Source organism: Oryctolagus cuniculus, chromosome X (assembly GCF_964237555.1).
Source record: "Oryctolagus cuniculus chromosome X, mOryCun1.1, whole genome shotgun sequence".
Taxonomy (NCBI): Eukaryota; Metazoa; Chordata; class Mammalia; order Lagomorpha; family Leporidae; genus Oryctolagus; species Oryctolagus cuniculus.
Genome location: NC_091453.1, coordinates 111745181 through 111814104, shown reverse-complemented (window position 1 = coordinate 111814104; position 68924 = coordinate 111745181). Strand labels below are relative to the sequence as shown.

General features: G+C 43.1%; 6 non-coding genes and 1 pseudogene across 6 annotated transcripts; all 7 read left to right on the top strand.

Annotated features, from left to right (window-relative positions):
- Positions 1-21771: 21771 nt before the first annotated feature.
- MIR106A (microRNA mir-106a) lies at positions 21772-21830 on the top strand. Its single transcript, NR_162508.1, has one exon. It is a non-coding gene; the product is annotated as a microRNA mir-106a (primary transcript).
- A 101-nt stretch (positions 21831-21931) lies between these two features.
- MIR18B (microRNA mir-18b) lies at positions 21932-21996 on the top strand. The gene has a single exon (NR_162463.1). It is a non-coding gene; the product is annotated as a microRNA mir-18b (primary transcript).
- A 12-nt stretch (positions 21997-22008) lies between these two features.
- LOC138847563 (elongation factor 1-beta pseudogene) lies at positions 22009-28895 on the top strand (annotated as a pseudogene).
- On the top strand, positions 22173-22232 carry MIR20B (microRNA mir-20b). Its single transcript, NR_162468.1, has one exon. It is a non-coding gene; the product is annotated as a microRNA mir-20b (primary transcript).
- MIR19B-2 (microRNA mir-19b-2) lies at positions 22297-22362 on the top strand. Its single transcript, NR_162466.1, has one exon. It is a non-coding gene; the product is annotated as a microRNA mir-19b-2 (primary transcript).
- MIR92A-2 (microRNA mir-92a-2) lies at positions 22437-22498 on the top strand. Its single transcript, NR_162496.1, has one exon. It is a non-coding gene; the product is annotated as a microRNA mir-92a-2 (primary transcript).
- On the top strand, positions 22591-22655 carry MIR363 (microRNA mir-363). The gene has a single exon (NR_162615.1). It is a non-coding gene; the product is annotated as a microRNA mir-363 (primary transcript).
- Positions 28896-68924: the final 40029 nt, after the last annotated feature.

The window sequence follows — 68924 nt, the reverse complement described above, 5'->3', positions numbered from 1 at the left end:
CTGTACCCCATGGGAGACCCGGAGGAAGCTCCTGGCTCCTGGCTTCAGACCATCTAACTTCAGCCATTGTGGCCATTTGGGGAGTGAACTAGCAGATGGAAGATTCTCTCTCTCTCTCTCTCTCTCTCTCTCAGTCTGCCTCTACCTTCAATTAAATAAATAAATCTTTTAAACTATAAAAGTAAGTAGGTACCCTAATCTTTGTGCTTTGTAAACAGAAAGGATGCTGATGGTTTCTTCTCTTCTTCCACATCGATATTGTTGTTTAAAACTTGGCTTTGGAAGCGACGTCCATAGAACGCTCTCGCCAAGATGTTGCAGGGCAGCTCCTGTGAAAGCGATGGCAGAATGTGGACATGGTGGTGGGCGCTGCAATGAGCTCTCCAGCCCCCACCTCCTGCTCATCAGCATCTCTGCCACAGAGCCCAATTCTGGCCCCTGGCTCCCAGCACCTTGCGTTGGGGTCTACTCGGGATTCCAAATTCACTTTACGATGTCTCATATCATCAGCAAAACATAATTAAGAACACAAATGGACTGCTTCTAAAAATAATATTGTGCATTTAAAAAGCAAATATTATGGGGTTTGGATTATCTGCTGTTTTGGATTACCTCTGCCACTGCTCCAGAGGGTCGAATTTCCTCAGCAGCTTAGTAGCCCTTGAAAACATGTGTTTAGTTATAAACGTTAGTCTCTCTGGAGACTCTCCGAACGGGAATGTTTCTCTCGTTTGTGCGTGAGAAACGTTTGTATTTCCTTTGACACAAAGGAGGGCATTACTGCTTGCCAATATGCAGATAATTTCAAAATGTGATCTGACCTTCAAACTTTGAGCAGTCGGCAAAAATGTTTCTTTTTGGCATCTAATGTGACAATGAGCAGGAGTGGACTGGAGAAGTTCAGCTCTTGCTTACTAGTCGGCTGTGATTTCAAGTATGAATCAAATGAAAAACAGGAGAAAAGTGGTTGATGTTTCTCTCTGCCTTTCTCCTCTCTCTCTCTCTCACCTGTCATACCCAGCCCCTTCCTCAGAGGCAATCCCTCTTAGCAATTTCTTAAGAATACTTTTAGAAAAAAATGCACAAATACATACACATGTGTATATTTAGCTTTTTTTACATAAATGGGAACACATTATTCACATTGTCCTACATTAGTTTTCACTTGCTATTTACTATATCTTCGGGGTTATTACATATCAGAAGGCCTATCTCTCCTCTCTTCTCTCTCTCTCCTCTCTCTCTCTCTTTCACAATATCATAGTATTCCATTCTCTGGCTATACATTAATTTATCTAGCCAATCTTTACCACACATACATAGATTGCTTTTAAGTTTCCTTTCTATTGCAGAGAATACTGCCAACATTCTCCCTTCCTCTCTTTAAAAGGGAAAATGTAAATTATATTCAACATTAGAGAAAATAGCTCAGTGATCTCACAACTTGAATAATAAGCATTGAACTCAGAGCAAAGCTGTTTCCTTTATTCCCCTCCACTCTCCTTGCCAGATTATTTTGGGGTAAATTTCTTCCATAAATATTTCATTTGTATCTATAAAAGATAAGGACTTTTTTTTTACAAGCAAACCCCACATGTCAATATCATATGTAAACAATTAGCCATATATCCCTTAATATCAGTGACAACTTGTCAGAGTTCAAACTTAGCCTATGGGCCACTGTTCAGAGCTGATTCGTTAAAATTCAGATCCAAACAAGATCCATACATTCTATTAGGTAGCTATGCTTCTGAAGTCTCTTTTAATTTTTAAAGTTTCCATTTCTTTGTTTGCTTGCTATTTGTTGTCAGCCAAACTGTGTCATTTGCCCTACCACTTCCCACATTCTGGGTTTTGCCTGGTGTTGCGTTAACATATTCTCCTCTCATCCGGATGTTTCCTGCCAACTGCGTTTTGACAGGCCATCAGATTCAGGTTTAATGCTTTGGTAGGAATACTTCCTAGACGGTGTTGTGAGGTGTCCTCAGGAGACCCCAGGCATTCTTGTACACAAGTGTGTTTGAAGGATACATTCCTGTAAGTGAAATAATGCTTGTTCCATTTTTTGATTTACTAGGTACGGGGGTACTTCAAAAGATTCATGGAAAAATGGAACTAAAAGATAAGTTCATTCTGGTGCGATTTTCTTTGAAATCCACACTTTTTTCATAATATACATTTTCCACGGTATTTTTCCAAGCCCCACCTATTACCAACGCTGTTTTACTAAGCTCTTTTCAGTCTTTGGCAATGTGATTTGTGAAAAAATATTACCTTGTCAAGTGCTAATACAATTTAGATTTGACTCAGACTTCATATTGCTATAAGCCCCCAATTTTTTTCTACATTAGTTCACATATGTGCCATATATAGGTCAATATTATCTGTAACTGTGGCAACACTGCAAATTACTTACATAAGATGAAATCAAATGACATGGGGAAAATTTTTGTTAAAATGTAACGTAAAGGCATGTGGGCAGTGCTACCTCCTTTGGTTTGTCTGTAAAAATATGACTCAAAGAAATTTTGCGTGGATATTTAGAAAAATTAGTTGGATTTCCTTATTTTGACACTCATGTCCAGAGCATTATCACTGTTAAGCACGCGGAAGGATCTAGCGATACAGAATGACCCAGGTCTTTGCGTCAGTGAGCCTGTAGTCCAGTAAGGGAGGCGAGATTCTTAATGATAATGCAGTTAAAATTTAAAGGAGGGAGAGGTCACTTTAGCTGGAGGGATCAGGAAGATGTGCCATTTCCAAAGGGCCTTGAGAAGGGATAAGTCTCGGAAAGGCTTATCAGATGGGGATAACATTCCAGATGGCAGGAAGGGCATGAGCCAAGGCTGGAGATGAAGAAAGAACAGGTCAAGGAATCTTGAGGAAAAGCCACTTAGGCTGTGGAGTAAATAAAGCACCTGTGAGGACGTGGAGGGACCACAGGCCCAGGAAGCAAAGAAAGCCAAGCGAATTAGCAGAGTCATGTACAAAACACAGCATTTTGAACAATGAAGGGGAGAATACCGTTACCCTAAGAAGCTAAAGGTCAAATAGGTGATTAAAAAAATTGTAGCACATGCAACTTTTGAATAGCACTCACTACCACATGTTAGCATTATATCTTTTCGTAACAATTGTCCATGATAAATTTATCTGCCTGTGCTAAGCACCAACCCAGTGCGATTTTTATAGTTCTACAGAACCTGGTTAGGAAAAAAAAAATCGAGGCAAACACATTTTCTTCTTTCTTAAATCTAAATGGCATTGAGGCATAGAGGGTATTTTTAAAATTACAATTCAGAGTAACCAACAACTATTGAGGGAAATTTTCAGAAGTCTTAATCACACCAGATTGGCAACCTTGGTGAATTTCTCCATATTCTAATCAGAGAAAAGAGGTCAGTCATCAATCACGTTTGAAAGCTACAAAAATAATCAGTGTTTCCTGTTGATGGATAATACGATTCGTTTCAACAAATAGGTGTGCTTTAAAGCAGTGCTGTGCTACGGAACTTCCCGCAATGATGGGGAGGTTTTCCCTCCTCAACGCCTAGCGGAGAAGTCACCGTGTGGATGGTGAGCACTCCGAATGTGGCGAGCGAGGCCGAGGAACTCAATATTGAAGCCGTAATTAACGGAAATTAAATGACAGGAAAAAGTGGCTAGTGGCAGGTGGTGCGGCATGGCACTAAAAATGATTATCCGCTTTTCCCTGAAAGATTAAGTTATTGATGAAAACAAACCACACCAATACGGCATGAACTCACAGAGCTTTTTAATGTTTATGCTACAACTAGGGCAAAATGCAGTCTGGAGCCAGAAAACTTTTCACATCCCGACAACTGCGCTTGTAGTCAGAGGCAATGGTAATTTACTTCTTTATACCAAGTTTACTGGGCTCTACCCTTTTCACAAAGGCAAACGTGCCCATGCTGCCCAACACACTTTGAAGCACAGATAAAGATTGAAACGCCCAAGTGGCAGTACGCAAAATGGGAGCGCTGCTGCTAAATTCTGAGTGCAACTGAGAACTGGAGTTTCCTTTTCTCCAAGGATCTTGAAGGGAGCCCCTGTGGGTGCTGCATGCAGTGGAAACGTGCCTTAAGTTATTAATCAACAGTCCCTTGGGCAGACTTTTCAAAATGGCATTTCGGATTCGTTCGAACAAAAGGATGCACTTTTCTCGACCTTGGGAGCTCGCGAGCATTCGGAGATGAAAAGAGTAGTGACACTAAGGAAAACTATTGTCCAGAAAAATAAGCCTCTCCAAGGCGCACCGGGAATCCACAATAAAATCCCTGTTTCCAAGAAAATCCAGGCATTTCCATCAAAAAAGCCTGGAAAGATAAATAGAATGTCCTTATAAGCCACAGGTTTTTAATAATACAAAATGTCTAAGTCCAGGGTAAACAAAGAGCTAAGAAAAACTAACATCTACTAACTCAAGTTTCTCAAGACCCAGGTCGTGACCTAGAGCCTGAGCACAAGGTATTTTCAAAAGAGCTGCTTTTCCTGCGCCTGCGATGAGTTCATTTTGTGCAACTTCTCTGGCTACAGAGCTCCACCACCGCACAGAATTTTAAAGCCAGGTGAACTACAGTGACTCAGTTCACAGCAATGAAAATTGGGATTGGGGGGTTCACTTAAAAGGGTGCTGGCGATGTCCTCCTTGTCAGAGCCAAAAAAGCACAGGGGCCGACTTGCTGAATCTGAAGCTCCCACTTCTTTTCATTTTAGGATTACCCCCAATTCATCAGTTCCTTGGCCACCTGATTTCCCAAAAGTGATCAGGGGAGCTTTTCATAATGGGATAAACTCCGCATCTTTGATGCTTTCTGTAGGAGCTGTTTAAGTATTGTTCTTTCCAACTGCAACCCTCTAGGAGGCAGAAGTCAACAGACCTTCCTTCCCTTTGTTGCACAAGCTATTTAAACCTGCTGCTACACCACATCCTTCCTCTGACCGGCTGACTTCCAGGAACTAACCTGTGGTTTTGAAAACAGAGTATTTTCCATAGCGGGTTATATTAGTTATTACTGACATTATTGGTGTATTCTGAAGGGGTGCCCCAGAGCTTTTTACAATGGACCACCAAGAAAAAAAAAATCAAAGAGCAGTGAACAAAAAATGAGAGTCTGGTTCGGCCACCAAAATGTTCATTTATTTGTTTTCTAACTTAGAATTTCGTAGGCTGAGGTAGGCTCTGAAAATGTTGAATGTAAGAACAAAACTCATTCCCCCATGGTCCCGAAAGTGTTTTCCTTCTGATTTTTAAAAATAGTTGAGGGCTATTTAATTTTCTTTATGAAGTTCTAGTAACAACCCATGAGAATAAAGCTGTCACCATTAAGTCACCTCTGCGCTGGCACTAGCTTTGTAGCCTTTTCAGTCTTCATCCAACAATGGGTGAGACTGTCCTCTTTCATACTCGGGGATTTGTTTAATGTAAACTATTTTGATTTCTCTTTAATGCTTTAGAATAAATTATGTAGGCTGGCCAAAAATCATTAAAGAGTGAACTCTCGTCATGCTTATTAAAAGAACAGTTTTCGGAGCACTTTTAGAACGTCAGGTTGAGGTTGTATGTCAAGGGCTCAAATTTCACAGCCATCTCCACTTTGAAACATAATATATAAAAGGCATGGGTTTTTATAGAAATCAAGTGTGTTTGGTGCTTAAGTGGGAAACATTTCAACATTTAAACTATGGCTGAGCTTTCCACTTTGAAATAGAAGCATCCGAGGAAAGAGTGATGGCTACTTTGCTGCTGAAAGGATCTCTGTGAGAAGTTCCTGCTGTCCCTTTGGCCGAAATGGTGACCAGCACTAACCCTAAAGGTCAAGTTGGTAAGGATATTTGGTCCAGTAGCATGTTTGATCATCATTCAAAAAAAAAAAAAAAAAGAGCCTAAATCTATGAAACACAAGGGCTAAAACTCATGTCGTCAGAGCGATCATTGTGTAATTTCCATGTTGTTAATTACACGTCTACTAAGGGCCCAGAATTAGGGCAATAGGGAATTTTTCATTGTGAGAGAGTGCCTTACCCTCAGAGAACTTGAGATATCCTTGGCGCAGTAAAGCACTTAAGAAACATCAGTGCTTAGCTATAGGCACAGAGCATGGAAGGCAGGAGGAATTTACTTTACCTCTGAGCTCTCCAATTTTACATTTCTAAAGAGCACAAAGCGCTTTTTGCACATAATGCTGACATGATAAGATGGCGTTCTGGCAGAGAAGATAAACATTTGATAAAGTGTATGTTAGTGAGAACAGACTTGCTACACTGTTACATTTCTTTCAGGGAAGCATTATGCAGAAGAAAGGTTTAGTAGATATGTGATTTCTTGAAGTCCAATGAATGTGGGTTCTAGTTCAGCTATGTAACCTTGAGCAAGTCTCCTGAACATGTTGTACTGCAATCATTTGATTAGATGGTCTTTAAGAACGCTTCTGGCTCTCGAATTCTATGGTGTTTATGAACACTCTGTAGTCTGATCTTGTCCATGCTACATGTGTACGTGTGTGGGTACAGCCCCACAGCGATATACACACACTCTCTATACCTGTTATGTACTAGTTGCTATGGGCAACCACCACAGAAAAAAGAAAGCAGTTATGGTTAAATTTCTCACAGGTTTCAAGGGCCTGGGAGGAGCTGAGGGCAGGTTGTACCCTGTCACTGACTCAAAGGAAATGCTATCTAGCCAGCTCTCTGCAGCCCTGGTTCTGGAGCGTGGTAGAGGTGTTAGTGGGGTGGAGGGGTGGTTAACTTTTATGGGTCACAATCATGGTTCCTCCACTTGATCACCATGTGGCTTTGGTGCTATGATTTGAATATGGTTTGTCCCCAAAATTAGTGGATGGGAGACCTAGTTGCAGATCTTATGGTGTTGAAAGGTGGTAGGACCTTTGGGAGGTAATTAGATGGTATGGGATCTCTCCCTCATGAATGGATTAATGCCTTTCTTTTGAGAGGGTTAGTTCTCACAGGAATGGCTTAGATGCCACCAGAGGGGTTGTCATAAAGCCAGGCTGGTACTGCCCTTAGATCTCTCTTGCACGTGTGTTCTTTCTTTCCTCCATCCATGTTCTACCACGAGTTGAAGCTGTATGAGGCCGTCACCATAAGGTGAGAAGATACTGCTAACACCACGCTCTTGACCTTCCTTCAGGTTCATGAACCAAAATAAATCTCCTTTCATTAAAAATTACCCAGACCCTAGTATTTTGATGTAACAGCAGAAAATGGACTAAGGCAATTCCAGCCGTTAAATAATCTTAGTTTCCTCAATTGGAAAATGGAGAGATAGTAAAAAAGTTTACCTCCTTGAGGGTTGTGAGAATTTTACAACTTAACAAATACGTGAATATGGAGTGAACCCCTTATTGACAAGAATGGACTGATGACCTGCTAACACTGGCAAGGCAGTATTAACACCTGACAACCACACTTTGGATAATGAATAAGAAAGTGGGAAGACAGAGTAGTTGGTGCTATTTAATAAGCACGGTTAGTCCCAAAAGCCATTATGGCTGCCGCTATCCACGTGTGCTTCTGCATACCTGAAAGGTGTTTAGGCTGAAACGAGATGTGCTGTGAGCATAAAATACACACTGGATTACAAAGTCTTAGTACCAAGAGAAGGTAAACGCTCCAATTAAGAATTTTTATACTGATGACAAGTTTGAGCGGGTATATTGAGTTAAATAGAATACTGAAATTCACTTCACCTGTTGCTTCTGAGTATTATGAAGCAGCTGCGAGAACATTTTAAATTGCACATGTGATGGGTATTACCATTCCGTTGGCTAGTGCTGCACTACAGCATTAAAGCAGTCAACTGTCTCTCTCCGTAAACTCTCCCCAAGAATCTGTCGTTGGAAGTTGAATCACTATGGCATTCTGTCCCATAAAGTTCTGCTTCCCTCCCCCTGTCACATGTGTGTGCCATCAGCTTCCCGCAGAAGCTCTGAGCAAAGTCCCATTCTCTCACTGACAACAGCACCGGGCTTCCCTGACTTCCTAATCCAAATGGCTTTGCTGTGTCTCCTTGGTGGCGCCGTCTCTCGGAGCACACGCTTCGTGACATACTGGCAGTGCGATGTTGGTCCAATGACCTCGCCTCTCATAGCCTCTGTTCATTATCTAGAACAGAAGAGTAACAACAATGATGACCTATCAAACAAGATCATGATGGGAGATATTTGTATAATGTATTTAGAGCAGTGCCTGGCACACAGGGGGCGCTCCATCGATGTTACAAATTATTAATCCCATTTTTGTCTAGGGTGTTTTGTAGGGCAAAGGGGTTATGAATCGTTAAATTTGTTTCAAGTTTAGGCAAAATCTACCCAGGCTGTTCTAATGAATAATACAGGATGGGATCCCTAAAGGTTTAAGAATTGTCGGTTATGGTATCCCGTGTTGAAGGAACCGGTGTGGTAGAAACAGCAGCTAAGGGGCCGGCAATGTGGTATAGTGGGTTCAGCCGCTGCCTGCAGTGCCCGCATCCCATATGGGTGCCGGTTCCCAGCTGCTCCATTTCTGATGCAGCTCCCTGCTAATGCACCTGGGAAAGCAGCAGAGGATGGAAGACCCAGAAAAAACGCCAGGCTCCTAGCTCCTAGCTCCTAGCTTCTGCCTAGCCCAGTCCTGGCTGTTGAGGCCATTTGGGATGTGAGCCAGCAAATGGAGGACCTCTCTCTCTCTCTCTCTTTCTCTAAGTCTGTTTTTCAAATAAATAAAGATCTTAAAAATACAAGAGACACAGCAGCTCCAGTCATTTGGTAGGGGCCTAGTGGGAGTGAGGAGCAGACTGCTTAGGGATGAAGTGATCCAAGTGCAGGTTGCTGAGAAGGGGCAGGTTTGAGCAAGGTGGGTGGAGGCCAGAGTCGCTCCCTCAACCTCTGCAGGCCCTGTTTTCTTAAAGAGTAAAATAGTGATAACCTCAACCACTGAGCTCGCAGGTTTCAAGTGACTGTCAAACAAAATAACATACGCACGTTGATGTGCTTGGAAAACTGCCAAGCTCTGAAACACAGGCCATGGTTCATGAGTCGTTTGTTAAATGTCCCAGTACACAATTTTAAAATTTTTTCAATTTATTTATTTTTAAGGTTTACATTTATTTATTCCTCTGAAAGTCACAGTTCCAGAGAGGCAGAGGTGGAGAGAGAGAGGTCTTCCATCTGCTGGTTCACTCCCCAAATGGCTGCAATGGCCAGAGCTGTGCTGATCAGAAGCCAGGACCCAGGAGCTTCCTCTGGGCCTCCCACATGGGTGCAGGGGTCCAAGCACGTGGGTCATCCTCCACTCCTTTCCCAGGTACATTTGCGGAGAGCTGGATTGGAAGTGGAGCAGCTGGGACTCGAACCCATATAGGATGCTGGCACTGCAGGCTGAGGCTTTACCCACCGCACCAGGGTGTTGACCCCTCAATTTATTTATTTGAGAAGGAGGTGGAGAGGTAGGGGGAGGGACAGGGAGACAGAGAGAGAAATCACCCTCCACTGGAACACTCCCCAAATGCCCACAATAGACTGGCCTGGGCCAGGCTGAAGCCAGGAGTCCAGAATTCCATCCATCAAAATGGTCCTTAAAGGGGCCGCCTGCAGTGCCGGCATCCCATATGGGCCCTGGTTCAAGTCCTGGCTGCTCCACTTCCGATCCAGCTCTCTGCTATGGCATGAGAAAGCAGTCAACCAAACTCAAAAAAAAAAAAAAAAAAAAGAATGGAAGGAGAGAGAAGTAGAAATCATCGACTTGCCCAAATCTCTGTCATGTGTTCAAGTCATGAGGTAAATCAATATCGTTGGGACACAATCATACAATCATACTCAAGGTTTCCAGAACTTTTCTACTGATTTACATGAAAGCAAACTCTTATTTATAGCATAAAAGATGAGGTGAAGCACAAGGCCAGGTTCCCATGCTCACGCCTGTGGATCGTTTTGCTGTACGGTTGGTCCATGTGGAGTAATTCCACATCGGTTCCTGATTGCCTGCACTCTTTGGAACCAAATGTTGTGTGTTAGCGGTTATATCCACAGAAGAGGAACATTTTGGAAGATTGTTAAATATTTAAATAAGCATCTTAAGTTTATGAGACGTTATGATTTCAATAATCAAGAAAGACAATGATTGGGAGTAAAGGAACAAGTCGGTGACACAGATAAAAGCCAGTCTCCACTAACTCTCCGCACACTATCGCCCTGTCTCTCCAGAGGTAACTAATTCATTACTACTATTATTGCCAGTTAAAAAGGAAGACAGCAAAGCCCGGGTGGGGGTGGGGGCAAAGGAGGAGCACAAAGGAGGGGGCCTGAGATAAAGCGCAGAGATTTATGGAGTGGGAAGAGACCTCGGAGGTACTGAGTAAGTGATTTGCTTAAATGTCATTCAGCTAGTTAGTGACACAGCCCAGAGTCCAGCCGAGATCTCCGGATTCGCCTGGCAGGCTTGCGAGGCTGGTTTTGGGAGAGGGCGCGTTAGAGCAGAGAGTGGAACGGGAAAGGCCCCAGTTCCCAGCCTCAGTCTTCTTAGATTTCCACCCCTCCCCCTCTTTGAGATGCAAAAGCCTCTCTCTCACTCACACTTTGAACTGGCTTCTCTTAAGCTCTCCCTACCCCCTTTCGACTCTAAATCACCAAAAGGAACTTCTCTGTGAGCTCTCTAGGTCTTTAGGAGCAACTCCCAAGAGTTATCTTTATTTACTAGGGGCCCCTTGCTTGATCTCTCGGTTACATATTTTTAGACAGAGTTAAAGAATTGCTAATGTTATCTGGCACTTAGGGCTGCTGGTGGCTAGTAAACACTTAGCATTGAAATAGCATCTGCAAAGTGCAAAGGAGCTGACATTGCTGATATCCCTCAATACAAATATTCAACCTAGTCACTAGCCGAACAATGCAAGTGTCAACACACTCTCAAAAGGGATCTCATAAAAATACTGAGTTGAAGTTCTCCAGCATCCCAGAATTTACGAGCTAGTTGGGCGGATGAACAAAGCTCAATTATCCATAATGGCCTCAGCAAAGATGTGATAATACCTCACCTCATTAGCATGTTAGCATATGCTATAAAATATGATAATTTTAAACTCAGATGAACGCTTTTTATTCTTTTTCCCTAGAAAAGGCTGGGGTGGGGATCCAATTCATGACATTCCTTAACAACAATGGAGACACTGTTTCCACATTGCTCATTCCAAAAGGCATTTCTGAAAGCTAGAGATAGATGCCTTTTAGAAAGTGGACCACATTTTCTGGCACAAATACTTAATTTATTCTCCTTTGATGACATGCCTGGTGGAATGAAGGAAACGGAGGGGGGCATTCCGTCCGACCTGATGAGGCGGAATTAGAACACAGATGGCAAAACAGTTTATCCAATCTCAACAGCTCCCTCAATGTGAAGCTACTACGCATAAAGGCGTCAGAGAAGAGCTCGGTGTGTCCTCTGCAGCCACACGGTCGAAGAAAAATCTAGGACGCAATTAACTTCGGAGGAACCGTTTCAATACGCAGGTTGTGAACTGGAACATAGAGTTGCACTCTGGTGATCATGCTGTTCCTTATTGGATTCTGGCGATCTGGGATCCCAAACTGGAGTGAGGGTGAGGGGCGAGAAATAAAGCATGTCCCCGCTTTCCCTGTGTGGCAACCAGCTTTCTCAGAACACTTGAGTAGGAGCTTGGTGGCTTGTGTGTCTTTTCAGTTAGTCAGATCGGCTTGAGGCTCGACTGTGATGACTAGGTAGCTACATTTTCTCCCAAAACCCTCCCCGTGTCTTCCTTGTACTGCTGGTGCCCCAACCCTTGGCAGGCAGAAGTCGGAATGTTGGCAAGGAGCCTGAGAAACAGGCATAGGGCATCAGCAGGAAAGAGGAAAAAAGGCAAGAACATTCATGGAGCACTCGAAAGTGCCAAGCATTGTGATCCCTCTAGCTTTCGCAGGTTATCTCATTTAATCTTCAGAACGGCCCTACAGGAAAAACCGGCTTGGGTGTAAGTCAAAGACTACCTAACAGTTCTTTAAAACTGACTCAAACTGTACTTTAAAAGGCATCCTGGCTAAGTCATTTCCAGACTTAATGCTGTTATGGGCAGTATTTTTTTTATCACAAATTTAATGTTGAGAGAACCTAAGACCTTGACCAGAGTCACCTAGAATGAAAGACCAATTGGAATTTGGGGTTCTTCTCACAAATTGTGTTCATCTGTCAGATGTTAAATTGCCAAATCTGCAGTTGCAAATATGGGGTAGTGTTAAAAGCCAGCACAACTAATTTTGGAATTAACTCGCTAAGAGTTTTAGTTCTTAAATATGGCTACTTGTATGTAAACTTGGTGACACTGCTCAAGAAACACGCAGTGTGCCAGCAGGGATTAATGAAATATAGAGATTAGTTTAAGAATGGTGTGTTTGAATTGTAAATGAAATAGTTGAAATTTCAGAAAGCCAAAGGACCTGAGAGGAAAACAAGGATAAATAGGACACTTTGTTTAAGAACCAATTTGTAAAATGAATTCTCTCAACTTTTACATTTAAATTTCTGACACAAAAGTAAAAATGAAGTAACTTCCCTCCTCCTAGCACACGGTAAAGATGTTATAAACTACTGTTTAAAGAAGAGCTTTTGAAGCTTAATGAAGACGGGTAATAAGTTGAGTGGAACAACAGACTCCAGCTAATACAGCAAATAAAAATTGGTTCTTGCTTTTGTTAGGTAATTAACCAAACTGATGGGGTCTATTCAATTTCTAGTTTGCTGATTATCCTTAGACACCTTTAATTTCAGGAAATAATTTGGGTTGAGAAATAAATATAAGGCTATAACTATAAATAGTAACTAACAGATGATATAGCATCCAGAAAACACTAATAATTAAGACACTGTCAGAAGAATGAGCACATTTCTGAGAACTGAAAATAGTGATTAAAATAAGCAACTTGATGTCAGATCAAGTTAAACAAAGCCTAGCATCTAGCATCTTGTGCTCGGGTCTGAAGGCTGTTAACATTTGCAAGGTGTGTGTCTTACTCCAAAGCAGCTACAGACTGCTCCTCATCAAGATGGAGGGGTTGCCATGCCTTTGTTCTAAGGAGCTTTGAAGCGACATAGCAAATGAAAGAACTACAAAAGGATTTACAGATTGGTCAAGTATTATATTCTAAAAATGTAATTTAACCCTAGATATTCACTAGGATTATTTGTCTTGCTGTTTCTCCAAAATCAACAAGCAGACTGACTCTATATTTAAAATGACTTTGTTTATTAGCCTTGATATCCTCCAAGGAAACACTGAACTTTGGTCTAGTTAATTAATTATAAAGAAACATAAAAAGGTTTAACATGCTGTAGTCCAGTATTTTTTTGTAATACATACCAACATATCACGTTTGCTTCTTTAACCCTGAGTTCTTGAATACTTAAAACACATCCTAGAATAATGTTATTGAGTTCATCAAGTTTATCAATGTGATATCTAAACACTCTCACAAATATGCAACCCATACTTGAATCACAGCTTCCACATTGGCTTCTAGCTTTTATCTTTTAGCACATGAACCGTTTTAATTCTTAAAGATTCTCTGTAATAAGTGGCAGCTATAGAAATGGGATCAGTAAAAGTGTAAAGAAGCCATTTGTCTTAGTGATGTTAATTTTTTTTTAATTTAAGGAGTCAAGTTTCAAGTAATGAAATTCATTAGGACTTTAAAAAGCGGGGGATGATATGGAGAGATCACTCTTTTCTGTAAGAATAAAAGTACATGGAGAGCTCCAAGTAGGGTCATAAATGATAAGATTTTCAATAATAAACATGTGTCTTTCCATCTTTGGTTCTGAAATCATCAGTCTTCCTCTTGACTTAGACATCCTTCCAAAAATGTCAGATTACGTTTGTTGTGAGAAAATAAAATCTCCCTTTCATTGTTAAAGTAGATGTCCTCTGTAGGCTGGGTCTGTTGAAAGATTCCCTTTTACAGTGAGTGTTGGCCCTGTTATTTAGGTTGTTCCAAGCTTTCATTGCCGTCCTTTCAGGCATCTGGATAATTCAACACATTTCGCTGCGCCTTCCTCCTCAGCATGAAAAAGGCCAGACAATAGTTCTACTTCCTTCAGCAATCACAAGTCAGGAGACAGTTAAAGAGAATCTCTAAGCTCAGCCGCGAACTACCAAGCTGAGAATAAATGTTATCTTTGAAGAGGAAAAAGAGAGAGAGGGTGCAAGTGCTAAAAAGTGCCATTGTGTTCTCTTTCCACATAGGAAGTACAAGATTATCATGCTTTATTTTAGTTACAGCAGAGAGACTATCGAATGACTATAAACCTACCTAACTTTAAATGCGTATTTGTCACCTAGAGGTTTTACTTCTTAATCACATTTTCAACAAACATACTTTGTGTAAGATTTTGAAATAATTGGATGATATTGAAAGCCACGATTTGCTTGTTTTGGAAAAAAAATGTTTCTGTGGTGATAAGTATTTGAAGACTGCATGTTGAATATAAAACTTTCTCTTTTACCATGTTCCATGCCATGACATACTTTTCACTTCGAACATTTATAATGGTGCAAAGATGGATAAATTTAATCAGAAAAGTGATTGAAAAAAATGATGTGTGTAAAACATTTCTGGTTTATGGCTTTTTCTTTGATTACAGTATTACAGTCTGCTAGCAATTTTATGGTTTGCAATACCAGAAGTTCCACTTCTAAGGTCACATAAACAGGAAAATCAAAGTGTTTCAAACAGAGTGTAAAAATACCTTTAACACTATTTAATCTTAATAGTGAATAACTTTAATGTCTACAGTGGCTATTCTCAAGGTAAGAGAATTAATTTGAAGCAATGCTTCTACTGGTGGAAAGCAAATTAGCCTTACATCTTTTCAATATTTGCAGAAGTATTATAATTGAAATATTCAACTTGTAAAAATATAGTTGTTAGTGTGAGGAACTCTTTTAACATGCTACTGAGAGAAGCAAAGATCCACAGCATCACATAATAAGAATATTAGTTCCACGTGGTAAGTGCTAGTATCAAGGTACCTCATCTGAACTATGCAAAATCTAACTTAGCTCTGTTGTAATTTAATCACGCTTGCCATTCCCAACAAGGTAAATCCATCAATAAACGTAAGAAAAGTCTGTAAATAATGAAACACTTCTTATTCTTAAAAACCAAAGTTAGCAAAGACTACTTTTAAAAAAAAGTGGTATACTTACAAATGAAATACAATACAATGCATGTTTTACATATATTCTTATTTCAGAAAGATCATCACCTCTCGGTGTCATTGGGTCTTGATAAAATTCTTTGAGATTAGGATAAATATATCTTTACTTTCTATATTTAAACCATGCTTTAACTGTACGTGTTCAATTGCTGAAACTTGCTGCTTCTCACCAAGGGGTAAGGCTTTGAGATTTCATTCACATTAACAGTAGTTGAAGGTGTATTGTTTATTTACATGATTTATGTTGGTGCATGCTCTAGAAAAGAAATGGCATTCAGACTTTCATTATTAACTCTATCTTTCTGATTCACTGACATGAGTCTTTTTATTTTTGACATTCATATAATGCGAACAAATTTCATGTATTTCATGTATACAGTTTTAAGAGCATGATGATACTGCTCACCCTACCCTCCTTCCCTCCCTAGCTCTCACCCTCCCACCTCCTTCTTTTCTGATTTTTCTTTTAATTTTCCAATGATCTACTTTCAGCTTCCTTTGTAATCACAAGCTTAACCCTCTACTAAATACAGAATTCAACAAGTGGTAAGTAAAAAATCCATTGTTTCTCAGGAGTATAGACCAGGGCTATAAACAATAGTCAAATCTCAAAATGTTACTTTCACTCATACTTTACTTTGTTTCGTATCTGTATATCAGTTACCACAAATCAGGGAAAACATGGCTGACATAAGGTTTAACAAACACATTAAGGTTGGTAACCAAAAAGTTCCCATTTCTTTCGTTTTTTAGGTTGATTTGTGTTGATCTTCTTGCCACTCAAGGCAAGATGGATTCATTTAAAAACTAGTAAATGTTTGTAAATAAAGGAATATTTAGTTTGTTTTTTTTTTCCAAGAAGAATAAAGGTAGTGAAGATGAGTTTTCTAGGACTGGAGTTAAATCACAGCTCCCGCTCTAGGAGCAGATAGACAAGTAGCATTTGAAACGTTTTCTCCTTGGGAGGGACAACCGCCCCTCCCATTTTGTTCAGCGACTGTTCTGATCTGCTGGCTTTGTATCAGGCCTCACAGGCATGCACATGAACACGGGAACACAGAACCACACCATTGTAACAAAATGCATGTTTCAGTAGGACACTGAATTTCTGAACCGGGCAAAACGAGAGTGGAAGAGACCTGCAAGTGTAGTCCAAAAATTTAAAGTAGTAAATACACAAAGAACAAAAGGTCTATTCTAGCTGCGTGAGGAACATAATACTCTTAAATTACTTTCTGGTTTCCATGGGGACCTTTTTGTTCTAAGATACAAATCATTAGGTTTAACGGAGCCAGTTAATATTATTTCTAAATCAAGTGAGATGATTTCTCAACTAGGTAAAATGTCAATTACCGGTATTTTTAAAGGTGTTAAAACCCAAACTACTTGAGATTGCTGCTCTATATGGCGCAATTAAACCTAGAGGTCAATACTGAAGAATCCCTCCTCCCCTTTTTATGCAGAGAAAGGCTCTGAGTGTCTGTTTGGGAAGATGTTTTGCTGGCTAACTATTTTGCGTGTTTTTTAATCTACCATAACGCAAAATAGTGGCACGAACTTAAAATGGTGATGAGCATTCTCAGGCTCAGGAAACAGAAGTTCTCCGTCCCTTTAGGCCAGTTTTCATACCTTTCTGACACATTCTTCCAGAACATCTGGGCTTCTGTGTAGGCATATGCTCTATGATACACACATTGTACGTAGATTGCACAGTGGCCAATCTGTTTGGGCGCAAATGGTGTGACTGGGGGCTAGGGGTTGTGGCTCCTTTATTTTATAGAATGCCCGAGTATTGTTTGTCTCCCAATTCTGGGAGGGAGCAGGAGCCTGGTGGGAGCTGGGAGCCTTAAGCCCTGGGCTGTAGTCTGGGGGAGGGGACGGGGTTGCAGGGTCACAAGCTCTTAGCTTTTAGCCTCAGCATGACCACAAGTTTTAAAGCATGAAGGGATCACGTGCTTTTCTTTGAGCTGTTAGTTATTCTGACTTTTGGGGGGGGGGAGTGTGTGTGAAATGCTTTGTTCTTAAGCTTTTTTGATTCTCTAGGTAGTTTGGCCAATGATTCAATTTTTTTCCAAAATAAAGACAAAAATAAATCACATCAAAATGTCCTGGTTTCCTATAACCTCGATCTTGCACTTAGTTAATTTCACCTTGTGCTACACAGGTACTGAGATGAAATAAATGATCTTTGCCAGCTGGGAACTTGATTCGGACATTCTATATGTTGCGAGCCCTTAAAAAAAATTAAGAACAAGAAAATATCCTGGTAAAGCAATCTCAAAATACCTTATTCCGGGTATTGTTCTGGCTTTAAAGGGAAGGAGCGGTGGGAGGAGGGGTGGGAGTGGGCGTTGGGGGGGGGGTAGGAAGACTCTGGGAGGATGTCTTGTTTAATGAACTGTTAAAACTTTTGGAAAATTTTAAGCTTAGTGAAGTCCCTCAACGTGGTATTTCCATTTGAAAGTCTCTACTGAAATATTTCACTTTTGAGGCACTTCTTGTTCCCTTTAGTAGGGTGAATTCAGCTCGCTTCTGTCTCTCCAACCAAGACACATAGAGTTAGAATGCCAAATTCAGCCTTTCGATGATAATAAAGATTTATTTGGGAACATTTCCCAAAATCAGGGGAATGGGTCTTTTTGTTCGGATGGTGAAGAGGATGAGGATATGTTTACCCAGGGACCGAGAGCTCTGGCTGCAGCTGCAGGACACAATTAATTATGCTAATAGTTTGTGAGGAGCGGATGTAACTCCCCCACCCACCCCCCTTTTTTCAAGGGGAGGGGAGTTTGGCAAAAGGGGAAGGAGACGCCCTGGGGTCGGATCACATGATATTATCTTCGCGCCACTTTCGCAAAAAAAGCCTTTTTTTTTTTTTTTAAACTCCAGGTTTTGGTCGAGCTCAAAGGTACTGTTCTTATCTTGCTTTAATACAAAGTCTCTCAAAGCCGGGTCTAAGATCTCTTCCCTCCCCCTCCTCTTTTTTCCACTGCTAGTCGCTACCACGAAAGGTCGAAAGTTGCATTGTAGTCGGTGCAAATCTCCCGGGAGGGATCTGGTTGGGTAGTAAATTCGGGCTGCGTACTTTCCAGAAAGTATCAGGCAGACGCGCCAGGGTGGGCTGCAAGCAGGGCTTGCTCTCTTTCCGAAAAGGGGAGGGGAAAAAAAAAAAGCCACCTGTGGGAGTGACTCCCGCTGGAGAAATGAGTGTGCCTTTGGTTGCATCCACCGCTGAGTCGTGAGTGGCGCTGGCCGTTCAGGTTGGACTTTGCGGCCGGCCAGGGGCAGGAGAGGCCACTTTTTTGTAATCTGCTTGCCTGAGCTTACTGCTGTACACCAGGTGAAGAATCACAGGCGCCCTTGTCCTCTTCTGGACTTTGGGTCGCGGTCACAATAGTGGGGAGGGAGGGTAGGACTGGACCTTGTGTGCTCACTGCTCTCTGATTTGCAGTATCGTCTTCTGCTCCAGCCACCTCCCCTGCTCCCCGTGCCGCGACTCCCCAAACCCCTTTTGGGCTCCTATCCACCGGGGCCATGGAGGAGGTATAATCTGGTTATGGCATTTTGCCCTGCGTCCAAAGTCTGGGATGCCTAATTCCACTTTGATTGTGCATCCTAAGCCTAGACATCGTTTTAGGTTTTACACCGAGAATACTCGGGCTTTGGCCTTTAAGAAGCCTGCCCTCAGTTGGTTCTCATTAGCCGTGGAATGAGAGGCTAAAGCAAGATAACTGCTTCGTATCTTCCTTGCGTTTGTGCGTGTGCCCAGTGGCTGCTACTGCTAACGATACCTGCCAAGAAACCTTGATTTAGTGGGTGAGAGAGGCGCCTGGCAAGGGCGAAACCCTCCTACCAGTAGCACAAGGTGGCAGAGGTTAAAACCTTCACATGTGCGAAGAGCGAATACGCTGAGTCTGTATTTCTTCCCTTCTCGGGCCTTAGGAACACTTTCAATGTAGCGGCGAGGTGGCGCGCATGCGCGCGCGGGGTGGGGGAACACCCGGGTCCCACGTCTCCGTGGGCCTCGGCGTCGATCTCCGGGAGGGGGAGGAGGGAGGGAAGCGAGCGTCGCCGGCGAGGGAACGGACGGACGAAGTAGTAGCTGAGTGCGCCATCCCGGCCCGGGCGCCGGTGGCACCGGCTGCAGCACCGGACGCCACCCGGGCCGCTGGGATTCCAGGTTGGGCAAGAGTGGAAGCGGGGGCGGGGGGGGGGATGCCGACTGCGCTCCGCCCGTGGGTAACTGGGACTCGCTAGGGTTTTCGCTTTGGCGGGGTGGGGGTTCCGTTTCCTAATTCCTGTGCGGGCCGGGTGGGCGGGGGCAGGCTTTTTTCCCTGGGCTATTAAAGGCAGAGGGGCGGGCTTTTCCCAGGGATATAACTATGGACCGAGGGCCGAAGGGACGGAGCGCTCCTCAAGTGGTGGCCAGCGAGGCTCGTGGCCCCGCATCGTCCGGGACGGGGGCGTTTTGGGGGTGAGGTGTGCGCTCGCGGCCCCAGTGAATCGTCGGGACGTTTTTTCTCGCTTCTCTTCCTGCTACGGCTCCGCGGGAGGGTGCACTCGTACGGGGCTCCCGGAGCGCTCGGGCAGCGCTCGCAGCCCGGGCTGTGCGTGTGTGTGTGTGCGTGCGCCTGTGTGTGTGTGTGGGGGGGGAAGGGGACTGGGAGACAGCCTGGCTGCTGCAGGATGGCCGCACGCGCCACCTGCGAGGGGCGGGCCGGAGCCAGGTCCCGCGCGTGGCGGCGGCCGCGCTGGAAGGCGGGTAGCTTCATTGGGGCAGCTGTGACCGGGAAGAGTTGACTGGGTGGGTGGGAGGGGACGGAGCGGGCGTAGACCAGAGAAAAGCAAAGTAGCAGAGTGCGGCTGAGGGGTACCGGGGAAAGGACACTTCTTTTCTCCTCCATCGCTGACCTTTTAGGGTCCCGGGGAACTCTGGAGTGGGGGTACGGAATGAGCCGGTGCACGTGGAGGGGGAAAGAAGGACTCTCCTCCTCCTTGGCTGCTCTCCCACCAACCCGAGAATGGAGGGGGAGGGAGGCGTGGGCTTGGCGCGTTTTTGGTGCTTTGAATGGAGAACTCCGTTTCCCATGATGCTTTGTTCCTTTCTCTTTAATCTCCGCGGCGGCCGCGGCAGCACGAGGACTGGAGCGCGTGGTGCGAGCAGCTGGAGCACACCCTGGGCGCGCAGCGGCTCCCGGACCTCAACTGGAGCGCTAGGTAAGGCTGTGAGCGCCGCGGGCAGAGGCACGACGCGCCCGTAAGGGCGTCTGTGGCCGGGCTTTCCTCTTTGCTTGAGTTTTAACAATTTAAAGGGTGACTGGCCAGTGCGCGCGATGTATACCTAAGGAATGGTTCATTAAGGAACTCAGACGGGTACGGAGGTCACTCTTGCTGGGTTAAGTCCATTCTGCATTTTGAGTCAGGTTTGGAGTACATTTTTAAATGGAGGGGGGGAAAAAGTCTAAACAGAAGGCAGTCTTTACGTGCGCAGAAACCCAATATAAAAGGAGAAATGTTAGTCTTCTAATTTCTATGCCAACTCTACTCTTCCCCCATGGAAAACTATTTTCAGATGTACGTGAGCAGCATGGGATATCATGACCAAAGTCCAGCATGTGAACTTCCCTCGATCTTCTACCTTATTGAAATTCTGTGTCCAGGAAAAGTTGGATTTTTTTTCTTTTTAACAAAAGTTAGCCCATCATGGAAAAAGTAGGGGACCCTTATGAGCCTTCTTTTCGAATGGGGACTTACTTCCTTGCTGCAAGTTCTTAGGTCCAGTAAGCACTTGGAAACGGAAGGTGTTCTTATGGAAGATAATGACACGAAGGACACAAGAACTAATCTGCCTTCTTTAGGTTTAATGGAGAAAATGGGCCCATAAATGTTTAAACACAAGTAGAGCTCTTTGAAATAGATCAAAATGTGACATCTCCCGGCCCTCTGTGCATTATGTGAGCAGTATAAGGCCGTGTTTCTTAAAGCCAGCTCGGGAAGTTCTCTCATTTTCTGTTACTGGGGTGGGGGCCGGGTTTATACATTTCATGGAACACAGTCACTTTCAGTGTGGAGCCCCAAAGCCCTGTAGCAGCTCAAGACTCCAATCCTCACCCTGATTGTTAGGTTCTGGAGCATCAGGGTGGACACACCGGGCCTGCCGCGCACTGGGATACAGAGAGCAAGGTTTCCTAGATGAAAAGGCAGTATCTACAATCTGCTGGTGCTTCAGAATGGCACTTTCGAAATTGAATGCTAGTTATGTTCAACTCTGTGTACATTCTTCACATTATTAATATTTCTCAGGATTTGGTGGGACTGTAAGCCAAAGAAAAACTTGTCTCTAGAAAACTAACAAGTAGGGTTTTTGTTTTGTTTCATATCTAATGTGCTTTTTATGTTTTTTATTTTTTCCTTTTAACCAGGTGAGTCTACTTAGACCCGTGAGGATGAAAAAAAAAAAAAAAAAAAAAAAAAGAACGCATGGAAGACCTAAAATTGTGCTGCAGGAATGGGCCTTGGCCATGTAAAAGTGCTTACAGTGCAGGTAGCTTTTTGAGATCTACTGCAATGCGAGCACTTCTTACATTACCATGGTGATATAATCAGTGACGACTGCGGACCCTCCTTTGTACGTGATTAGGTGCTTGATGCTCTGGGGCTGCTCCTTACACCGGGTCTCCTGTGTTAAGGTGCATCTAGTGCAGTTAGTGAAGCAACTTCGAATCTACTGCCCTAAATGCCCCTTCTGGCACAGGCTACCCGATGAGACAGCATTTAAAAAGTACGCCTCAAGTAGTCATCCGAACAGGACAGACAAGTTTAAAGGTTGGCTTTTTGCTCTTTCCTTGCTTGTTGCGAACAGATGGCGGGGGACTGTGTGCCACGTGCAGTTTGGTGCGAAGGAAAAGCTTGTGTCCTCATAGTACCAAAGTGCTCATAGTGCAGGTAGTTCTAGCATCATTCTACTGTAGTGTGAGCACTTCTAGTACTCTGGGATAATGAGTCTCCTGTTGATGGCCAGGATGTTCAGAATCAATGCTACTCACAATTAGTTTTGCAGGTTTGCATTTCAGCGTATACCTGTATACATGGCTGTGCAAATCCATGCAAAACTGATTGTGATCACGTGTGCTTTCTACATTTTGTGGACACCTCCGTGTACATACCAGCATTCAAGCCCATTCATCCGCTGGTGGGGATTTGTCGCATTACTTGTGTTCTATGGTAAAGTATTGCACTTGTCCCGGCCTGTGGAGGAAAGGAGGATTTGATCGTCGTCTTATTTTTTTAAAAACTGTAAGTGCTGATATGTGGGAGATGTACAATGACCTGTTTTGCTGTTGTCGGGTGGATCACGATGCAATTTTGATTAGTACAATAGGAGAAAAATTGCACGGTATCCATCTGTAAACCGCAGGACCTTTGTTGGCAGCATTCTTGATAAGATGGTAATCCTTTCTTTAATTCCTTCTGTTAAAAATGTTGTAAAATATATTGGGATTCTTTTGAAACCGGTATTTTTAAATAAAAGTGTATTTGAAAGTATGAGGTGTGTTCTGGCAGTTTGGTGCATCCAACTGTTACTCAATGTAAATGGACCTCAGATTTGCAAAATAAATAAAATGTATAGATCTCCAAAAAGTGACTCCTTGTTTAAAGGTGAACATTGCTAGGGATTTCAGAAAACCCTAAGCTGCTTTTAGAGTTTGTATCTAAGAAAAAGCACTAAGACACCTAGTTGTGGAAATTTTATTAGAGTAACAACATTTGGACAAACCGTGTTCCTTTGGAAGGGAATGCAAGGTTGCAAAGCAATGGGACACCTGCCTTGGAAGGAACTGGGCACTGGGGGAACCTCGGAAGAGTGAACTTGTCAAACTCCCTTTAAAAGGGTGCTCTGCGGAGAGTGGCAGGGCCACTGGGCCACAGGCTGCCTTGCCTTGGAGGCTGCTAACTGGAAATCTGGGTCTTTAGGCTTAGTGTTAGGATTTAGCACTTGGGCTCTTTAGGGTGACTGACCTGAAGCAGAAATTACTCTGAGACAGAATACAAGAAGGGAGAAAAAGTGCATGTTGACTAATGACATGAAAGTATCCATTTACTCAGCCCATTGCCATCCAGCTAAGGCAATTTAGATTCTCTGGTGGTTTTTAAAGTTGAGCACTTGTTCAAGGAGCGAAGCACACCTCCAGAGATGGAGTCAGTAGGTGAGCCCTGGACTTGGCCTCTCTGTATCAAGCATCTAAGTCTTGCTGCTGTGGGGCCTGGAAACCATGCTTTTGAGAACCCAAAGACAAAGCAAGCAAAAGAAGTTGTTTTACATGTCAGATGCACAAAATGGAAGGGGCCCTGGCCAGCCAGGGGGGTGCCTTCTATAATGGAACCCCTAGGCATGTGGTGCTTTTACTATCTGCCAACAAGAGCATTCAGTTCTCTTCGAGAAGAGACGCTGGCACACTGAAGGTGGGATCAGTGTGTGTGTCCTCCTTTCCTAGTGCCATGGAATGTTCCCGGTTTGAAACACTTTGAATTTTTCCTCTTAACACTGGTCCAGTTTCAATCAGCACAAGGATCTCTTACCGAGCTGCCCATTAGCCTCAAGCTGGTTGCCTAAGGCTTCCATTTCCTCATTAGGGGAAACAGTGATAACATTGGTCTACCTCAAGGATGTGTGGGTTAAGTAAGTTCTCTTTGGTGGTAGTGGTTGGGGGATGGATTTTAATTGTTAGTGATGAAGTGAAATCTTAATGAAAAGAGACTTATGGTAGTAAATTCTGTCCTCCAGTATTAAGTATGTGTGTGCGATTTTTTTTAAAGTGACTAATGCTTGAGGCAATTATGCAAACATAAAGAACTCTACGGATATTTCCTGTGCTGTCTAATGCTTACTACTTTGTTGGTGCCTAATCATAGTTAAGTTTGATGTGGCAGCAAAGCGAAGTCTGCCTCCCCTCTAATAAAGTGGCTCAGTAAAAGAGGGGATTAGAGCTGATTTGTTATAATCCTTAACACCACCAAACCTCCGCTTTAATAATACAAGTTTATTGTCTCTAGCGGTTCTCTGGTGCTTTACCTAGGTGGCTAGTATGCAGACAGTTATTGCAGTCTCCACTTTTAATAGGCCTGTGTGGAGGAGCTGTGTTCCTTAGCGTCCCAGTTCCTTCATCTGAAACTAGAGCTGACCCTGGCAGTCCTAAGAACACTTGTGGCCTCAAAAATTCTGATTCCGCGGTCGTTAGCATTAGATGTATCAAATGATTTGCAGACAGAAAGTTCATTAGAATTGCTGCTACTACGTATCATTTCTGCCCTTGATTCAGAGGGTAATTTAATATCCTATGGTTTTCTAAGTCCTCAGCGTAGGCATTAAATCTCCCAAGACAGAAGAGTCAATGTGGCGTAGGTGTTGATTATCCCAAGCATATGTTGTCTTGGAAGCTGCTGTTTGGGCCATTGTCTGTTGCAATCGTTTAGAAACTAGGGGGAGAGAGCAACATGAAGGAAGCTGCCGTGTAAAGTTTTAGCTGCAAGACTCCTTAGTTACAGGTCATAGTCTGACTTTACTCTGTGGGAACTGAGATGAGCCGAAGACTTTGATGAATAAGCAGTTAGAGACCAATTGCCCGGTGCCATGCTACCCATTGGGAGGCAGGAGGAAGGCGTGCAAGCCAGAAGGGATGAAGTGTGGCAGGGTCTGAGAATACTTTCCAGAGGCAGTGTCAGGACGGGGGTCAGCGGAGCGAAGGAAGGCAGGGGAGACCAGGGAAGGCCAGGCAGAGTTGCTTCTGCAGAAAGCAAGGGAAGGGAGAGAGTTGCGATGGACGTGCTTCCAAAGAGCTGCATTTAGCTTGGAACACCCGGTGTGTAGAAGGGAGCGGTAGGCTCGAGCCAGATCATGGAACCGCTTGACAATTCCAAGCAGAGAACTTCAAATTTACCCTTTTCATAAAACTCCTTTGACGGCAGTGCAGAGTGAGTTGGAGAGCACAGGAGATGGAAGCCAGCTACAGGGTTCTTTTTGAGATGGGAGGTGAGGGTTTGAATCAGAGAGGAAGAAGCCAGTTTCTCTTACATATGCAGCAGCACATTCAATACAAATGCAATGAGCATCTAAAGGACTGGCTTCCAAACATCACTGTCATTCTAAAATTCATCTGTAAGACTATGGGGGGGGGGGGCAGGGGCGCTGTGGCACAGTAGGTTAATCCTTCGTCTGCGGTGCTGGCATCCCATATGGCCATCGGTTCTAGTCCCGGCTGCTCCTCTTCCAATCCAGCTCTCTGCTGTGGCTTGAGAAAGCAGTAGAAGATGGCCCAAGTGCTTGGGTCCCTGCACCCATGTGGGAGACCTGGAGGAAGCTCCTGGCTCCTAGCTTTGGATTGGTAGAGCCCCAGCCATTGCAGCCATCTGGGGAGTGAACTAGTAGATGGAAGACCTCTCTCTCTCTCTCCTTCTCTCTCTGTGTAACTCTGACTTTCAAATAAATAAATAAATAAATCTTAAAATAAAAAAGAATATACAGGGGGCCCACACTGTGGCGTAGCAGATAAAGCCACAGCCTGCATTGCCAGCATCCTATATGGGTGCTGGTTCAAGTCCCAGCTTCTCCACTTCCAATCCAGCTCTCTGCTATGGCCTGGGAAAGCAGTGGAAGATGGCGCAGGTCCTTGGGTTCCTTCACCCACGTGGGAGGCCTGGAAGAAACTCCTGGCTCCTGGCTTTGGATCAACCCAGCTCTGGCCGTTGCAGCCATCTGTGGAGTGAACCGGCAGATGGAAGACCTCTCTTTCTGTCTCTCCCTCTCTGTAATTCTGCCTTTCAAATAAATAAGTAAATCTTTAAAAAATGTACAAAGTTTCAGTTAAACTGGAAGTGAACATTTAAAAAATATACAGGGGAGAATAGTCAAGAAATATTGAGGAAAAGGGATCGTAAAGTGGAACTTATATTAACACTTACTAAAACCTATTATAAAGTAGCATTTTTAAAGTGATGCAGACACAAAAATAGATGTCGGTTGCTGAGATATCTCTTCTGTTCTGGCAGCAGTTTTTTTTTTTTAGATTTATTTATTTGAAAGAGTTACACAGAGAGAGAGGAGAGGCAGAGAGAGAGAGAGGTCTCCCACCTGATGGTTCACTCCCCAACTGGCCACAACAGCTGGAGCTGTGCCGATCCAAAGCCAGGAGCTTCCAGGTCTCCCATGTGGGTGCAGGGGCCCAAGGACTTGGGCCATCGTCTACTGCTTTCCCAGGCCATAGCAGAGACCTGGGTTGGAAGTGGAGCAGCTGGAACTAGAACTGGCACCCATATGGGATGCCAGCACTTCAGGCCAGGGCGTTAACCTGCTGCCTGGCAGCATTTTATATAAGTATTTGCATTATCATTAAGATGTCATTCCTATTTGCTAAAGAAAACTAATGGATTACTCAATAAAAGTCACTGGGATAATGAAGTGGCTATTTTGAAAACCAAAACAACTAGAGCTCCTCCTCATAACACACATCAAAATAAATTCCAGAAGGATGAAAGATTAAATAAGAAAAATGAAACTGTATGTTAATTATTTTCTCTACGCTTAAAATTTTCATAACAATTATTAAAGAATGGAGCTATTAAAAGTCAAGGAGAAAATAAGGCGAATATGTGACCATGAGATTAGGAAAAGCTGTTTGAAATATAACATTGATGGGAGAGACCGCCCCCCACATGGCTTTGAGCACAAAAACTTCACACCAGAAATTGTGTTTATATAAAAAAAAGGGTGGGTACTTGGTCAAGTTGCCACTTAGGATGCCTGCATCCCATATCTGAGTGCCTGGTTACATTCCTGGCTCCTCGGCTTCTGAGCCAACTTAGTGCTAATGCACACCCTGGGAGGCAACCGATGATGCAGCTGATGGCTCAGGTACTTAGGTCCTTGCCACCCACGTGGGAGGCTCAGCTGGAGTTTCAGCCTGGCCAACCCTGGATGTTGTGGCCACTTGGGGAGTGAACCAGTGGATGGAAGATGTTCCCTCTCCCTCTCTCCCTCTCTCCCTCTCTCCCTCTCTCCTTCTCTCCTTCTCTCCCCCTCCTCCCTCTCTCCTCCTCCTCCCTCTCTCTCCCTCTCTCTCTCTCCTTCCCCCTGCCCTCCCCCCTCCCCCTCCCCCTCCCTCTCCCATGAAAAGAAAATGAATGAAATTTTTAAAAAGCAAAAGAAAAATTGAAAAAATAATGGTATTTAATGTTCTATATAGAAATGGTAAATGCCTTTGATTCTTTATTTCATTCACTCATTCATTTAGGGAATGTTTATTGAGCATCTATTATGTGCCTAGAGCCCTCTTTGTACTAGAAAATCAGAATGAACAAAGTACCTGCTTTGACAGATCTTATATTCTAGTGAGGAGACATGAAACAGGTGATAAGCAAACATTTAGTGTCAGATGGTAAGTGCTATGCAGAGACAAAAAATTAAGTAGATTCATTCTCTACAGCTGCTGTAACAAAGGATCATAAACCGGGTAGTTTAAAACAATAGAAATGTCTTCTTTCATACTTGGACGACTGCCCTTCCGAAACCAAGGTGTCAACAGAGTCATGCTTCCTCTGAAGGTTCTAGAGTCTGATTCTTCCTTGTCTTCCTGATCGCCACTGGCAATCCTTGGCATTCCCTGACTTGTAGCTGCATCACCCCCATCTCTGCTTCTGTTGTCACATAGCACTCTCGACACGTGTCTCTGTATCTCTTCTCCTCTAAGGACGCTGGTCATTGGATTTAGGGCCTAGCCTATTGCAGTCTGACCTCATTTTAGTTGGATCACTTCTGCAAAGATCCTGGGTTAGGAATCTGACATATCTTTTGAAGAGCTGCAATTCAACCCAGTATAGCAAGATAAGAGAGAGAATGCAGGCACTGGCTGCCATTCTAAACTATGGTGCTCATCTTGCCTTCTCTTTTAGTACAGGGTGCCTACGTGTGTGCTGTTTCCTCCTGTTGCCCCCCAGGTCCCATATCCAGCTGACACCATGCGTTCTGGGGGCCTGGAAGCTCTGGCAGCCTGCAGGGGCTCAGCGATTCACTGGTGGATGAAAGCTACGTCAAGGACCACGTTCCATCGCCAGCAGCAGCAGTGGTATTTGAGCAACTGTGGCCCTCTGCCTGCCGACTGTGTCATGCTGTTCATTGGTATAATTGCATCAGCTCTTAGGAGAGGAAAAGGCCAGCCCGCCTTTGAGAACTTTGGGCAAGTGTGGAAGACACCACACGACAGGCAGTTACCGGTGGGAAGATGATGACAACATTGATCTTGGATCTCAGGAGGAGCAGGATAGGGAGAAAGTGAAGAGGCTAAGGGAAGAATGCCTAGTACAGTAGGAGTCAAGGAAAGCCAACCCCCCCCCCCCGTACTTGTAGCCAAATCTTCCCTCTTACCAGTGTGAAACCTCAGGACGATGAGCCAGAGGGGTGCATCAGGGATATTCAAGGCAATAACTTGGTCTGGGGCTCTTCTAAGTGAGTTTTGGTGGGATATGGAATTAAAACCCTTCCAGTACTGTGAGTGGTTGTGGATGATCAAGATGGAACAGATAAGCTGGAGGAACAGATCACCGCTCCTGAGGACCACGTGCAGTCCCAGGACATGGCTGCTTTCAACAAGACCTGAAATCCATTTTGGATCATTGCACTTAAGTAAAAGCTTGAAAGAGAAAAATTAAAATAGAATACAAGAGAATGATCAGGGAAGCTCTCACTCATGAGATGCCATTCAAATAGAGGGGATGAATTCATGAAGGAATGATATATGTGGATATCTGTCGCTCCCCGTCTTCGTGGAGGAACGACACTAAGCCCTGCCTAGGCTTCATATCCGAGTCACGGCACCATTATGTCGCTCCCCCTCTTCGTGGAGGAACGACACAGGACCCTGCGCTGTTCTTTCGTCTGCTCGGCCCTCCCCGGGTTTGCTGCTGGTTCTTCCCGGGTTGGCTACTATCCCTTCCACCTCCGTGGAAGGGCAGTTCCCCCTGGCCACATTCCCCACTTCCGCAGGGGAGCGGCACACCGCCGGCCGGCTTTCTCGGGGGCTGCACAGGTGTTATTCGGATAGATGTTCCCCTTAGATGTTCCTGGTGCATGCCGTCTCTCTCCTCCTTTATAGTCCTCCTCTGCCAATCCCAACTCGGCTGCCCACACGCCGAGTACGCTGCTCTCCAATCAGGAGCAAGTCCTACAGTTTATTGGTTGAACTGGAGGCAGCTGTGCGGAAGCTGTTTACTTCTCTCCCAGCGCCATATTGTGGGAGAGCAGATGCATAGAATAAGTCTTAATTCCAGTAACTCAGTCCAGTCCGGGCTGCTCCCCACAGATCCCCCTTTCTTTTTATTTTTGGCGTTGATACGCGCCTGTCTTCGGTGTCCCGCGGCACACACTCTGCTCTACTTGCTAGAGTTGCCACAGGTTCTTGCAAGTCCTATCAATCAGGCAAACCGAATCCGGGTCCTCTCTTCGCCATGTTGTGAGGAGGTTTTTAGGCGCTGATGCGTGCCTGTGTTCGGTGCCCTGCAGCGCATGCTCTGCTCTGCCCTGCCTGCAGGGGCTTACAAGCCCTAACAATCAGGCAAACCGAATCCAAGCCTTCTCATTGTTGTGTTGTGGGGAAGCCTTACTGATGTTAATTCGTGCCTGTCTTCGGTGACCTGCGGCGCATAAGCTGCTAGCCGCCGCAGGTGCTCATCGCCTCACTTAATCAGGCAGACCGAATCCAAGCTCTCACATTACTGTGTTGTGGGGAGGCCTTTCTCTTTCTCTATTTCTCTATCTCCGGGCATTCCTATCTCTCCCATTTTACTTCTATCTTCCAGCATTCCTATTTCTCTCACTTTACTTCTAAACTTCTGTTTCTCTTATCCCTGCAGCTTCCCGGCGCCTCGCCCCGAGGCTGCTTCTTGGCGGCTTTCCAGCTCTGAGCCGCTTCAGCCCGCGTCTCTCTCATCTGTGCGGCTCGGCTTTGCGCGCACACTCCGCGGTCTCGCACTTAACCCTTTCGCGTCTGAACCACGGCCTCACGCCAGCCCCGCGTTCCCTATGTACTTAAGCCCCGCATGCTCTGTCTGCGCGCGGCAGCCTCCACGAGTCACACAGCGTAGCTTACGTGTCCGCCACTAGCATTCAATCTAAGTTCCCCGGGCTAGCCTGGCGAATTCAACCCAGCATACGTCTCCGCCCCACGGTTTGGCTTCCCGTCCTTTGCTCCCCGGGCTAATCAGACGGATCCCAACCTGGCTTACGTTTCAGCTTCTGGTTTCAACTTTTCGCCCCCTATTCCCGGGCTAACTTGAGAATCCCAAAGTGGCTTTCGTATCCGCCTCGGCCTGCCCCCCGCGGCTTCAATTTCCCTAACATTTTTCTCTACCCGGTATGTTTCCCCAAACTTTCCTCCAACGATATTCCTCCCTCATTTCTCCTGGCCTCTCCCCACAGTCCGCATCCGAGTCTGTTTGTTCTAGCTTTCACTTTCGCTTTCGACCTTAGAGATTTCTCCCAGCTTCCCCCCGTAGTCCGTATCTGAGTCTATGCCTAGGCTTTCAATAGCTTCTTCCGGCACCTTTTTCGTCCGGCTTTTCCCTAGGCTGTTTGCTAGTCTCTCTCTCCGATATTTTCCCTAGGCTGTTTGCTAGTTTCTCTCTCCGATATTTTCCCAGTTCTTCCCGTTTCTTCCCTCCTAAGTTTCATATCCGTCCTAAGTTTCCTATCCGAGTCACGGCACCATTATGTCGCTCCCCGTCTTCGTGGAGGAACGACACTAAGCCCTGCCTAGGCTTCATATCCGAGTCACGGCACCATTATGTCGCTCCCCCTCTTCGTGGAGGAACGACACAGGACCCTGCGCTGTTCTTTCGTCTGCTCGGCCCTCCCCGGGTTTGCTGCTGGTTCTTCCCGGGTTGGCTACTATCCCTTCCACCTCCGTGGAAGGGCAGTTCCCCCTGGCCACATTCCCCACTTCCGCAGGGGAGCGGCACACCGCCGGCCGGCTTTCTCGGGGGCTGCACAGGTGTTATTCGGATAGATGTTCCCCTTAGATGTTCCTGGTGCATGCCGTCTCTCTCCTCCTTTATAGTCCTCCTCTGCCAATCCCAACTCGGCTGCCCACATGCCGAGTACGCTGCTCTCCAATCAGGAGCAAGTCCTACAGTTTATTGGTTGAACTGGAGGCAGCTGTGCGGAAGCTGTTTACTTCTCTCCCAGCGCCATATTGTGGGAGAGCAGATGCATAGAATAAGTCTTAATTCCAGTAACTCAGTCCAGTCCGGGCTGCTCCCCACAGATATCAAAGCACACAGATGATAAAATCCACTAATATTAATAATAACTCAGGGCTGGTGCTGTGGCACAGTAGGTTAATTCTCTGCCTGCAGTGCCGGCATCCCATATGGGCACCGGTTCTAGTCCCGGCTGTTCCACTTCCAATCCAGCTCTCTGCTGTGACCTGGGAAAGCAGTAGAAGATGACCCAAGTCCTTGGGCCCCTGCACCCACGTGGGAGACCCAGAAAAAGCTCCTGGCACAGATCCGACTGTTGTGGCCACTTGGGGAGTGAACCAGTGGATGGAAGACCTTTCTCTCCTTCTCTCTGCTTCTCCCTCTCACTGTCTGAAAATCCACCTCTCGCATAAATAAAAATAAAATCTTTAAAAAAAAACTAACATTCATTGATCCCTCTCTGTTTTAGACACTGCAATAATATATGCTTTTACATGCATTATCTGATTTTTTCACATTAATACTAGGAAGTACTGTTCAATATGATGCATTTATTATTTTTATTTTCATTTTAGAGAGGAAGAAAACTGGAGCTCAGACAGGTTAAATAATTTCTCCAAGTTTGCACAACTAGTAAACCAAGAAACAAGTCCACATTCTTCTGTCTCCAGAACCTAAGGAATAGAATAACTGATAGAAAAAGTTTCTATGTGATAAATTTTAAAAGCACTCATCATTAGTAGTAACCAATGCAAACTAAAATAACCATCAGTTGCTTTTCAAGTTTTAGCTTTACGATGCCTTAAAAGATTGTGAATAAGGATACATAGTATAATAACTGTATTTTTACATGCTATTCTAGAATAAACTCATCTCTGACCAAAAAATGTTGGAACAGTGGTTGCTTCGTGGGAGGGTAAGCGTGTCCCAATTGTAAAGGGGTGTGGAAGAACGTTTAGCACTGATGAAAATGCTTTATATCTTGATGGGTTTGGGCTATGTGGACTGGGTGCCTACATCAAAACTCATAAAAGGGTATGATTTATGCATTTTACTATGTTCATTTTACTTAAACCAAAATATTGAACTCCAGCCAATTATAAGCATGATGAAGCACTAAGGTATAAAGTGAACTGATGCTGCGACTTATTTGAAATGCATCAAAAAAATAAAGTGAACTAGTAGATGGAGAGTAGAATGGATAGATGGGTAGATACGTGCTAGAGCCAATACAGCAAGCTGCTAACAACTGTAAGACCTTGGTGGTAGGAGTGCAGGTGTTCACTGCACAATCCTTTTGGCTTTTATAATGTGTTAGAAGGAAAATGATCAGAGGAGGGAATAATACAGCAATAATGACTAATATTTAGAAAATGCTTATTATGTACTGGGCATTTTGATGTACTTTATTTTTATCATTTTTAAAGATTTATTTATTTGAAAGGAGGAATGATAGAGAAAGAGAGCGAGGGAGAGAGAGTGCGCTTCCATCCTCTGGTTCACTCCCCAAATGGCTGCAACAGCTGAGGCTGGGCCAGGACAAAGCCAAGAGCAAAGTACTCCATCTGGGTCTCACACATGAGTGTCAGGGGCCTCAGCACTTGGACAGTCTTCTCCTACCTTCCCAGGCACCTTAGCAGGAAGCCGTGTTGGAAATGGGGCAGCCAGAAGTTGAACCAGCACCCCAGTATGGGATGCTGAACTTGCAAGTCTTGCTCAACCACTGCACCACAAAGCCAGCTCCTATACTGGTGCCTTTCATGTGTTATATCTTTTAACATAATGACCTATGAGGTAAGACATTCTGTTGTCTCTACTTGTCAGATGAAGAAACTGAGACTCATTCAGTAACTTGTCCAACATGACACAGCCCACAAGTAGCAGAGCGAAGCTGTGAATCCAGTCTAATTCTAGAGTCCATGTTATATGTGGAATCAGGTTGTAAGTGGAATTATCTTGCTGATAGTTCATCTAATATGAATGGTAGTGGCACCTGGAGTGACCTAACTCCAAAGGCCACATGCTTTACCCTTATTCTTTGCTGTCTTTCTAGAGTGACTGCCAAATTTCTGTCAAGCAAAGCCGCAATATAGAGGAGGAGCCGCAAGTGTGGTGAGAGGCAGAGGACTGTGGGAAGTGAACGGCGCAGGTGATGGAACGAGATGGTATGCTTGCTTTTATACGTGGGATTTGACACTTCTTTGAGACATCCAGAAAAAAAGATGAGGACAGCAGGTACTGGGGAAAAGGACACAGATCTAAGTCTTGGCGACCATTGAAAACTTGGCAGTGAGAAGAGCAGTGAGCAGGCTAGAACCTCATTTAAACAGCTGACAAATAAAGAGTAGTCGGCCAAACTGAGGGTAGAAGAAAAAGCCAAAGAAAGTTGTGTCATAGAGCTCAGGAGTTGTTGATACCAAATTCACATAATTTTCTTTTTCTTTTTTAAGATTTATTTTATTTATTTGAAAGAGTTACAGAGCGAGGTGAAGCCAGAGAGAGAGAGGTCTCCCATCTGCTGGTTCACTCCCCAAATGACCACGATGGCCAGTGCTGAGCTGACCCAAAGCCAGGAGCCAGGAGCTTCTTCCAGGCCATCTTTCACTGCTCTCCCAGGCCATAGCAGAGAGCTGGATCGGAAGTGGAGCAGCCAGGACTCGAACCAGCACCTATATGGGATGCCGGTGCTGCAGGCCAGGGTTTTAACCTGCTGTGCCACAGCGCCGGCCCCTCACATCATTTTCACTTAGGAATACCTGGGTATTTTTATATTTAAGCAGCTTTATGTATTTTCTATAGGAAAATATGAGAGAATCTCCTTATGAGTTATAATAATCAAGTGTTGAATTTTTTTAACAAGACAGAGGGAAAGCAGGTTAACTCTGGGAGCCATAAAATTGTTTGTGTTCATGGCAAAGTGGGAGCTCTTCCATATTACTCCAGTAAATCCTCTCTCTCACCAAGATCTTCTCCAGCCCTAGCTTCCTTTGACTATATGCTTGGGCCCTTCTAATGTTTTAGGAGCAGCAAGTCACCAAACGGCATCTGTTTTACAGTGATTCCTGTTCTTTTGTTGGTTTGAGTGATTTATGGAGAATTGTGCCTAAAGAGACAATCCTGTTTAAACACTGTGTTGTGTGTGCTGGAGGTCTGGGCTGGTTTCTCAATGGACTTGTCAGAAACAGTTAAAATTGCTATCTATAATATTGGGTTTTAAAGTATATAAAATTTGATTTTTAGTACAGTCATTTGACAAAGGCTTAAGCATCTCTAATTTGCTTAAATTGCTTTGGCCACTAAACCAGGAATCTATTTCTAGGAGCTGCTTAGAAGCATCGACTTGGGAAACAGTTGTTACAGTCATTGCTTCTCATTTATTTCAAGCATACCCCATGGCTTTCTGTATTGAATCATTTAAAAACAACAAAGGTTTAGCTTAATACCTAAGTACATTATTTTAATTTTGACAGAGCTCTTACATTTAGGGGTTAGTGCTGACTGTTTTGAATGCAAATGATAATGAATATGCCCATTTGAGGGTAAAAAATATTTTCAGTAATATTTTTAAGACAAATTTTTTTGTAAGGGTTTTAAGTGCTGATTTATGTTATGCTCTATGCATGATTGGAACAAAAATCAAGTTAGAGGTTTATAGTATTTAAAGAATTGGAAACAGTATTTGAGTAAATATTTCTCTTGATCATGAGAAATAGCTTTTTAAAATTTTTTATTTGTTTATTCTCATTTTCGTTTAAAGGCAGAGAGATAAAGATACAGATAGAGGGATATCCGCCATTCACTGGTTCACCCTCCAAATGCTTGCAAAAGCCAGAGTGGAGCGGAACTGAAGCCAGGAACCTGGAACTCAGTCTAAATCTCCCACATGAGTGGCAGGAACCCAAGTACTTAAGGCATCATGTCATCTGCTGCTTCCCAGAGTATGCATTAGCAGGAAGCTGGAATCAGGACTGGAGGAGCCAGGCACTTTGATACAGGATGCGGGAGCCCCAAGTGCTGACCAAGCCACTGCACTAATGCCTGCCCTCATGAGAAATATCTTAAATCAGAAACCAGGAATGTTGCTCTTGTTTCACCAAGTAGAGCAGCTTCCACTTCCTTTCTTCTGGGCTGAACAATATCATCCTCCCCAAAATTCAAACTATAGTGAAACATGCTTAAACTGTTGTCTGCAGGTATATTAACAATAAGCACTAACAAGACTTTGACTACCTTAGCACTCTGTGTGTGTGTGTGTGTGTGTGTACCATTGTAAGCATTGTGCTTTTAAAGTGTGATCAGGTGTGCAGGTTCTGGTCCCAGCTCCTCCACTTCAGATCCAACTTCCTGCTTAATGTACAGCCTGAGAGGCAGCAGATGAAGGCTCAAGAACTTGAGTCCCGGCCACTCACATGGATGACCTGGATGGAGTTCCACTTTCCTGGCTTTGGTGTGACCCAGCCCTGGCTGTTGTGAGCATTTGGAGAGTGAACCAATCGATGGGGGATCTCTTTCTCTGTGTCTTTCTTTCTGTTTCTGTTGTTCCATCTTTCAAATAAGAAAAATAAATAAACACGCATTTTTAAAAATGTTTGTTCAGATGAGGTTCTACCAAGTGACCTTAGGAACTTAGCTATCTTAAGATAATCTCTATTTTAGCTTGTTACTACATATTCTTTATGATAGTAAATGTCAACCACAAATGATCATGCGTCATTCATTCTATCAATTCGTATGTGGGTGTGTGTGTTTATGTGTTTGTGTTTTGGAATAGGATAACCAGTCAGTAAGGGTTTTAATTCTGCTGAATTGATTTTTTTAATCATCACCCCAGGCAACCACTGGTCTAAGCAGGAAAATAGTAGCAAGGAAGTCTATAGCCTTGAATTCTGTTCTGAACTTGATAGCATTATTGCTGTGTGAACTTGAATATGAAAATTGAACTCCACTAGGCCCTCACCTGTAAGTAGAGAGAACCACAGCATTTCCATAGCAAAAGTTTATTTTTCCCACCCTAAGGAGAAATCAAAATGCCGTATTCTTGGGCAGTACAAGGATCTAGTAGTGGATATATCCCATAACTTTTTTAAAAAGATTTATTTATTTATTTGAGAGGTAGAGTTACAGATAGAAGACAGAGACAGAGAGAAAGGTCTTCCATCTGCTGGTTCACTCCCCAAATGGCTGTAATGGCTGGAGCTGAGCCAACCTGAAGCCAGGAGCCAGGAGCTTCTTCCAGGTCTGCCACATGGGTGCAGGGGCCCAAGCACTTGGGCCATCTTCCACTGCTTTCCCAGGCCATAGCAGAGAGCTGGATCAGAAGAGGAGCAGCCGGGACTAGAACCGGTGGTCATATGGGATGCTGGTGCCACAGGCAGAGGCTTAGCCCACTGCGCCACAGTGGGCTAAGTGCCCCATATATCCCATAACTTTTTGCAGGCGTGTGAGTCAGTGATAAGAAAATCTGGCTGTGCCAATCTGGAAAATTACAGGACATTAACTTGCAGTATTGCCAGCTGATTATTTAGGAGATGGTTTATCCAAATTGTATGCTGCAAGAACCGTAAATTGAAAACATATAGGTTCAGTCCTAAATTGGACTGTGTATCATTTTTGCTAATTTTGGGGTGACTTGGTTTATCTAGTATATCTCCAACTTATTGAATTAAGCAGGTAAATAGCTACCAAACCAGATTTGTGAACTTAAACAATTTTCAGGCTGGAAAACATTGACTGCTAGAGCTAGAAAGAGAAAGGAATTAACATTTGCCGAATTCTTACAGTGTGCCAAATATTTCACACATGTCATCTCATTGATCATCACAAGGATCCTGGGAATAGGTGTTATGCCCGGGAAGCTCACAGCACTTTTCAATTGCATGTTTTAAAATTTTCTATAATTTGACCAAGATCATAAATCTAGTAAAAAACAATTCAATTGGCTTAAATGTCACTTTAGAGGAAGTCTATTTGATCATCCTGTGTATAGTAACCCTCCCTCCCCATACATACTGCTTCTATAATAGTGTTTACTGTGTGGCAGTTATCCCAATTTATAATTATATGTTTACCTGTCTCTTGCCTGTTTTCACAACTGAAAACTAAGAGGAAAAAAGGCAAGGGCTCAATATCAGCCTTGTTTAGCACTGTGTCCCCGGTGCCCAACTAAGTGACTGACACATAATAGACATTCCATAAATACCCTTTGGTGAATGAATGAATGAATGAATAAGAACATTTATCTGACACACAATCTTTTTTCTTCCTGCTAAGGACATTGACTAAAGTATTTATAGATGGAAAGTTGAGACACAGAGACGTGATGTAAGTCAGACCACAAAGACCACTAAGGATACTCACACTGGGCCCAAGTTGCTTGTCCTTTGAGTCACCATAGAGCCATGAAATGCACAACAGAAAGGATCTAGGATCAAAGATATGAGTAAAGAATTTAGTGTAGTCCCCTATGATTCACTTTCTTTTTTGAAAGGCAGGGTTACAGAGAGGTAGTGACAGAGAGAGAGGTCTTCCATCTACTGGTTCACTCCCTAGATGGCCACAACGGCTGGAGCTGGGCCCATCCGAATCCAGGAGCCATGAGCTTCTTCCTGGTCTCCCACGTGGGTATAGGGGCCCGAGGACTTGGCCCATCTTCTACTGCTTTCCCAGGCCATAGCAGAGAGCTGGATCGGAAGTGGAGCAGCCAGGTTTTGAACAGGGTTTTTACCTGCTGTGCCACAGCGCCAGCCCTGATTCACTTGCTTTTCACAGAGGTCTGGGGATCCAAGCAATCCTCTAGCAGTAAGAACCCTGTCAAGAGAGAAGAGTTCAGGCTCAGGACTTTTCAATATTCTCAGAGTAGCCACACCCTTCCTCAAGGGACTAACCCCTACAGCAGGCACTTCTTTGTGACACCAGAGTGCCATACGAAGGCGTTCCACATTTTACTAGCTTATTGGGCTCCCCAGTGACACCAGTAGTTAGTGGCAGAGCAAATTCAATTCTCCTGTCTAAAAGCCAGGTTCATTTCACAATGAATACTGATTTAATTGGCTCTTACTGATTAGCATAGCAGTGTATGATGTGATAATTATGTGGGAAGTATGCATGCAGGGGAAGAGAGTTTTAGGTAGGGTAGCTTGACTCATCTCAGTGACTCATCATTTTGGGTGCCTAATTGTCATTTGGCATGTTGTCCCTCACTGACAATGCACCTCTGATTTTAGGATTTTCCCCATAGGTTTGCAACATTGACTTTACAGAAACATGCTTTATAGCTAGCTTTGTTAAATCCAACTGGTTTCTCCTGACTCTCATACCAAAAACTTTCAGAGTCCCTGGGAGCCCCGGGGTTAAATACCAGACCATCTCGAGAGAGAACAGAGGAAGGCTAGACTTCTACATTTTAACAGGTGTTTTATGATGGAAACTCATTCAATTACATGAACATGTGAAAATAATACCCTTCACTTGTATGAAACTTTCCACTTTTTCCCCAAAGTACTTTCATTTGTTCTCATGAGGTCCTTGTGTGATAGAGAGTAGGTACTCTCATTTGACATAAGGAGGAACTGAATCCAGAGAAGTTGAATATATTCGGCCAGCATTTATTGAGCCCTTATATTGTGAGAGTCATTTATGATTCAAAGAAGAATGACACATTGCACCTGTGTTGAACCAAACCAACTATTGAAATACAGACTATTAAATCAGGGACCACTACACAGAAGTGCTCCTTGGGTCGGGCTATTAACAATGGCAGGCTAATTAATATTTAATAATGGGCTCTCCAGGGAAAACATAGCCATGACTTGTGGCACTTGCCAATTTCCATGGTGTAAATACTTCACAGCCAATTTCAGCTACCTGTGTGATCGCATTGAATGCAGGGTTGGAAAAAGATGCAGTGACATTTCTACCACACGAATATAATGGCCAAGGGTAGCATTGAAAGTATAGCTAATAGTAGAATAAAGTACAATTTAGGAAGTCATGAGTTTTGAGTATTTATGACCTTTGCTTTTTTTTTAAGAGATTTTTAAAAATTAATTTATTTGAGGTAGAGTTATATAGAGTGAGAGGGAGAGACAGAGAGAGAGGTCTTCCTTCCATTGGTTCACTCCCTAAATGGCTGCAACGGCTGGAGCTGCACTGATCCAAAGCCAGGAGCCAGGTGCTTCTTCCTGGTCTCTCACGCGGGAGCAGGGGCCCAAGGACCTGGGCCATCTTCCACTGCTTTCCCAGGCCATAGCAGAGAGCTGGATCAGAAAAGGAGCAGCCGGGACCAGAACCGGCGCCCATATAGGATGCTGGTGCTGCAGGTGGAGGACTAACCCACAGCGCCACAGCATTGACCCCGACCTTTACTTTTTTTTTTTTTTTTTTTTTTTGACAGGCAGAGTGGACAGTGAGAGAGAGAGACAGAGAGAAAGGTCTTCCTTTGCCGTTGGATCACCCTCCAATGGCCGCCGCTGCAGCCGGCGCACCGCGCTGATCCGATGGCAGGAGCCAGGAGCCAGGTGCTTTTTCCTGGTCTCCCATGGGGTGCAGGGCCCAAGCACCTGGGCCATCCTCCACTGCACTCCCTGGCCATAGCAGAGAGCTGGCCTGGAAGAGGGGCAACCGGGACAGAATCCGGCGCCCCAACCGGGACTAGAACCCGGTGTGCCGGCGCCGCAAGGTGGAGGATTAGCCTATTGAGCCACGGCGCCGGCCCGACCTTTACTTTTAATATAGCTTATTCAATTTGAAGTTTATGTAATGTACTTTTTAATATCGGCTGTGCTTAACAACTGTTTCACAAAATTTGTGTTAAGTAATTAGCTTTCACGAGCCTGTGAGCTGTTTCTAGGACATTACTGACAAAGAATGAGTTGCCAGGTAAGTCCACAGGGAAGGGCCTTCCAGGTGGAGGAAGTCACATGTGTCACAGCAGAGAGGTGTGTGGAACAGCATGCGTTTGGGAAACCTGGTGTGCCAAGTGTTCTTAGACACAGATTTATTGTGATGCCAATGAATTTTTTTTTTTTTTGACAGGCAGAGTGGACAGTGAGAGAGAGAGACAGAGAGAGAAAGGTCTTCCTTTGCCGTTGGTTCACCCTCCAATGGCCGCCGCTGCAGCCGGCGCACCGCGCTGATCCGATGGCAGGAGCCAGGAGCCAGGTGCTTTTCCTAGTCTCCCATGAGGTGCAGGGCCCAAGCACCTGGGCCATCCTCCACTGCACTCCCTGGCCATAGCAGAGAGCTGGCCTGGAAGAGGGGCAACCGGGACAGAATCCGGCGCCCCGACCGGGACTAGAACCCGGTGTGCCGGCACCGCAAGGTGGAGGATTAGCCTATTGAGCCACGGCGCCGGCCATTGCCAATGAATTTTAAAGCTCCGGGACTCCTCACTCACAGGGCCTCTTCTTCTGTACAGAGCCTCTTTCCTGATTATGTATTTGAAATGTGGTGTTCTTTTTCTTAAAGAGGCCTCGGCCCAATGGTATAAGCTTCAGAAGACAAAGATCTTTAAATCAATTCCCTGAATGTCCTGTTCAAAAATGAGTGGAGCAGAGTGTGAGGTCATTGAGGGAAATGGGGAATCTTTGATGTCACACACACCAGTGGATTTTATTCTACAGACACTGGAAGGAGTGATGTGATCAGATGCGTGTTCTGCCTGTATCGTGTCTGGCTGCATGTGGCAAGTGAGGGATGAGGCCAGAGTAAATGTACTGTAGTCCGTTAGGAGACTCTGGGGACACTCTAGGTGGTTTCAGCTAGAGCAATGATGGTAGAGATGGAGAGAAGTGATGGGTTCAAAAGATATTTAGGATGCCAGCACTGTGGCGTAGCAGGTAAGGCCACCGCCTGCAGTGCCAGCATCCCTTATGGGTGCCAGTTTGAGTCCCAGCTGCTCCACTTCTGATCCAGCTCTCTCTGCTATGGCCTGGGAAAGCAATAGAAGACGGCCCAAGTCCTTGGGCCCCTGCACCTGACTGGGAGACCCGGAGGAATCTCCTGGCTCCTGGCTTCGGATCAGCCCACCTTCAGCCATTGCGGCCAACTGGGCAGTGAACCAGAGGATGGAAGACCTCTCTCTCTCTTTCTCTTTCTGCCTCTCCTTCTTCCCGTGTAACTCTAACTTTCAAATGAATCAATAAATCTTTAAACAAAGATATTTAGGAGGCAAGATGAGCAGGATGTAGCGAGTGGATTAGATGATACAACCTCCAAGAAGAAGAAGAAGTGACAAGGGTTAACTCTCAGATCTCTGGTTTAAGTAGCAGGATGGATGCTGGTTATGCAGGTCAGGACCAAGACTCATAACAGGGTGTATGAACTCACAGAACACAGACTGCTTTCCTGAATGTGTGATGGGTTTTTCAGTCAGCTAAACTCAGGTTCAAATTACAACCTTGACATTTTTAGCAGCAACAGACTCTGAGGTAGTTACTCAAATGGAATTTTGCCTTCCTTACCTCTAAAACTTGAGAGTGTTGTTACAGAAGTAACATGAAATCACATCTGTAAAATAAATTCTCAATACATTTGGAGAAGATCAACTGCGGGGTGGGGGAGAAAAGGAGTGAAAGTTGTATTGCTTTTGAAGTGCCTGTGGAATACCCAAGTGGAGATACATGGTATGGAAACAGACCTCTGGAAATGGGAATATTTAAGGGACGGTTGAAGAAAGAGCGTCCATCCGAGGAGACTGTACGTGAGTGACTTTGAAGATGAGAGGACTGGAAGATTATGATGTCATGGAAATCACTGACGAACCACAACACCACAGCCTCACAGTAACGGACTTCAATTCAGTCATTTCAGCCTCTATCCATTCCCACTACTTTATTCTTTGCCAATTCACTACCTTCTCCTTTGTGCCTACTGCCCATGGTCCATTCACTTAGCCCCTGTTCTACCATATCTCTAGTTCCTCATCCCTGTCTGGATACAGCGCCAACTGTGCCAAATCCCAACTCGAGATCAATACAGCAACTTCCTTTGCTCCATCCTACACCTGAGTGAGGAACGTTGCCAGATAACATGAGACAACCAAGAGAGGATAGATGTCACCATGATCTCAGAGAAGTCCATGATGCTGCTCTTTCACTGTGTTCTCACTGTCCTAAGTTTCTCAAAGCACTGGCGTGGGAGAGCTGTTGAGTAGTTTTTCTGTAACCTCGATGAAGGGCACCGAAGTCATCCGAGAAATGGAGGAAACTGGCAGATCCGGCAACCCTGCCTAGCGTGCCTCTGCTTTCAGCGCATGGTTGTGATGCTGGCAAGAAGATGGGACTGTGCTTATCTCAGCGAGCACTGTGCAGGAGGGACCCTGGCCACGATCCAATGGAATAACGCACTCGGAGTCGGAGGCTGATTGCCTTGAAGCTAATGAAGCTTCAGCTCCAGGGCACCTCATTTGCACAAATAAATCCCAAAGCTCTTTACTTAATTTTGTATTCACAGTTGTGTATCATTTTTCGTTAAAAGCCTTTTCAAATTGTCTAAGTTGGGTCTCATCGACCTCTGATCTGAACAGTACCAGCCTGACAGCTGTTTCCCACTGTAGCCACAAGGCTGTGTAAGCCTACTGGGACCATGATACCACCCTGGAAGAAAGAGGAGGGTGGACACATCTTGAATTCACTGTGCATTTAAGTGAAAATTGTTTATTTTTCTAAAAAGCAACATTGAGGGTCTGTACTGTGGTGTAGTAGGCTAAGCTTCTGCCTGTGGCACCGGCATCCCATGTGGGCACTGGTTCATGTCCCAGCTGCTCCTCTTCTGATCCAGCTCTCTGCTTGTGACCTGGGAAAGCATTGGAAGATGGTCCAAATTCTTGAGCCCCTGCACCCGTGTGGGAGACCTGGAAGAAGCTCCTGGCTCCTGGCTTCGGATCGGCTCAGCTCTGGCCATTGCAGCCATCTGGGGAGTGAACCAGCGGATGGAAGGCCTTTGTCTCTGTGTGTCCCTCTCACTGTCTGTAACTGTACCTCTCAAATAAATAAATAAAATCCTTTAAAGAAAGCACCATACATAGATTGTGGATCATCTACAATCCGGTAGGTACCAAAGGATGAACAATGAATACCAAGTCTCCCTCTCGCCACCTCAACCCTTCACAGGAGACATTCACTTGTTACCAGTTCTTTGAGTAGCCTTTCAAAGATATCCTATACACAAATACATCTATTTTTGTTTTGCCTCATATTTTAGCCCAAATTATATAATATGCCATAGCCAAAATTCTTTTTTTTTTCATTTTATAGTACATTTTGAAACTCATTCCATATGAATCTAAAAAAGATACATTTCTAATGTGGAAACAGATAATAATTTATTTAATCAATCCTTTATGATGGACATTTAGATTGTTCTCAATCTGTTATCATCATTAACCCAAAGCATATTGACTGAATTGAAGCCTGATTATGGCTTGAGTTAGAAATTGAACTTTTTTTAAAAAAATCTCTTTCCTTCTTTTTTTTTTAAAGATTTATTTATTTTTTTGAAAGTCAAAGTTACACAGAGAGAGGAGAGGCAGAGAGAGAGAGAGAGGTCTTCCGTCCCCTGGTTCACTCCCCAATTGGCTGCAATGGCCGGAGCTGCACTGATCCGAAGCCAGGAGCCAGGAGCTTCTTCTGGGTCTCCCACATGGGTGCAAGGGGCCCAAGGACTCGAGCCATCTTCTACTGCTTTCCCAGGACATAGCAGAGAGCTGGGTCAGAAGTGGAGCAGTAGGGACTTGAACCGGCACCCATATGGGATGCCAGCACTGCAGGCCAGGGTGTTAACCCACTGCACCACAGCACCGGTCCTGAGATTGAGCTTTTATTGAAATAATAATGTCACAGCTTGTGCACAATTGAAAACAAATTTTACCTAAAAATGATACTGTCTACAATATGTACTTTATTTTCTAAAGAAACTGAGAATTAGTTTTTTTTTTTTTTAAAGATTTTATTTATTTATTTGAGAGGTAAAGTGTTACAGTGAGAGGTAGAGCCGGAGAGAGAGAAAGGTGTTCTATCCTCCGTTTCACTCCCCAAATGGCCTCAACGGCCAGAGCTGAACCAATCCGAAGCCAGGAGCCAGAAAGTTCTTCCTGGTCTCCCTGGTGGGTGCAGGGGCCCAGGCACTTGGGCCATCTTCTGCTGCTTTCCCAGGCCATAGCAGAGAGCTGGGTAGGAGGAGGAATAGACAGGACTAGAACCAGCACCCATATGGGATGCCGGCACCGCAGGGGTAGGATTAACCTACTACACCACAGCGCTGGGCCCTACAATATGTACTTTAACATATAGAGAAGATTATATCGGATCATTTTTATGAAGCTTTTAGTACATAGCTTGTGCTCAAAAACTGTTATTGTCCCCATCACTAAGGCCCACAGAATGAAATATCTCTGTTCCTATCCAGAGCAAATCCCGCCATGGCCTATGTCCTCATTAGCCTCACCCATCAACTGGGGCCTCCTGTCTCCCTTTCTACTGACCCCTTCCTGTAGCTATCAATATTATCCTACCTCACCTATCCCAAATAAAAGTACTGCTTGTATTTCCTAGGATTAGGTTCTGTTATGAATAACACAAAAACCTGATCTAACAATGGCTTAAGTTACAAACTGAAAGTGGATTTCTCATGTAAAGGCCCTGAAAGTGGACCATCCATGGCTAATGTGGCATTTCCAGTTATCAGAGACTCGGGTCTTATTCAGGATCCAAGATGAAGTGCCCAAGAACTGTATGCATCTTCCAAGCAGCAAAATAGAAGAAGGGTATCTCTTGGGGAAAAGACCTGCCTGCTACCAGGTAACAATTTCTGCTTATGTTCACTGGCCGCACATAGCATCAAGAGAGTGTGGCAATGCAGCCTGTTCTAATGTGGATTATCATGTGCCAGCTCTTTTTTTTTTTTTGGCAGGCAGAGTGGACAGTGAGAGAGAGAGACAGAGAGAAAGGTCTTCCTTTGCTGTTGGTTCACCCTCCAATGGCTGCCGCGGCTAGCGCGCTGCGGCCGGCGCACTGCGCTGATCCAAAGCCAGGAGCCAGGTGCTTTTCCTGGTCTCCCATGGGGTGCAGGGCCCAAGCACTTGGGCCATCCTCCACTGCACTTCCCTGGCCACAGCAGAGAGCTGGCCTGGAAGAGGGGCAACCGGGACAGAATCTGGCGCCCCGACCGGGACTAGAACCCGGTGTGCCGGTGCCGCAAGGCAGAGGATTAGCCTAGTGAGCCGCGGCGCCAGCCCATGTGCCAGCTCTTAACAATTATAATAATCAAGCTTCTAAAAAATGTGGTCAACACTCACTATGTTCACTTACTCTTCTTTTTTTTTTATCCCATTGGAAACAGGTTTTCTCCTGCATTTGCTTTATCAAGGTTATTAATTGTTTAGAAGTTAATTAGTTAAAAGATTAGTCAGTAGTTATGTATTGAATCCCTAGTATGTACAAAGCATTCAAATGGTGTAAGTAATGGTGGCATGCAGATAAATAAGTCACAGGTGTTCTTGCCCTACAGGAGCTCATGATTGTATGAGAGAAACAGAAAACAAAATGAATGATTAAAATACAGAATAGTAAGTGACATGATAAGGGAGCTATGAGAACATCTGGAAACACAGAGGTGGATGGGAATGTGGAAGTGAAAAACATTTTAGAAAATTACACTTGAGTTTCCTTTCTATAGATAAGCAATAGTAAGCCAAGTGGAAGAAGAAGGGCTTCTTGGAAAAGAGCAAATGTTTTGCAGATGGACTGAAATGTCTAGAGTGAGAGTTTTGGTTGTAGGAGACAGAGCGAAGAAGAGGCAGGCAATGTAGAGATTTCAAGGGCTTTGACATGTATGTAACATGTAACACCTCCAAGTTCAGTGGGCTTTGCGCAGCTGTCCATGGAGCTGTAACTATATGCTAGCAGTAAAGAGAAACGTGGACATTTTGTAAGGAGGAAAAGGATGTGCTCGTATTTATGTTTGGCTGCTGGATAGAGGGTGGTGAGTGGGGCAAAAATGGAAGCAGACAGACCAGTTATGGGTCTACAATTGTAGTCCAAGTGGGAGATGACAGTGACCTGGACTAAGATGAAAGAGTTTGATGAGTGTGAAAGACAGGACAACTAAATAGCCGTATGAGTAAAGGAGGAGTCAAGAACAATTTTTGGCTTGGGAAGGTGGGTTGATGGCAGCGACAACACTGAGTGGTAGAATATTGTGATAAAAGTCATTGGGGTAGAGAAACGATTAAGAATTATGGTTTGGCACATTGGTTTGCTAACCCCTGCTCCTGCTTGATTCGTTAAGTTCAAATTATACCTAACAACTTAAACTATAGTCACTTCTTTTTTATTTTTAAAAGATTTTATTTGTTTATGTATTTGAGAGGTAGAGTAACAGACAGAGAGAGGGAGGGACAAAGAGAAAGGTCTTCTGTCCACTGGTTCACTCCCCAAATGGCCACGTGAATGGAGCTGAGCCGATCTGAACCCAGGATCCAGGAGATTCCTCTGGGTCTCCCACACGGGTGCAGGGGCCCAAGCACTTGGGCCATCTTCCATTGCTTTCCCAGGCCAACCAGAGAGCTGGATCGGAAGAAGAGCAGCCGGACATGAACTGGTGCTCTTATGGGATGCCAGCACAACAGGCAGAGGCTTAACCTGCTACACCACAGCTTCGGCCCCTATATTTACTTTTTTTAAAAAAAGATTTATTTTGATTTATTTGAAAGACAGAGTTTCAGAGAGAAGTAGAGCCAGAGAGAGGTCTTCTATCTTGTGGTTCACTCCCCAAATGACCACAACAGCCAGAGCTGAGCTGATCCGAAGCCAGGAGCCAGGAGCTTCTTCCGGGTCTCCATGCAGGTACAGGGACCTAAGGACTTGGGCCATCTTCTACTGCTTTCCAAGGCCATAGCAGAGAGCTGGATTGGATGTGGAGCAGCCAGGACTCGAACCGGCGCCCATATGGGATTCCTGCACTGCAGGCTGGGGCTTTAGCCCGCTGTGCCACAGTGCCGGCCCCTATATTTGCTTTTGAAATGTGTGACTTTCCCATTTAAGAAACCAAACAAGACACTTTATTTGTGATAGTTGTTTCAGATGCTTATTATTTCTAGAGACATCCTGTCAAGTGAAGTAGTTGTATAGGAGTGGGCTCTTTCCTCTCCTCCCCAGGATGGGAGGAATAAGTTGACTTGGCTAATGTATAATATTTAATCTATTCTGTAAAATGAAAAAAAAAAAGAATTACAATTTGGTCATGTTAAATTTCAGATCCTTGTTAGACAAATAAGCAGAGAAGTCAAGTAGGTGGTCATATATACAAGTCTAGAGGTATTCATACAGAGTGTAATTATGTATTGAAGATATCATTCTGATCGCTGACATCTAGAACTTAAGCTTTGATCATGCAGGAGAGCTCCTTAGAATAGTAGAGAGAAACAATGGAAGAGGACCTAGTGTCAAATCTTGAGGTTCTGTGACATTTAATGGTTCGATAGATGAATTGAGCCTGAGAGGTAGAAGCCAGAGAAGTGAGAGGAAAACGATGAGACTGTAGTTTCATGGAGACCAAGAGGAAGAGACCAAGGGAAGAGTCTGTTGCAAGGGCAAGGAAATAGTTTTTGGTCTCCAATATGTGTTAAGATGATGATTAAAATTACGTTCCTTAGACCTGAGGAAATGTAGCTCATTTGTGACCCCAATGAGAGATTTTTTGGTGGAGCCATAGAGGTAGAAGCTCCACAGGAGTGAGTGGAAGGTGGAAAATGAAGACCTGCAGTAATGGATAAAACTTCAGGATCTTCGCTTATGATGGAAGGACAGAGCTATAGTAACAATAGGAAGGGAATGGAGGGATTGGGTTGAAAGGTAGCCATTTGCATATATTTAGAAAGAAAAGATTGCTGGTGAATGGAATGTTTCTGAGAACATGGCCAGGCTGACTGATGGTTAACAAGCGTGGCTGGTCCGTTGACTGGTAGCATCATCATCATCCCCTGACACTGGTTAGAAATGTAGACTCTGGGCTCCACTTCAGACTGATTGAACCAGAAATTCTGGTGGTGGGGCCTGGAGGGCTGAGTTTTCGCAAGCTTCCCAGGAGATTCAGATACACACTCAAGTTGGAGAGCCACTGGACCATAGACAAAAGGAAAGATAGCTCTGTTATTGTAAATAGCAAAGTATAGCTACAGATTCATGTATTAGTTTGGCACAGGGAAATTGATTCATTCATTCAACAAATATTTATTAAATAGCTAATACAAACTGAGTGTCCTTTGTCTGAAATGCTTGAGACCAGAAGTGTTAGAGATTTTGGATTGGGGAAGGGATTGTTAAAAAAAGTTTTATTTATTTATTTAAAGGCAGAGTTACAGAGACATGCAGAGAAAGAGGAAGAGAGGGAGAGAGGGGGAGAGAGGGGAAGAGAGAGAGAGTCAGTCTTCTGTCCACTGATTTACTCCCCAAATGGCTGCAATGGCTGGGGCTGGGCCAAACTGAAGCCAGGAGCCAGGAAGTTCTTCTGGGTCTCCCATGTGGGTGCAGGGGCCCAAGGAGTTTGGCCCTTTTCTACTGCTTTCCTTGGAGCATTAGCACAGAGCTGGATTAGAAGTGGAGCAGCTGGAACTTGAATCAGTGTCCATATGGGATGCTGGCACTGCAGGTGGTGGCTTAACCCACTATGTGGCAACACCGGCCCCAGGGGATTTTTAAAATTTATAAATTTATATAAAGGGAAGAGATTTCATGTTCTATGTATATACTGTTTTAAGAGCATAATGATATTTCCCACCCTACCCTCCCTCCTTCCCTCTCTCCTACTCTCCCTTCTTCCTTTCTTATTTTTTTCCCTTTTTTTACTATGACATAGTTTCAATTTACTTTATAATTACAAACTTACCCCTTCATTAAATAAAGAATTCAACAAGTAGTTAGAAAAACTGCTGCTCCTCAAGAGTATAGACAGGGGCTATAAACAATAATCAAATCTCAAAATGTCAAACACACTCGTATATATTACTTTTTTTGTGCTTTGTATAAATTAGGGAAAGCATGATATTTGTCTTTTTGGGACTAGTTTATTTCACTAAGCATAATAATCTCCAGTTACATCATTTTGTTGTGAAAGATAGGATCTCATTTTTTATGGTTAAATAGTATTCCATCATGTATATATACCACAATTTCTTCTTCCAGTCACTAATTGATAGAAATCTGGTTTGATTCTGAATATTAGTTATTGTGAGTTGAGCTGCTATAAACATGGGGGTATACATAGCTATTTCATATGCTAATTTCATTTCCTTTATCTGAGTTCCCAGGAGTGGATGGCTGCATCATATGATAGATCTAGTGTTAGATTTCCAAGGAATTTCCATATCATCTTCCATAGTGGTTGTACTAGCTTACATTCCCACCAACAGTGTGTTAGGATACCCTTTTCTCCATATCCTTGCCAGCATTTGTTATTTTTTGATTTTTGGAGGATGACCATTCTAACTGAGATGAAGTGAACACTCATCGAGGTTTTTATTTGCATTTCTCTGATGACTAGTGAACCTGAGCATCTTTTCATGTGTCTGTTGGCCATTTGGATTTCATCCTTTGAAAAGTACCTATTCATTTTTTTAAACATTTATTTATTTTACTTGAAAGTCATAGTTACACAGAGAGAGAAGAAGCAGGGAGGGAAGGAGGGAGAGAGAGGGAGAGAGAGAGAGGTCTTCCATCCACTGGCTCACTCCCCATATGGCTGTAATGGCTGGAGCTGTGCCGATCCAGAGCCAGGAGCCAGGTGCCAGGAGCCAGGAGTTTCTTCCAGGTCTCCCACATGGGTGCAGGGGCCCAAGGACTTGGGCCATCCTCTACTGCTTTCCCAGGCCATTGCAGAGAGCTGGATTGAAAAGTACCTATTCTTGGCCAGTGCCGCGGCTCAATAGGCTAATCCTCCTCCTGCGGCGCCGGCACCCCAGGTTCTAGTCCAGGTCGGGGCACCAGATTCTGTCCCGGTTGCTCCTCTTCCAGTCCAGCTCTCTGCTGTGGCCCAGGAGTGCAGTGGACAATGGCCCAAGTCCTTGGGCCCTGCACTTGCATGGGAGACCAGGAGAAGCACCTGGCTCCTGGCTTTGGATCAGCGCAGTGCGCTGGCCGCAGTGCACCAGCCACAGGGGCCATTGCGGGGTGAACCAACGGAAAAGGAAGACCCTTTTCTCTGTCTCTCTCGTTGTCCACTATGCCTGTCGAAAAGAAAAGAAAAAAGAAAAGAAAAGAAAAGGAGAGGAAAGGAGAGGAAAGGAGAGGAAAGGAGAGGAAAGGAGAGGAAAGGAGAAAAGAAAAGAAAAGAAAAGAAAAGAAAAGAAAAGAAAAGAAAAGAAAAGAAAAGAAAAGAAAAGAAAAAAGAAAAGAAAAGAAAAGAAAAGAAAAGAAAAGAAAAGAAAAGAAAAGAAAAGAAAAGAAAAGAAAAGAAGAAAAGAACCTATTCTTATCCTTGGCCCATTTCTTAACTGGATTGCTTGTTTTGTTGTTGAGTTCCTTAAGCTCCTTTTATTTTTTCCCGTTGTGTCAGTTGCCTTTTTTACTTTATTGAGTGTTTACTTTGCTGTGTAGAACCTTCTTTGCTTGATGTAATCCTATTTGTATATTTTTACCTTTATTGCCTATGCTTCTGTGGTCTTAACCAAGAAGTTTTTGCCTATGCCAATGTCTTGCAGTGTCTCCCCTACGTTTTCCTCTAGTGATTTTATGGTTTCAGGTATTAGATTTAGATTCCTGATCCACTGTATTGATTTTTGTATATGGTGTAAGGTAAGAGTCTTATTTCATGCTTCTGAATGCAGAGATCCAATTTGGGGAGGGGATTTTGATTATTTGCATTTTGATGAGATGTTCTGGTGATGCAACTCAAGTTTAAACACAACATTTACTTGTTTCATATACATTTTATACAAGGTTACTTCAAAAAGTTCCTAGAAAATTGAATGAAAATATAATTTTATTTTGGTGCAAAAACTTTTCAAATCCAGGCCCAGTGTAGTCACATAGCAGGTAAAGCTGCTACCTCTGACGCCAGTATCCCTTGTGGGTGCCAGTGCATGTCCCAGTTGCTCTACTTCTGATCTAGCTTCCTGCTAATGGACTGGGAAAAGGAGCAGAAGATGGCCTAAGTGTTTGCACCCCACATGATGCTCGTGGCTCCTGGTTTCAGCCTAGCCAAGTGCTGGCTTTTGTGGCCATCTGGGGGAGTGAACCAGAGGATGGATGATCTCGCTCTCTCTCTCTCTCTCTCTCTCTGAAGGTAAGTTTATACAATATTTTTAGTGTGCTTGTATTTTGACTGTGACTTGTCACTTGAAATCAGATATAGTATCATGTTGGTGTTCAAAGAGATTCATATTTTGGAACATTTCAAATTTCAGATTTTCAGATTAGGGATGATCCAGATACTAAAGACACAGATCAACAAATTCCTGACCTCATGGAATTTACATTCTAATGGAAGGATATATGATTAACAAATAAAAATCTATTAAAATAAATACTGTGACTTTTACTCTACATGAGTTGGGAAGTCATGACTAGAGTGTAAGCTTCATGAAGGGAGGGAATTTTTATCTGTTTTGTTCACATGTTGCCTTTATTATGTTTGTTGAATAAAAAAATTTTGAGGGTTCTTAGCTTAACAGTGACATGACTTGATTCACATTTTTAAGAGGATCATTGTGTTGACAATAGACATTTGGGGTCAAGAGTGGGATCAATGACACTAGTTGGAAGCCACTGCGATATTCCAAGCAAGTATCGATCATGGTTTGCTATAGGACTGTAGAAGTGGAGATTGTATGAAATGGTCAGATTCATAATATATTGCAAAAGTAGAACCAGCAGTACTTGCTAACATACTAATGTAGGATCGGAGGGAAAGAGCAAAGTCATGGATACCTCTAGGAGTTTAAACTTGAGCAGCTGGAAGCCTGGAGTTTTCATTGACTAAGAGAGGACAGACCACAGAAAAGGCAGGAATGTTGTTGATGGGATATGAAATGAAGTTGAGGATTTGGGCCTCTCATTTTCTTGGGTTCTAGCAATATGCTAGTAAGCTCTTTCAAAATTTTTTTCCTAATGAGGGCTCTCTGATTTGTATAAGTTTCAGTACCCAAACATTTGGATCTATGCTGATCAGAAGTTTTGTTTTGGGTATAAGTTTGAGAAATCTACTAGACACCTCTTATAGACTGAATGTTGTCCTCTTAAAACTCATATGTTGCAAACTGTTGAAATCTTTACTTAGTGCAGAATTGATCTTCTGTATATAAAGATAATTAAAAATGAATCTTAATGAAGAATAGGATTGGAGAAGGAGTAGGAGGTGGGATGGTGTGGGGATGGGAGGGCGGGGGAAGAACCACTATAATCCAAAAGTTGTACTTATGAAATTTTTATTTATTAAATAAAATATTTCTATAAAAACTTTAAAAATTAATATATTAAAATCCTAACTCCCAAAGGGAGTTATGTTCCTTCAGGAACATAAATGAGCTTAAATCAGGTAATAAGGTAAGACTGGTGTTCTTATAAGAGCTACCAGAGCATGCTCGCTATCTCTGCATATACACACAGAAAAAAAAGGCTATGTGAGGACGTAGACAGAAGCCAGGAAGAGAGGCCCCACTAGACATTAACTTGACAGCATCTTGATCTTGGGCCTTCAACCTACAGGACTATGGGAAAGTAAGTATGTGTTGTCTAAGCTAGCCTGTCCGTGGAGCTATCTCATAGGCAGCAGCGTAGGCACCTGGAGTTCAAGAAAGAGGTCTGGACTGAAGCAATTAATTTGGTAATCAGCAGGGTATAGTTGAAATCGTGAAACTGGATGCAATAATCAGGATGGTCAGGGAAGATAGAGAACAGGAGCAGTCCAAAGATCTAGCTATGGGGTTCTCCAACATTAACAGTGGGGTTGACGATGAGGAACCCACAGTAGAGCGTGAAAAGGGACAAGGGAAAACAACAGACTGGAGCATCCTAGAGATCAAGGGGAGAAAGTGAAACAGAGAGGGAGTGACTATCAAATGTTGCTGATAGGTCCAGAAAGACGAGGACAGAACCTGCTGCTGATTAGATTTCCCATGCTAAATGGCTCTTTTGCAGCAGATGGCTTCGATGATGGTCAGTGAAAGGGGAACGCATGGTCATCTGTTGAGAGAGAGGGTGGAGTGGAGATAGTTGGGTGGGGATGGCAGGCTCGACGATATAAGGAGAGTGAGGAAAGTTTGAAAACGTTGTTGGGGAAAATGTAAGTTGAACAGAGAAGAAAAGAATAGAATTGCCAGGCAATATTAAATAAAAATATTTTTTATTGTCAGGCAATAAAAAATGACATGCACAAGAGACAGCTACATTTGTAGTTGTAGCTGGGGACACGACTGTTAAGGGTTAATAAAATGGGTTTAAAAATTTCCAAATAAGAACAGCATAGCCTTGGTTAGGGCCTCAAAGACAGTTTCAAGATAAGAAAGAACAGGATGCTGACAGCCCAGGAGAGGCCACTTGGACCTCAGGGGAGTGTCACGAAGCAATGTCCAGCTGTAAGACATCACATAGCCAGAGATTGCTGAACAAGCTTTTATCCCTGCACAAAGAGCTGCCCGAAGCAGTCTGACACTGGGCTGCAGCAGGTGATGCTTGTTGTCCTGATGTTGCTTCCCTTTTCCTGGCTGCCCTCAAGGAGCATGTACACATGTGTCTAGTATGTGGCAAGGGGAATCTGGAATGAGACCCACGTGGCTGGGCTCCGGCAGGTTCACGACCCCCCTCCTTGACTTTCTGAGGCCAATAGTAACAATAACATTGACTACTTTATGAGCCCTATTCTAAGTGTTCTATTTGCCTACTTATTGAATGTCCAGCACAGTTCTATGTACCCATGCTATTGTTATTCCCATTCTATATCGGAGGAAACTGAGGTTCAGAGAATATAAATAATATACTTATGGACACACCATTCAGAAGCAGTCGAGCCAGAATTCAGATCCAGGCAGACTGACAAGCAGATTCTAAAACAATGAGTGCTTACCAGACAATGCACTACACACTATCCAAGGATTATCTCATTTTACCCTCGCTGAAACCTGTTGAAGTTGACACTGAATATTAATCCCATTTTACCAATTATGTTCACTTAGCCCAGATATCATAGCTATGAAGTGGTGGAGGCCACCTTTGAACTCAGCAGAGGGGTTAGCAGCAGAAGAGCTAACATGAAACTACCTGACACATTCCTTCTCCTGTAGATAGGTGTGAAAATAAATAGATGTTTCTTGTTAGAAGCAGGTGGGTTTTCTCATAAAAGGCCCCTTGCCCCAGGTCTGATAAGGGTGCCATGGTTCCCAATGGAGGACTAAGCTGGGGATAGATATTTGGGAATAGTCATTATCTAGTTGGGATAGAACGATATCTCCCTGGGAGAGAGTATATAGGAAGACAGACAACCCAGGACTGAGCCCTCCACGACTTCAATATAGCAAAGGTGTGCAAAGGAAAAGCCAGCAAACGGGGATGAGATTAGGCCTATTTTCTTCCAACCTGAGAGTTGTGTGAAGACAAGAGAGGAGAGTGTCACAAGGGAGGGAGTAGTCAACAGTATCAAATGGCCAAGAATGAGAACTGAGACCTATGTGATGATGACTTGCAACGGAGAACTCACTGGTGACATCATGGAGAGCTGTTTTGGTGGAATTGTAAGGGAAGGCTGAGCAGTTCAGGTGCTGGAGCAAAAGCAGTTCAAGCGGTCAGGCATGGAGTTCAGGCTGAAGGGTGGACACGAAGGCTGGAGTTGGTGGAGGGACTGGGCAAGCAGGGGCTGTGCTGGAGGTACAGGGAATAAATTCTCTAGGAAAGCGGGAAGAACAGAAAATTGTGTTCCTGTGTGAGAGGGAGATTTTGGAGGAGCTGTTCCCAGAGATGACAAAGCCAAAGTCCTGTGCATGCGCAAGCGCTGTGAGGTTGAGGGTGAAACTCGGAAGGTGGAGAGAGTGGTGAGGCCTGGTTTTTGGAGGGGTGTCTACTTGGAGGCATTGGAGTCACCCGGCTTGGCAGCAGGTGAACTTTGAAGCTGAGGTGGGTGGCCATCTCACGTCGTCTTCTCTTGATTGGAGAAAGTTGAGCAGCCTCCATTGGCGGCGCGACCCCACCTGGGAAACGCTACATGCAGACTGGGGATCAAGGTACCTGCTAAGGTTCTTAACATCCCAATGAGGCTTTCTTCACATCTAAGGTCATATAGTGGCTTTTTAGTTAACATTTAAATAGTACCTTATATGTTATAAAGTGTCCCCAATTATATAATCTACTGGGTCAATTTAGGCACGGTATATTCACATATTTTCTGACTAAAATGTCTTGGAAACTAAAGCTACGCTGGCTTGCCTGAAGTCACTAGTGCGTTTTGAATCATTTTTGAAACCTATTTTAACAATAATGTCTTAGTATCTGACATAAAGATCTTACTTATCTTTAGGCCATCCCTTCCTCTTTCCCTCACCAAGACAAAAAAAAAAAAAACAAACAAAAAACAAACTCCTATCATCCTATCCTTGGTGCCAGATGGCTGACTTCTGGGGAGCCATTGTCCCAGTGAATTGAACTCTCAGGACCAGAATGAAGACTTCTGGCCTAATACTTTTTTCCTACCACATGAGGGCAGACTTTTTAACGAAAAGGGGGAAACAACTATTTACCTTGCAGTGTATAGAACTGAAAATAGTGAGAAGACGTGCCGAGGCCAGATTTTGTGTAGTTTCTGGGTCTTGATGAATCTGCCACTCTCCTCAAGCCCGCAACCCCCCCTGCTCATTCTCCTCCCATGGATGAACTGGCTCCCTCCTTATTGCCTCTCTTCCTCTATCCCTCCATTGTTCCCACAGATATTTATTGAGCCTTTACTCTAGGTAGAGTTGTCAGATAAGACGCAGGATACTGATTTAAATACGAACTTCAGGTGACTAACTTTTTTTTTTAGTATAGTATGTCCCATGTATATACTTGTTCTATGTATAAAAATATTATCTGCAATAGAAATTTAATTGAGTGGCTTGTATTTTCATTTGCTAAATCTGGCCACTTCTAGGTGTGCTACAAACTGGTAGGCTGAAGCTGGGCGCCACACCTAAAATAGTGAGTAGCACAGAGCTCTGGCCATGGGGACAGAGATGCGGGGGGTGGGGGGGCAGCATAGTGTGAGCAGTAAAGGAAGACCACCTCTGCAGGCTCATCTTCAACGCTCCCTCTTGCCCCTCGCTCTCCCTCTTTGCACATTCTGTTATTTCAGCCTGCAACCCCCAGCTCAAGTGTCTCCCTCCCTGAGCTCCCGAGGGACTGCTCTCACTTGGACACCTGTAACTGTGTCTCCAGTAGCCCTGATCATGGGATCATTTCCATTTCTGTCTCATCTGTCAGACTGGAAGGAACTAGAAGTCACGGGCTGGACTCTCGTTTGTCTTGATTGCTCCACTGCTTGACATACTGCCTGGCACACAGTAAGTCCTCAAAAACATGGAGAATTTTAAAAATTGGTGATTTTTAACTTCAGAATTTTGGAAAAGTCCCTTAACTTTTCTTTGCCTCAGTTTGGCTAACACAAACAATAAAGGGGTCTGATTCAATGACCTCTAATGTCCTTTAAAGATCTAGATTATCCATGATTCTAGGTTAGGTTGGAGACTGGCAAAATGCACACAGTAATTCCAGTTCTAAAGCAGTTACCGAACTGCTCCTAAGGCCTTGCTACCATCTGAACACTAGTGGTCTCCCCACCTTATGATGCTGACACCTAGGCATCAATGTCATAGTCTTTGCAGGGCCTTTGGGAGTGGGATTAGTGCCCTTAGAGAGGAAAGTCCCACGGGCTGCATTGTTCCTCCCACAATGTGGACCTAACTGATATCTACAGAACTTTTCATCCCACAGTTGAAGAATAAGCATTCTTTTCATCAGTGCCATGGAACTTTCTCTATGATAGACAATTTGTTTTGTCATAAAGCAAATTTCAACAAATTAAAAAAATGAAATCATATCATGTATCTTCTCTGACCACAATGGAATGAGACTGGAAATTAGCAACTTAAGAATCTCTAGAAAATATGCAAACACATGGAGACTGAACAACATGCTCCAGAATAAATAGTAGATCATAGAAGAAGTTGAAAGGGAAATAAAAAATTCCTGGAAATGAATGAAGACTACCATACAACATATCAAAACTTATGGGATACAGCAAAAACAGTGTTAAGAGGGAAGTTTATAGTACTTAGTGCCTATGGAAAGGTATCAAATAAATGAGCTACCAATGCAACTCAAGGACCTAGAAAAACAGCAAATGAAACCCAAAATTGGTAGGAGGAAAAAATAGTTAAAATTAGAGAAGTAATAAATAAAATTGAAACAAAAAATTTATAAAGAATCAATGAAATAAAGAGATGTTTTTTTGAAAAAATAAAATTGCTGCACCATTGGCCCAACTAGCCTAAAAAAGAGGGGAGAAGACTCAATAAAATAAGAGAAGAAAAAGGAATTATAACAATGGATACCAGAGAAATAAGAAGAATCAAGAAAGATTAAACAAGAATCAAGAATTATGACAAACAAGTATATGGCAAAAAATTGAAAAATCTAGAAGAAATGCATAGATTACTGTACACATGCAATCTACCAAAATTGAGTTATGAAGACAGAAAACCTAAAGACACAAGTAACCAAGACAGAGATTGAATCAGTAGTAAAGACCCTCCCAATAAAGGAAAGCCCAGGGCCAGATGGCTTCATTGCTGAATTCTATGAGACTTTTAAAGAAGAATTAATTCCAATTCTTCTTAAACTATTCAAAATAATTTAAAGGAAGGGAATCCTAAACTCCCTCTATGAGACCAGCGTCACCTTAATTCCAAAACCAGGAAAAGATACAACAAAGAAAGAGAACTATAGATCAATGTTCTTTATGAACATAGATGCAAAAATTCCCAACAAAGTATTAGCTAATCGAGTCCAACAGCACACCAGAAAGATCATTCACCTGGACCAAGTGGGATTTATCCCTGGTATGCAGGGATGGTTCAACATGTGCGAATCAATAAATGTAATACATCACATTAATAAATTGAAGAATAAAAACCACATGAATATATCAATAGAAGCAGAGAAAGAATTTTATGACATATAACATCATTTCATGGTTAAAACAACCTTAAGTAACTTGGATATGGAAGAACATTCCTCAACATAATCAGGCAGTATATGACCAACAAACAGCCAGCATCATATTGAATGGGGAAAAGTTGGAAACATTTCCACTAAGATCTGGAACCAGACAAGGATGTCCATTTTCACCATTGCTATTCAATCTAGTCCTGGAAGTTTTAGCCAGAGCTATTAAGCAAGAAAAGGAAATCAAGGGGATACAAATTGGAAAGGAGGAAGTAAAATTATCCCTGTTTGCAGATGACATGAAAGATTCCACTAAGAGACTATTGCAACTCATAAGAGAGTTTGATAAAGTTGCAGGATATAAAATTAAACAAAAAATCAATAGCACTTGTACAGACAGTGCCATGGCTGAGAAAGAACTTGTAAGATCAGTCTCATTCACAATAGCTACAAAAAATTAAATACCACGGAATAAATTTAATCAAGGAGCTTAAAGATCTCTACAACAAAAATTATAAACCATAAAGAAATAGAAGAAGACACAAAAAATGAAAGAATCTTCCCTGTTCATAGATTGGAAGAATTAATGTCATCAAAATATCCATACTACCAAAAACAGTTTACAGATTCAATGCAATATGAATCAAAATACCAAGAACTCTCTTCTCAGGTATAGAAAAAACAATGCTAAAAATCATATGGAAACACAAGAGACTCCGAATAACTAAAGCAATCTTAAATAACAAAAGCAAAGATGGGGGCATCAAAATACCAATTTTCAAGACATACTACAGGGCATTTATAATCAAAAAAACCTGAGTGGTGCAAAAATAGACATGTAGTCCATGGAACAGAATAGAAACCCCAGAAATTAATCCATATATCTACAATCAACTTTGACAAAGGAGCTAAAATCAATCCCTGGAGAAAGTATAATTTCTTCAACATATGGTGCTGGGAAAATTGGATCTCTGCATGAAGAAGTATGAAACAGGACCCCTACCTTCCGCTTTATACAAAAATCAACTCAAAAGGGATCAAGTATCTAAATCTATGACCTGGTACCATCAAATTACTAGAGGAGCACATTGGAGAAACTCTGCAAGATATTGGCATAGGCAAAGACTTCTTGGAAAAGACCCAGAAGCACAGGTAATAAAATTAAAAATAGACAAATGGGATTACATCAAGATAAGAAGGTTCTGCACTAAAAAGGAAACACTCAGCAAAGTGAAGGGGAAATTGACAGAATGGGGGAAAATATCTGTAAACTATGCAACTGATAAGGGATTAATATCAAGAATGTATAAAGAACTCAAGAAACTCTACAACAACAAAATGAACAATCCAGTTAAAAAAATGGGCAAAGGACTTGAACAAACATATTTTAAAATATGAAGTTCAAATGCACAGCAGACAATTGAAAAATGCTTAGGATCTATAGCTACCAGGGAAATGTAAATCAAAACCACAATGAGGTTTCACCTCATCCCAGTTTGAATGGCTCTCATACAGAAATCAAAAAACAATAAATGATGGTGAGAATATGAGGAAAAACATGCCCTAATCCATTGTTGCTGGGAATGCAAACTAGTACAGACATTGTGGAAGACATTATGGAGATTGCTCAGAAATCCGAAAATAGACCCTACCATATGAATCAGCCATCCCATTTCCGGGATTACCCAAATGTAATGAAAGCATATGAAAGAGTTATCTGTACCCCCATGTTTACTGCAGCTCAATTCACAATAGCTAAGACATGGAATCAACTCATATGTCCATCAATTGAAGACTGGATAAAAAAAATGTGGGATATATATATATATATATATACACACACTTTGCAATACTACGCACCCATAAAAAATAATGAAATCCTGTTTTTCACGACAAAAGGGATATAACTGAAAATCATTATCCTTAGTGAAATAAGTCAGTCCCAAAAATACAAATACCATGCTTTCCCTGATCTGTGATAACTAACAGAGTATAAAAACTGTAATGTATATGAGCAAAATTGACATTTTTGAGAATTAATTTGAATTCATTATTGTTTCCAGCCCTTGACTGTACTGTTGAGGAACAGTGTTTTTTTCTTCTTACTATCTGTCAGATTCTTTACTTTGTGGAGCAATAATCTTATGGTTATAAAATAAACTGAAAGTACGTCATAGTAAAAATTAAAAGAAAGAGATAGGAAAGAAGGGTGAGAGTTTGGGTAGGAGGGAGTATAGTGTGGGAAGTACCACTATGCTCCTAAATCAACCAATCAACCAATTTATCTATCTATCTATGAAATAGATGAAATCTTTGCATCTTATGTAAATTTTAAAAATTGTAAATATGTATAAAAATAAAAATTAAATATGTGAAAAAAAGAAATAAATAATAGATGAAAATATTTAGAATAGAGCCTATAATACAATAAATATTATGTATGTTTACACATAGAGATGTAGTTGTATAACACATAAACATGTACAGAGAATAAATGTATGTGCGTATATATAAACTTGATGCTCTATCAAGAAAATATTCTTACTAGCCTCATTCTACTGATAAGGAAAAGGAGGCTCAGGAAATGTAGCTAGTTTCTTAAGGTCACACAGCCTACTCTCTTAAACACTAAGCAATATTGCTTCTGTTTTTGTTTTGTTTGAAATAAACTTTATATTTCAAAATAATTTTAGGTTTACAGGAGAACTATAAAGGTAGTTCTGGGCACTCTCATAGGCTTTAGATCCATCTTCTGCTTATATTTGTTGCCAGTAAGATTTTTTCTTTGTTTCCTAAGTTTTATTGGGGCATACTTAATATACAAAAATTACACATATTTAAAGTGTATACGAGTTGGGACAAATGCATACCATGACACTATCTCCATAATCAAGGCAATAAACACATCCATCACCTTCAAAAGAGTTTTTTTTTCATGTTGTATACATTCCATATGTATAGCTTTTTACAAATCCATCATACCTTCATAAAGTGATTTTCTGAAACTGAGAATTTAACATTGGCACTCTATAAATATCATTAACCAAATTATAAAATATTAACCAATATTAAATATTAAATCAACAATTGACTTTATTTGTGTTTTATCAGTTTTCATACTAATAACCTTTAAAAATTTTTTTCCAGGATCCAATAAAAACTACTATGCAGCATGTAGCCACATTACCTTTTTTCTTTTAAAATCATTTATTTATTGATTGATTTTTTTATTTGAAAGGCAGAGAGATTCTTCATCTGCTGATTCATTCACCAAATGTCTGCAACAATTGGGATTGGGCTAGGATGAAGCCAGGAGTCTGGAACTTAATCTGAGTCTCCCAATGGTTGGTAGGGACCCAAGCACTTGAGCCATCACCTGCTGCCTCCCAAGGTATGCATTTAGTGGTAAGTTGAAATTGAAAGTCTAGCCAGGACTGGAACCCAGACACTCCATTATGGGATGCAGGCTTCCCAAGCAGCATCCTAACTGCTGTGCCAAATACCTGACCCAGCCATAGTGCTTCTTAATACTTATTGAACTGGATCAGACCTTGTCCTAGGGTTCCTGCCCTCAGGAGTTTCACAGCCTGCTCTGGGAAAGAGAAGTATACCCTGTTATAATTCAAAGGCAATATGTTTAACTGTAGTGAAGCACAGAGGGTTGTGCGGGCATAGACTAGAAATAGCCCATTTAGTCTGGGCCACCCAAGCAGAGACCTCAAGGATGAGTAGACCTTAACCAAGCAAAATCAGGGTGTGTTTGACCAGGGTGGGTGCTGGGAGTGTTGCAAACAGTATTCAAGTCTTATAATACATTGTGTGCCAAGAGGGGATGAGTGTGACAAACTTTGGGAAGTGCTACATCTCCAAGACTTCACTGCAAACTCTGAAACCCCCAGCTCCACCATAAGATTCTACACTGGACCTGATCGTTCCTAGACCTTTGTATGCTTTGACAAACTCCCTTCTTTACACACTGTCTCACTGTGTTTTAGGCACACTCACTTCCCAACCAAGTTGATGTTCATCCGTATCAGGGCTGAACTCTAAATTTGCCTAGCCAATCCCTGGGAAAATTCTACTTCTCCTACTCTCAAGTAAAAGCCAGGTACTATTTAATTGTATTATGCTTTCCTTACTAAAGCCTGGAGCATGTGACATCTGACAAAGGCCTGAGCTTTGGAGTCAGGTGGATGTAGATTTGAATCCTGACTCCCCTATTCACCATTTCTGTGGCCCTAGAGTTCTCACCATCTTGAGTCAATTTCCTCTTTTATAAAACCCACCTCCAAAGTTGTTGTGAAAATTATAAAAAAGTTTGTCAAACTTGTTGGCATAGTGCTTAACAGCTAATGGGTGCTCAATAATTGGTTTCATTACCAACTATCTTTTCACTGATTACTGAGTGACTCCTCCAGTTTCTATCTATGGGACCTACTTCAAACATTTTCACTTTCACCCATCTTTAATTCTCACTTGCCTCCATTGCCTTCTATGTTCTTGGCTTTCCTCCTACTTTGATGTCTCTTACATTGCCTTTCCTGCCTCTTCTTCCTTCTCTTATTTCCTGAATGTAGGTATTCCTTCATGACCCTGTGCTCGAAGCTCTTCTTCTTTTCTACATTGTCTTTCTTGGCAATTTCACTTCAGCCTTATGTGAATAACTTCTAAATATACACCTCAACTTTATGCTTTAGCTCTAGAATTGATTTTCAGACTCTCAACTGGCCATCTTCATTTGGATGTCCTAAGGCCCTGCACAGCTAGTGTGTGCTAAAATCATTGCAAGGGAAGAGAAATATCTGTTCCTTACCCATCACTAGGTTCATGGCTTAGGTCTCTCACAAAAGACATATTCACCTGAGCAAAGCACACAAATTCATTCGATAAGTTTTTCATGGCACAGGGACATTCATAAAGAAATGAAGACTTAAATAAATGGGTTAACCTGTAAATTTTATGCTAAGTTTGATAATGAAGTGGGTAATGGTGATAAAGTATGATTGGCTAAAAATACAATATCATGCTAATATACTGGGGGAACTTAGCAAGGGCTGTATGTTCAGATTCTTCTCTATGTCCCTGTACCTTCCAGGATAAGGACATTTCTTTCCTCCAAGAACAGGGAGGGCACCTCTGTGATTAGGGACTTATGACCTGCTTCATTTGAAGGTCAGAAAATACTTCCTAGGTCTTCTGACCTGTTTAGTGGAGAAAGGCAAAGGGGAGAAGAGAGTGGCCTTTGTACTTGTATTGTGTTCTCAAATGCCAACGTGCCTTATTTGAGGTAGTGTATGCTGAACCTCACCATCATCAGTTTCAACTCTGTCCCCCTCCCCTACCTCAAGCCTATTCTTTTTGACTCTCATATCTATTAATGGCTTCACCGTTTTCAGTCCCTGGTCTGGCAACCTTGACCTCTCAAGGTTCTATGAAATTGCCATGCAATGTTCACATTCTTATTCTCACTGCCATCACCCAGATTTATACTTCAACATCTTGTTCTGCAATGGAGACATTATGTTTCTAGTGAATAGGTTGTCTGAGTGCTGTCTTATCCAGACCATTCCCTATTCCTGATATATAGATTGTTGGAAAGTACAATTTCAGAAATCTGCGTGATGAGTTAGGACGTAAAACATGGGGAGAGGGGTCAGTCTTGAGGAATATCTGATTCCAGCTATTGACACATCCCCAGGAATTGTTCTGCTCCCTAGCAAAATGGTGTCTTTCTAAGGAAAGGATTGCATTCTCTGGATTCAAGTTCTCTGTCCCCAATATGAGGCAAACAAGAAATGTGTTGCCAAAATGTACTTTTCTCAATGCTGAGCTCTGCTGGCAAACATTATTAAATGTGTTAACACAATTGGCTAAGCTGAACTACAGTCGACAGTGTCTGCTTCTATTATGTGTTGACCTTAATCTCATCAAGCAATTCCAGTCCTAGAGCTTTATACACGAGGGAAACTCCCTGCACATGTTCTCGAAAACCATGTAAAAGATTACTTACAGCAGCGCACTTCTCCAAACGACACAACCCATCCCATAGATACCCACCCATAGTAGAAAAGATGAAATTGTTCCCATAGATCCACACAAGAGAGTACCAACAATGACAGAAAGAATGATCTATGGGCCCACAGGAAACCATGGATAAATCTCAAAAGCAATGCTGAACAAAGTAAGTCAGAGAGCATATACAGTATAATTCCATTTATATGGAGTTCAAACCCAGATAAAACCAAATGACATTGTACTGGTTGGAGATAAGCACATATGTGATTTTAGAAACTATTCAGGTAAATAAGGAGCAATTAGTACAACATTCAGGAAAGTGGCTAGCTCTTGGCCAAGGAGAGATGAGACTGATCGGTGGAGGAGGGGCATGGAGGGTTTTTGAAGGTATTCTGTTTGTTAATATGGGAGCTGAGTACACAGATTCTCATTTCATTATTTTTCTTTAGACTGTGTAGTTGCATTAAACATGCTGTTATATGTATAATGTATTTCATGATTTCTAAAAGTTATTTTAAAGATTTAATTATTTATTTGAAAGTCAGAGTTACAGAGATGAAGAGGGAGGGAGGGAGGGAGGGAGGGAGAGAGAGAGAGAGAGAGAGAGAGATCTTCCACCTGCTGGCTCACTCCTCAAATGGCCACAATGGCCGGAGCTGGGCAGATCCAAAGCCAGGAGCCAGGAGCTTCTTCCAGGTCTCCCACGCAGGTGCAGGGCCCCAAAGATTTGGGCCATCTTCTGCTGCTTTCCTAGGCACTTTAACAGGGAACTGGATTGGAAGTGGGGAGTCTGAGACTCGAACCAGTGCCTGTTTGGGATACCAGCATTGTAGGCGGCAGCTTAAACTGTAATTCCACAATGCCGATTCCATATTCAGTTAGTATTAGAGTAACTACTTTAATAAGAATCACTGAAATATAAGAACTCCTTTAAAAAGGCACAATTTTATATTGTTATTCACTTAAATTTATCGATGACTTCTTCACATCAAATATCTAGACAGTGTTCTGTTTTCCACAAATGTGTTACAGTGATTGACTTGTTTGAATTAAGATCTTAGCAGATTTCACACATTCCATTTGGGTGTTCTGCTTCTTAAGTCTGTTTGAATGTGAGATTTCCCTCCCTTTTCTTCCCCTTGTAATTCTGTCTGTTGAAGAAACCACATCAGGACAAGTTGCACATTCTTGATTTCTTCTCGACTCAGGTGTCCTCTGTTCATTTTGCAAATGTCTCTCTGTTCTTTTTCCAACGTTTATTATTCCCATACACACGGTTTGCGGGGTGGATGAGAGAAGATGCCAGGGAGGGAAAACAGTCCTGTACAGATATCTATCCTAGCACTCCGTACACTCAGCTGTTATCCCAGGAGTTTGTCTGCTTCCATCCAGCACTCCTCTTAGAGATCAAAACTGCATCTTTCGGCTGGCGCCGTGGCTCACTAGGTTAATCCTCCGCCTGCAGCACTGGCACCCCGCGTTCTAGTCCCGGTCGGGGCGCCGGATTCTATCCCGGTTGTTCCTCTTCCTGTCCAGCTCTCTGCTGTGGCCCGGGAGTGCAGTAGAGGATGACCCAGGTCCTTGGGCCCTGCACCCGCATGGGAGACCAGGAGAAGCACTTGGCTCCTGGCTTCGGATCAGCGCGGTGCGCTGGCCATAGCAGCCATTTTGGGGGTGAACCAACGGAAGGAAGACCTTTCTCTCTGTCTCTCTCTCTAACTCTGCCTGTCAAAAAATAAAAAAATAAAAAAACAAAAACTGTATCTTTCTTGATTTTGTATATTCTGCTTTACACAGAGTAAGTGTTAAATGGATGTTTGTTGAATGAATGCACGATGCTGCTGTCTTGCATGGCTTACATGCTATCGCTTCTTTTCCAACTTGTGGGAGATTAAGAATTTGGGAAACTTTGATTTCAACCCTCCCTCCCCCAGGTAAGGTATTATGCAACATCCTTTTGATAGTTACTTTTCTTCAAAGTTTTTTTTTTTTTTTAATGTCATGGTGAAGAGCACTTTCTTTATTATCCTTTCCTTTGTGTTTGCCTATTCCCTGAGCCACAGTGGTCTTGAAAGCTTGTTCGAATTTAGACACAAAATGTCCCTGCTCTGAAACTTGTTGGGGGGGGGGTGTCCCAGCAGCCTTGCACACAGGGGCCATTGTGGGGTAACAGTGCTTCCGGCACGCTTCTCAAACACAGCTTGTGAAGGTTCTGAGCTGTCTTTCCTGGGTGCCTCGAATTTCGCGCGTTGTCCTTTTTGGCAGATTCCCTCTCCTCACTCTATGAGAGACATATCACTGAGAAAAACGGCTCCGACTTCCGTCGATGCCCCGACTCTCACGTTTCCTCCTGGTTTTCACAGCTCAGCATCCCTGCTGCTGCTGCATCGGGAACAGCCTCTTACTTCTTGTCCATTCAACTCTGTCACGAACACGAGATGTCCCAAGGTCATCAAGTAGGAAAACTTCCCTGTATGTTACTGGATTTGGTACTACTGTGCTCCTTATCCAGCTGATCCTGTGAATACCACTGATGTGCTCAGAATTGCTTCAGAAATCCTTCCTGTTTTTCTAATTCCAGGAAATGAAACTGACTCATAGGACTTGGAATATTATTCTTGTAAAATTGTTACAAATTGGACTTAAATAATTTAAAATCCAACCCAACTAATCTCGCTTCGGCTCTGAATGTGTACGGTTTATGGAATTATGTTCGGAATGACAGGTGATAAAATCCTTCCGTCATTAGTTTTAAATGCAGTAGTTAGACAATAGTGAATTAAGATTTCTTGGAGAGCCAATTTTCAGCCATCAGCTGGCAGTGAAAGATGAACAAAGACTGGATGACACATTGCAATTATACCTAGTACATAAACTTATATCAAACACTTCTAATCTGGCAAACAATGCAATGAGTGACAGCAAATGCAATAAAACAGAAACCTAGATCAATTATCTTAGAAAGATTGCAGTCAGCAGATAAAAATGGGACCATGGAGTTTTCTGAATTAACTAGCACTGAGAACATGAATCAGTCTTTCATCTTTCATTATTTCATCCTTTTCCTTTGAAGTAAACTTAAAAATAATCTTTTTGCCAACTCCTCAAAATGAAATATTCACTATATCACTCTTACTCCTTATTAAAAACTGGTATTAGTGTGCCTTTATACTGATGACATCAAAGAAACTATGGAGTGTATTCATATAAACATAAGGAAACTGGAAGTATATTGCTTGTTTTCCTGTGGAATAAATGCAAAATCATGGTACTTCGCTGCACATTTACTGAATTCAACTTAGATTTTCTCAAAGAAATTCATTTTCCATTTTGACCCGATCCTTGATAAGTGGATGCAATATGTGGTGATCTATTTCTAGCATTTTTTAAAAAAAGATTTATTTATTTATTTGAAAGAGTTACACAGAGAGAGAAGGAGAGGCAGAGAGAGAGAGAGAGAGAGGTCTTCCATTCGTTGGTTTACTCCCCAGTTGGCTGCAATGGCTGGAGCTATGCCGATCCAAAGCCAGGAACCAGGAGCTCCTTCCAGGTCTCCCACGTGGGTGCAGGGGCCCAAACACTTGGACCATCTTCTACTGCTCTCCCATGCTATAGCAGAGAGCTGGATCGGAAGTGGAGCAAGCCAGGACTCGAACCAGTGCCCATATAGGATGCCAGCACAGCAGGCAACGGCTTTACCCACTGTGGCCCCATTTTGAGTTCAGCCACACTTTTCAGCCATAATAATGCCCATCAGCACATTTTAGTATTTAAGTTTTCCAGTGGGTTTGGATTTTATTTTGTCCCACTGTTAAATATTATCTCACTTTTTAACATAATTGGACATGTATGTCTGGATGCTGTTTATTTGTGCCACATTTTAAACTGTCTGAATATAACACTGTTATGTTTGAGGGCACCATTGATGTCCCATTACATTCCTGCTTTTCCATAATACAGGACCTCCAGAGGCACCACGTATTTTAAGAAAGTTAAGCCCCTTCTCAGTTCCAACAATTAACCAGGCTAAGCCAGCCGTGCCAATTTCATTACTCTTATTAATGATTGATTTAGGTACAGATATGTGAAATGGTTCTGGGTCAACGACCCTTGTGGAAAAGTCTGTTGGAAGCTTTCTTGGGATGTGTTTTTCTCTCTCTTGGCCTTCGGAAGCTATTGCTTGAGAACATGATTTCTGGAGCTGCTGCAGCTATTCTACAACTACGAGAATAGCAGTCA